General features: G+C 40.7%; 5 protein-coding genes across 8 annotated transcripts; 2 read left to right on the top strand and 3 right to left on the bottom strand.

The window, feature by feature from the left end:
• The first annotated feature begins 25965 nt into the window (after nt 1-25965).
• LOC147857811 (putative cysteine protease RD19D) lies at nt 25966-29413 on the top strand. Its single transcript, XM_087326669.1, has 4 exons — nt 25966-26609; nt 27203-27322; nt 28254-28497; nt 28918-29413. Exons 1-4 carry the CDS (start codon nt 26049-26051, stop codon nt 29235-29237), a joined length of 1245 nt encoding a protein of 414 aa, XP_087182795.1. The 5' UTR covers nt 25966-26048; the 3' UTR covers nt 29238-29413.
• A 7499-nt stretch (nt 29414-36912) lies between these two features.
• LOC147857810 (uncharacterized) lies at nt 36913-39174 on the top strand. Its single transcript, XM_087327866.1, has 4 exons — nt 36913-37285; nt 38097-38191; nt 38292-38430; nt 38966-39174. The coding sequence occupies exons 1-4, from the start codon at nt 37096-37098 to the stop codon at nt 39034-39036; spliced, it is 495 nt and encodes a 164-aa protein (XP_087183992.1). The 5' UTR covers nt 36913-37095; the 3' UTR covers nt 39037-39174.
• A 2116-nt stretch (nt 39175-41290) lies between these two features.
• LOC147857809 (thiosulfate sulfurtransferase 16, chloroplastic-like) lies at nt 41291-44587 on the bottom strand. The gene is made up of 6 exons (XM_087326675.1): nt 44455-44587; nt 44263-44349; nt 42223-42296; nt 41977-42047; nt 41808-41861; nt 41291-41564 (listed from the first exon to the last, which is right to left on the bottom strand). The coding sequence occupies exons 1-6, from the start codon at nt 44475-44477 to the stop codon at nt 41487-41489; spliced, it is 387 nt and encodes a 128-aa protein (XP_087182801.1). The 5' UTR covers nt 44478-44587; the 3' UTR covers nt 41291-41486.
• Nucleotides 44588-54141: 9554 nt separating this feature from the next.
• Nucleotides 54142-57173, bottom strand: LOC147857808 (thiosulfate sulfurtransferase 16, chloroplastic-like). Its single transcript, XM_087326721.1, has 6 exons — nt 57064-57173; nt 56865-56951; nt 55930-56003; nt 55689-55759; nt 55523-55576; nt 54142-54477 (listed from the first exon to the last, which is right to left on the bottom strand). Exons 1-6 carry the CDS (start codon nt 57081-57083, stop codon nt 54406-54408), a joined length of 378 nt encoding a protein of 125 aa, XP_087182847.1. The 5' UTR covers nt 57084-57173; the 3' UTR covers nt 54142-54405.
• Nucleotides 57174-59626: 2453 nt separating this feature from the next.
• On the bottom strand, nt 59627-66710 carry LOC147857807 (uncharacterized). Of its 4 annotated transcripts, none has more exons than XM_087327065.1 (3): nt 66107-66709; nt 60620-60640; nt 59627-60319 (listed from the first exon to the last, which is right to left on the bottom strand). In XM_087327065.1, the coding sequence occupies exons 1-3, from the start codon at nt 66438-66440 to the stop codon at nt 60021-60023; spliced, it is 654 nt and encodes a 217-aa protein (XP_087183191.1). In that variant the 5' UTR covers nt 66441-66709; the 3' UTR covers nt 59627-60020. The 4 variants fall into 4 exon arrangements, with proteins under 4 accessions (XP_087183191.1, XP_087183190.1, XP_087183194.1 ...); XM_087327064.1 differs by having other exon boundaries at nt 59627-60328; nt 66107-66708; XM_087327068.1 differs by lacking the exon at nt 60620-60640 and having other exon boundaries at nt 66107-66710.
• Nucleotides 66711-72089: the final 5379 nt, after the last annotated feature.

Raw genomic sequence — 72089 nt, 5'->3', positions numbered from 1 at the left:
TGGAAAAATAAACTAAATTTTTATGATCAGTCACTACCTGGACACGATGTTGTGCGCCGGCCAAGTAGGGTCGCCATTCTTCAAAGGCAGCAATGATAGCAGCAAGCTCCTTGTCGTAAATGGGATAATTGATTTCGGATGTCGTAAATTTTCGGGAATAGTAAGCCACTGGGTGCATTAGGTTGTTGTCGTCTGCTTGGGATAAGATGGCGCCAATGGCAAAGTCAGAGGCATCGGTTTCGACTTGGAAGGGTTTTGTGGGGTCGACATGTAGCAGCACCGGGGCAGTGATGAATGCGTGTTTGAGTGAGTCGAACGCATTTTGTGCCTCCGAGGTCCATAAAAATGGAGTGCCTTTATGGGTGAGAGCGATAAGAGGTTGTACTAGGGTGGAAAACCCCTTGATGAAGCGACGGTAAAAATTTGCGAAGCCGAGGAAGGATTGCACATCTTTAAGTCGCCTTGGAGTCGCCCACGCCTGAATGACAGAGACCTTCTTCATATCCATGGTGATGCCAGTGGGCGAGATGATGTAGCCTAGAAATTCGATCGAGGTACGGTCGAACTCGCATTTCTCGCCTTTGGCATAAAGGCCATGCTCGCGAAGTTTGGCCAGAACTAATCGGACTTGGCGAGTGTGCTCCTCCATGTTTGGCGAGAAAATGAGAATATCATCAAGGTAAATGACAACAAAAAGATCAAGATATTCCCGGAAAATATCGTTCATCATATGTTGAAAAACTGCGGGAGCGTTAGTAAGACCAAAAGGCATTACCTTGTATTCGAAATGCCCATACCGTGTTCGAAATGCGGTTTTCCATTCATCCCCCGGCTTGATGCATACTAGATTGTACGCGCCACGCAGATCAACTTTGGAGAAGACACGCGCAACTCGGAGCCGATCAAGGAGTTCGGGGATCAGAGGTAGCGGATAGCGGTTGCGCACAGTGAGTTTGTTGAGACCTCGGTAGTCGACGCATAAGCGTAGAGAGCCGTCCTTCTTCTTCACAAATAAAATGGGGGCCCCGGCTGGTGACTTAGAAGGTTGAATAAAGCCTTTCGCGAGGTTCTCATCAAGATACACACGAAGGGCCTTCAACTCTGGTGCAGACAACGCATATAGAGGACCAAAGGGTGGACATGCACCTTCTTGAAGATCAATCGGACAGTCGTAGAGCCGGTGTTCAGGCAACCGATCAACATTACATTTTTCAAATACGTCGGAGAAGTGTTGGTATTTTTCGGGAATAACATGGAGTGTGTTAGAAATGGCGCCACAAACAAACCCATCCTGGACGGATGATGGGGTAGTCAATTCGGAGTCGACCGTCTCCGAAGGATAGGAAACTGAATTTACCTTCATACTTTTGCACGAGCATCTTGGCTTGCTAAATGTGATTGAGCGGTTGCACCAATCTACTATTGGATTGTGCGCCTCCAACCACGTTAGTCCTAAGACGATCGGATGTCGAGGAGATGCGATGAGGTAAAAGGTGAGCTCCTCTTGGTGTGAGCCCACCCGAAGCCCTAATGGGATTGTAGCTTGAGTAATTGCACCTGACGAGAGGATGCACCCGTCGATGGCTTCAACTGGAATGGGTTTTGAGAGGCTAACGACAGGTACGCCATGTGCTTGGGCAAACGCGACGTCGATGAAGCAAGAAGATGCCCCAGAATCAAGTAAAGCAACAGACTGAATGGAACTAGAGTTAAACGAAAGCCATACCTCCAATGTGAAATTGCCTGATGGTCCAGCAATGGAACCAAGAGAATGTGGGCGACGGGAGATGTCCAGTTGCATGGCTCCTACTGCAACCGAACGATGTCGTTTTCCGGATGTTGGGGTCCATTAGCTCGATGGAATTGTGGGCGAGTACTCCTAGGACAATGGCGAACGACATGACCGGAGGCGCCACAATACATGCACAAGCCATTAGCCCGCCAAAATTGTCGTTCAGCATCAGTCAATGGCCGAAATCGGGCTTGATCAATTTCCATGGGGACAGGAGCATCTGCCGAAGTAGGCGAGTGTGAGGATGCTTGGGGTTGTATGACCGGGGCGTGGCGTGGAAGTGAATGAGGTGGAACCCAAGTCCGGCGCTCTTCTTGGCGAAATTCGAAAAGACGATTGTCACAATGGACTGCTTGTGAAATCGCTTGGGATAACGAGGTGGGCTCCGGAAAGTTTAAGAGAAGATTCTTGACATTGCTTCGAAGACCGCGCCGAAAGTGATCAACTAAAGCTTGATCATCCCAATTGACGTCGCATGCTAGTTGTCGAAATTCGGAAGCATAGACCGAAGCTGCACGTGAACCTTGTTCGAGTGCATAAATCTTGTTAAGAGCTGTACGTCGTCAGTCCGTCTCTCCAAATGTGGCCTCTAACTCGGCGAGGAATGCGGGAAAGTCCTCCAATAAAGGTGATGAGGTTTCTACCAATGGTGCAAACCAAGCTTGGGCCGGACCGGAGAGAAGGGTGCCCACAAGACCGACTTGTCGAAGACCATCTCCATAATGTTGAGGTTGTAGCCGAATGATAAGTCGAACTTGGTTGATGAACCCTCGGAAACGCGACCTCGTTCCATCAAATTTTTCTGGGAGGCTAACCTTAGGCTCAAGAAACTGTGACGAAGCTAGGCTAGATGTTGGTAGAAGATCGGGCTCTAGGCTAGGTTGTTGTGGGAGACTAGGGTTCGGGGGTTGTGAGGATAAGGAGGTACCGACTTGAAGTTCTTGTAAAGAATTTCGAAGAGCTTCATTTTCAAGCTGTAGTTGTCGTAAGGCTACCATTATTTGGCCTAACTCACTAGTTGAGTCGGACATAGCTATGGCTTATGAGAGGGAGAGCTATGAGGATGGGAAGGTGAACAAACTGTCACGGATCATAAACTCAAGAGACAACCAAGAAGATAACCAAATGGACAAGAAAGAAGATAGTACTAAAGGAAAGACTCCATAACTGGTGTTGTTCACCTTGAATTCCTTCAAGGTGAACTCCTCTATTTATACTACATGGCATGCACACTTGTTGCACGCATGTGAATCTACAATAGAGCATGTAGGTATGCATGCATGTGCCAAGTGTAAATACTACAAGGGAGCAACTATGCACATGATGCTAGCAAAATAATAAGGACCAATTACATACATAACTAGTACTAGATATCTTGGTTAACTCATAATAGTAGATTATAACATGGTCGTGTCAAGAGTTTGAATCTTGACACCGTCCGGCCTTTGGCTTTCTTCGTCGTGGCAATCTCGGTTCCTCCCCCTCAAGCCGATGACGAAGGGTTGTAGTGTGTGGGCGAAGGTCAACTACTTCCACCCATCGTGGGTTACGAGCCGCTTTGGTGGAGCTCTTGGGCTCTTGTTCGGCCGCTACCTTCATCGCGAAGGCATAATGATGGGCCATGTACTCGTTGTAGTCGTGCCGAGTGACGGGGTTCTTAGCTCTAAATGAGCGTCGAAGTTTTTCACTCGCCGATGTGAGCGCCTTCTTTACTCTGGGTGTACGCATGATGGGTACACCAAACTCACTGTCTAGTGAGGGTGCCAATCCATCTGAATCATTGTCGTCGAGGTGGTCGACTTCGTATTTAGGCATCTTACCTTTGCCTTTGTCCAAGTTTGTACTTGGCCGCGATGTGGTTGGGTCGCGTGGGGGCTGTTGTGGCCCACTAGGCCTTGCCGTAATCGGACTTTCTTCAAACATGTGTTCGAAGCGATCTCCATCTTCTACCTCTTGTTTGGCGGATTCCGGGTCGAGCGTAGTTGGAGTCAAAGTTGTCTCTGGTGCATACCAGGATGCGGGCTCATCGAAGACTATGGCTTGACTTACCTGAACCACTTGGGTAGAAGGGTTGTAGCACTTGTATGCCTTCTTCTTGGACGAGTATCCTATGAGGATACATTCCTCTGACTTCGCGTCGGGCTTTTGTCGTTGTTCGTTCGGGATGCGTACATTCGCAATACTTCCGAACACCTTGAGGTGCAACATGATCGGCTTCCTTCCGACCAGGAGCTCGTAGGGAGTTTGCTCATGAACTCCATTGGTGGTGCACCGGTTCATGAGATAGACGGCCATGGATACCGCTTCGACCCAATAGAAATTCGGCATGTGCTTCTCATGCATCATGGCGTGTGCTACATTAAGTATTTGCCGATTCTTCCTTTCGGTGAATCCATTTTGTTGGGATGTGTGTTGGCATGAGAATTCTCTACGAATGCCTTCACTTTGGAGGTAGGAGGTGAATTCATTGGAGAAGTACTCCTTGCCTCCATCCGATCGTAGGCATCGAATGTGCCGACCTGTTTCTTTTTCGACTTGCAATTTTTGGCGACCACGATTCCTGCACAATCGCAGCGAACATCGGCGGGAATGGATGACGCGACCAACGAATGACCCGGTTACAGAGCGAGCAAGGAGACTTGCTGAACGGCTGAGGAAGCAAGAGGCTTTCCAGCAAGCGGCAGAAGAAATCAGAGTGGATCGCTCATTTTCCAAGGTGATCCGGAGAGTGGGCAAGGAGTCACTTTGGTTACCACAAAACGCCTACCCGGACGAAGGAAGCAGCCTAAGCAGCCTCCGAGAAGCGACATCCCTTCTCCAGGCATTGGCAGCGGGGGAAGGCGAATCCGAAGCATTTTCGGCATTTGAATCGGGTTCGGATGGGGAATATAGCGCACAAACGAACTACCGTAGTAGTAATGACACCCCAGGCGGACCAGAGGACGAGGAGTCGGATACTTTGCCGACACCAGAACCAGAATCGACAAGGCTGGAACCTCCGGTACCAGAAGACGACCACACTCCGGAACCAGAAGTCGAGGACGAGAGACCTCCGACACCGGAAGTCGAGGAGGAGAAGCCTCCTACACGGCAAGAGGAGCAGGAAAGACCTCCGACGGCGATAGAAGACTGGGAAAAACCTCCGACACCACCAGAGGAGGAACGACCACTGACACCACCAGCCCGTGTACTGACACCAGACGACGATATGCCGTTCCAATATCCCAGATACTGGGATGATCCGAACGCGGAAGCCCACGTCCATGCGTTTCAGCAGACCTAGGAGGCGAACCATGTGTCCCAACGCTTAAATGTGGCCAAAGAGGAATGCTCAAAACGGGCAGAGTTCGGCATGACCTTGGAGGGACCGGCCGCCAGATGGCACTGAACACAGGATCCCAACACCATCCCCATGTTTGAAACATTGAAGACAAAATTCTTGCATTTCTTCCACAAGGAAATGGACCAGCAGGAAATGGTCGGCTTATTTTACAGTATCCGGCAGGAACCAACGGAGAACATCCAACAATTTGTCATCCGGTTCCAACGGATCCACAGTCAGCTAAGCCAGACAACACCGGAGGAAGAAACAAAGGCCATATTCTTAGTAGCACTCCGAGGACCCTTACGAACGGTGTGCACCGTCATCGATTTCCGCACCAACAACATAGATCAAGTGATTGACCGAGTTTGGGAAATGGAAAACTCGAGTTCATGGCTAACCATGGGCGCACTTCAGCGTACACTACAAACAGAAGAGGACCTCCGTTTCCGGCAAGCAGTTCAATGTACGATATGCCTGAATGCCGGACATTCGGTGTTGGAATGCACCATGCGTTCCCAATACTTGCTCTACCACTCCAGAAGTCACACAATGGAACGGTGTGAGTATAACTTGTTAAATCGACAAGCACCACCAGTCCGGAAAATTGAACCACGGAGCAACCGGGAGGAAGAAGAAGAACACTGGTGGCGAGAGGAGCGCTACCGGCCGGCACAAGATGTCCGGTATAGCGATCGAAGAGACGCTTATGACTGATATGATAGATAGGATAGATACCGGGACTATAATGGACGGTATGAAAGATATAACCGGGATCAGTCCCCTGGTTACAACCACCGACGGGACGACTATGGCAAGGATGACGACTAGCCCCAGCAAGGATACTGCAACAAAAAGAATTTCAATAAGAAACGTCATTTCAACAAAAAGGGGGGTCATCCACGAGAACCGGAAAAGGGTGCTCCGAGTAGCCAACCAGACCAAAACCAAGCACTTACCCCCGGTCTGCCACGAAGCACACACGCCGAATCCAGCAACACCCAAAAGTCGTACTGCTATTATTGCCGGAAAGAGGGCCACTATAGTAATCAATGTCCGGCGAGGAGCTACGAGAAGCGACCATCGGTGAACATGGTAGACGCGGAAGTCGCGAACATACAACAAGTCACTACAAGATCAAAAGGCAAAGCCACGGTGTGGGAAACTCAATATGTTGAGTCAAATTAGAAGTTAGAACACGTGCTTAATTGCCCATATATTTCTTTTTAATTTCAAACATTATACTTTCATATTGTTGATGGACATATTTAAAATTTAAAATTTAAGTGTTTGGCATTTGAACTTAAATTTGTTCATTTTTCATGATTTGGTGGTTTTAACTTGGATCCACCATTGTTATATTGATGTCATTTTAAAATTATTTCGTATGCTGGAGAGGCTTAATCAATCTAGTGAAAAAAATTAAAGAAAGCAAGAGGGCTATTCTAGAAACTGAGGAGCTTGGTGTTTCCATATTGCAAGATCTCCATCAACCGAGACAAACACTCCTTCATGCACAAGATAAGGTACGATGATATATAGTTTTTCTACTTTGCTACTCTCTAAATGGAGATATTTTCTCTGGTTGATTTGTTCATGATTACATTTCAAGGTTTTTAGTATTAGAGAAGCTAGATTACTTTAAAATTAAGAATTTGTTATCTTAATATTTTGATTCTTTCTAATGTATCTATGCTAATTTTTTTGCTTTTGATATTGTAGCTTGGTGTCAGGTGATGTGGATGACAACATTGGCAAGAGTAAGAAGATTTTAATATCCATAACACGAAGATTTACAGGTCATCAGGCCTGTGAATGTTTTATTTTGTCTGATGACCTGTAAATGTGTCATTTTTTATGATGAACTACGAAAATGCTTGTCTGGTCTCTTAAAGTATTCTATGGACTTATGTGTGTTGCATCCGGAAGCAGGCAACCGAATGGGTGAAGAAGGCAAATGAGCGGAATGCGGCAGAGCTCGAACAACAAAAGGAGAATGCCGAAGAGCTCACCGGCCCGGGGCAACCCGAAAACCCAACATGGCAGGCGTTACAAGAATGCCAAATCACGCTGCCGTTAGGCCGACTGTTGCAACTGGTACCGCGCTTCACGGAAGGACTGAAGACAGGAAGGACGACAGCTAACACACCACCGGCTCCGGCATTCTTTTCGAATCCGGAGAAAGGACCGGCAGTGGTGGACACGAGCAGTTCGACAATCACAGTCATCGTGAAAGGAAAAGAGCTACCGAGCACGATTATTGATGGAGGATCCGGCGTGAATGTGATTAGCCTCCGAACGTGTAACACGCTAGGAATCCATGACTGGGAACCGTGCCCGTTTTGGCTTCGGATGGTGGACACAAGCTCAGTACGATTGACCGGATTAATACGTGATCTGGAAGTGACCATCGGGGGGTCACACATTTCGCATTTCCGTAGTAGTTCTCTAGCTACAGGCTCAGGGAGAGTACCCACTATTGTTGGGATGCCCTTGGTTAAAAACAACACACATAAAGCAAAACTGGAGGAAGAATATAATTACGTTCTAGCGTGGAAAAGCGAAAGTACGAGTACCGACTCAACCACGATCCGGTACCGGCAAGGAATCAACGCCGCTATATGCGGAATGTGTCAACATGCTGGAAGGATTGGCGGACGAAGAGGTCGATCAATACTTATAGGAAAATCCAAAGATCGTACCTCTATTCGAGATTGATGTAGCCGAAGTAGTATCACCGTACGTACTGCAACTGGACGGGACCGACGAGGAACCGGATAAAGAAGCAATCCGGGAATTACGGCAAGCACAAGAGGCACTGGAAAAAGAAATGGTAGTATTGCAGCGCGTGAAAGCATCCCAACTAGAAGTGGTAAACCTAGGTACCACAGAGGACACAAGACCGGTGCACATCGCCAAGGAAATGATTTCGGAGAACAAAACGGCAATGATCACACTCCTAAAAGAATTTCGCGATGTGTTCGCCTGGTCCTATAAGGACATGCCGAGACTCGATCCTCAGTTATATCAACACCAGATACATCTGAGTAAAGACGCCAAACCGGTAGCGCAACGACGTTACCGGATGAACCCGAATTACGCAACAAAAGTCAAAGAAGAAATCGACGAGTTGCTAAGAGTGGGCTTCATCCGACTGGAAAAGAAAGCCACATGGCTTAGCCCGATAGTGGTAGTACCCAAAAAGAACGGTAAGATCATAGTGTGCGTCGACTACCGGAAATTGAATGTGGCTACGGTAACAGACGCCTTCCTACTTCCATTCACGGATGGAGTCCTGGATGCGGTCGCCGGTCATGAGGTCTACAGTTTTCTGGACGGTTTCAGCGGCTATAATCAGATCCAGATGCACCCCGCCGACCAGGAGAAAACCGCTTTTGTCACTGAATGGGGAGTCTTCGTTGCCGTAGTGATGATGTTCGGACTGAAAACGACACCAGCAACCTTCCAGCGGATCATCATGGAAATTTTCGGGGAATTCATTCCGGCATTCATGCAGGTGTTCTTGGATGACCTTCAGCACCTCCGACTATGCCTAGAAAAATGTAGGGTTTACTGACTAAGTCTGAACCCGGCAAAATGCGTGTTCGGAGTAACCAACGGAGCGTTACTAGGCCACATAGTAAGCAAGGACGGTATCGCAGTGGATCCGGACAAAGTAAAAGCAATCCCAGAGGCACCGGCACCAGCCACGACAAAGGCACTAAGCCGGTTCTTAGGACAAATTCGGTGGCATAGCAGAATGCTCCGGTATCTGGCAGACCTGGCTACACCACTGCATGCCGCAGTACATCGGACACCGTTCCAATGGACGAACACAGAAGACCAGGCTTACCGGGCACTAAAAGTACTGTTGTCACAAGCGTCGGTGGTGCAACCTCCGGATTGGTCCAAAGAGTTCCATGTGTTCGTTGACGTGTCCGACATCGCAATCGGGAGCGCACTGATGCAATTGACAGAACTGAAATGGTACCGGCCAGTCTATTATGCCAGCCGGAAGCTGTCCCAAGCGGAACGGAATTATTCCACAACGGAAAGGGAGGCCTTGGGTATGATCTATAGTGTCACCAAGTTTAGACACTATCTGTTGGGAAGGAAATTTTCCTTTCACGTAGATCATTCGACGCTCCTTTATTTGGTGTCCAAAGCATCACTCACCGGTAAGCTGGCCCGGTGGACGTTACTATTGCAAGAATTCGAGTTTGAGATATTCCACCAACCCGACATACAACATGTGGTTGCAGACTATTTAAGCCGATTAGATTCCGGCGAAACCGGTGACGGAGTCCCAGATGACTTTCCGGATGCAGAGCTGTTTAGAGTCACAGCAGAAACGACATCGGATAGTATGGTCGCAGAGGAAGACAAGTGGCTTACCAACATGCACCAATTTCTGGGCACCAGCTTACCTCCGGAGGAGATGAACAGAGACGAGAGGAAACGCTTAGCAGTTCAAAGCTGGCACTTCTGTCTATTACAGGACACCCTGTACCACAAAGGCACAGATGGCATATGGCGGCGTGCAGTGCGCAGTGACGAAAAGGAAATAATATTGCGCGAAGCACACTGCGGCGTGGCTGGAGGACATTATGCCGGAGACGTTACGACAAGGAAAATATGGCAGAGTGGACTACGGTGGCCGACAACATTGAAGGATGCAGTCCGGTACGCTAAAGAATGCGACCTATGTCAACGAATGGGCCAACCAACTGAACAAGCCAGAATGCCTCACCAGCTTGTGCTACCGTTAGAACCATTTCAGAAATGGGGCTAGATTTTGTCGGTCCGTTCAAACCACCGGCAATGAGAACCGGCAACCGGTACGTGATCGTCGCTACGGATTACTGCACAAAATGGGTGGAAGCGAAAGCACTACGCGACAACACCATGGCATCCACGGCAAAATTTTTATATGAATGCATCTGGTGCCGATATGGATGTCCGATAGAGCTCATAAGTGACCAAGGTGGGCACTTCTTAGGGCAAGTAGTGGAAAGTTTGACGACATTTTATGCGGTGGTGCACAAATGGAGCACTCCCTATTATCTGCAAGCCAACGGATTAGCAGAGTCAACAAATAAAACACTACAGAATATCCTGCGGAAAATCGTCAATGAGAACCGGATGGATTGGGATACAAAGCTGCACAGTGCACTCTGGGCCTACCGAACGGCATATAAGACAAGTATTCGCACAACACCGTTCCGCCTAGCATTCGGATTGGAAGCAGTGATGCTGGTAGAGTTCCAGGTACCGAGTTTACGAATACAGATTCGGGAACGCCTAAATGAGAAGGAATCAGAAGCTATCCGGTTAAACGCGCTGTGTGAATTGGAAGAACACCAGCTAGCCAGCATCATGTAGCTAGAACTAGAGCAGCGGCGAAGGAAAGCGTTCGTGGATCGTCACCGAAAAGGAAATGAAAAGATGTTCGGAATCGGTAAGCCGGTACTCGTGTTCCAGATCCAGATGGGTAAGATGCCGGGAAAACTACGGTTTCGGTGGACCGGACCATACTGGATTATGCGAGAGTTCAACGGTTCCTACCAATTAGGGACACTCGCCAGCGAGGTGCTGGGTAAATTGGTCAATGAGTTCCGACTCAAACCATACAATGGACCCATGCCAAGAAACCCATTTGAACAAGTGAAGGGCGACACAGAACCAGACACCAGTAAGTCGAAAGTGACGGCAAGCGGTCCAGTGGCTGGCAAGGACCACAATCCGGATAGGGGTCCAGTGGGACCGGTTGCGAATTAGCAAAACCATTTTAAAAATAAAAAAAGAAATCGAATAAAATCAAATCAAAGTAAATCATGCAAGGGCGAGGGGTGAACGGACACATGCAAAAACAAGGAGTGAACAGGCACTTTAAAAATGTACGTAGTGGGCTATTAATAGGGTATTAAACCGTCGCCACATGGCACGACATTCTATTTTAGTACATGACATTCTGATTACTGAGGAGGCCATCCATGCATTGATTGGCCTTCCGGAAGGGGGAATCTTCAATATCGACAACCCTACCCCAGAACAACTCTGAAAATATTTTGGGGAATACTCTCTGGCAAGCAAGGCCTACCGGACACAGGGCGGCGAAGATCCACTCTTTCGAGAGATTGCCCATGTGCTCCATGAATTTGGACATGTATACCCTCGACTCCCGTGCATGCCTCGGAACCGGGCCGGTTTAATCATAGCCACATATGAAGGCATGAAGGTGGACTGGGCGGTACTGATTGCGGATGGCCTCTGTGCGGCCATCGACTCTGTCAGAGGCAAAGAGGGTCAGAAGATATGGAGGGCAGTGGCGCAATGGCTCATCCTATTGGCGCCACCTATCGAGCCCGTCACGACCACGAAGCGGGGAAGGACAACCGAAGGCACCCCGAAAACGGCCTCGAAACGGTAGCAACTGTTGGCTTATAAGGCAGCCAAAGGGAAGGCGACTGACATGGACCAGGTGGCAAAGGAGTGCGCCAATAGGAAGTGGCAGGCGGAAACGCAGGAGGAGCCACCGGTACGGCCAATCAAGATCAGGCTTAGCCGACCGGTTCAACGAGCGCCTGACCCCTTGGCAGCGAAAATCAACATTGGGACTCAGGAGGAGGAAGTGGAGGAGGAACCGTTAGAGCACCTCCAGCGGCGCTAGAAGGCAAGCACCTCCGAACATGCCAAGGAGCGTTCAGACCCAAAGAAGGATGGAACGCCTGTACCCCACCCTAAGCAGCCCGCACCAAGGATGGAACCGGAATCGATTCGGATAGAACCGGTCACAGAGCTCCCTGCACAACAACCTCTACCGATGGGTGAGGATACGGGAAGACCCGAAATGAAAGCGCCGAAAGTACAGTTGCCTATCCCACCGGCAGGCCAAGAGCATTCAGAGGCGGAGCGGCCAACGGAGCCGCAACTAGAACAACAAAGTGGTCACCAACAAGAGCCAGAGTTGCAGCTCGACGCAACCGGACAAAACCGACCACTGGCCAGCGACACCAACAACCAACCCTCCGAGCAGACGCAACAACAGGGCACCGACAGCCAATGGCTCCGGTGGATTGGAGAACAGATTGCCGGAGTGGTACACTACATAGATGCGGAATAGAAAGCACAGATGGACCGGTTGCTCGTCACAATCGGAGAACTAGAGACGGCTCGGTCAAGGATCCGGAGCCTAAAACAAGACTTGGACCTGGCCACAGAAGAATTGGCCAAAATGGCCTTAACCGGACCACAGCTCCAAGCACCGGTGACTCCGGTAGATGTACAGAATAAATAAGCACTGGCACCTGTACATATCAATAAGACCCCGGAGACGGAAACAGTCCCGGAGATAGTGGCGGCGCAAGCAAAAGAGCTTGCTGAATTAAGAGATGAACTGGCCGCACAGGAAGCATTACGCACCCGAGAGCGGGACTTGAAGAAAGCGGCAGAAGAAGAGCAACGAAAGACTGCTCAGAACCTCCGCTGGGCAGAAGAGAATCTGCGGAAAGGACATCAGGCCTATGAATGGCTGAAGGAGGAGAAAGAGAAGGCGCTGCAAGAAAAGGAGAAGCTGTGACGGATGGCAGAAACAGAGATCAAAAGTCTGAAAGAAGAACTCAGTCAGTAGAAGGACCCGGAAGACCGTGCTCGCCAACAACTCAACCAAAAGCTGAAGCAGAAGACCGATGATTTTGAGCACCTGCACCGGGACTACAAGCACTTGGATATGGAGCATAAGAAACATCAGGAGAAGATGGCAGAGCTCCGGTACGAGGTGCATAGAGTTGAGACGGCACTGGCGGAGGAACGGCCTGAAAGAACCACGATTCTGGAGGAAGCCGCGCAAGAACGGATGGAGCTGCATAAGCAGCATTATGCAGAGAAGGAAAGAGCGACGATGATCTTGCAAAGGCTGCAGAACACTTATCAAACCCAATTGTCACATTACCGGGAGCAGGAAGTGGATACGGTGGCACTCATCAAGCAGTTGAAGGACGAACAACAAGCCGCGGAGGATAAATTGAAGATGGGATTGGAGCGGATCCAGTTCATTTTCTAGGCATGGAGAAACAAGACCAAACGCTTGATTGACGAGAGCTCCGCGTAATGGTGGGACAAATGGGCAAAGCACACAGCCGAGCTCCGGTTGCTACGGGCAGACGCGGAAAACCAGCAGAAGGATGGCGACGACTGCTACATGCTAACGAAGGAGGGCTTCACCGCTGTAAGAGATGAGTTAGCCGAAGATTTTGTAACTCTGGCGGAGGAGCAGTCAGCAATGGTCCGGCAACTTGTAGCACAGCTAGATGATGATCGACTGGATGCTCAAATCCAATTTGAGAGCTATGAGCGAACCAGGCTATGGAGAGAAGAAGCAAAGCAGGCGGCAACCGTCAACCTCAGCGATGAGGAGCCATCACCAGAGCAAGGACCGGACGGAGAGAAGGCCGGGGCGAGTCAACTGGAGTCAAATCCGACGAAGCAGCTAACGGAGGAATCACCGCCACAACCGCCGGTACCGGGAGCCGAACAGACGCCCTCTTAGGAGCAACAGTCGGAGGAATCGTAGCCACAGCAGCAACAACAGCCACAACAGCAACAACAACAACAGAGTTCCGAACAACAGCAACATGTAATACGGAGCACACGCTACGACGCAAAAAGAAGCACGTGCTACGGCGTAAAAAGAAGCACGCACTACGGCGCAAAAAGAAGCATGCACTACGGGGTAATACAACGCATGCACTACAATGTAATACAACGCATGCACTACAATGGAATGCGAAGCATGCGCTACGGCGTAATACGATGCATGCGCAACAACGAGAAATGAAACATGCATTAAAGCCGCACAAGGACCTAACAACGAGCGCGTATTCAGAGGTCGACATCGACGCGTGGGTAGAACATACGGAAGACAAGCGCGGAGCGAAGAGAGACAACACACCGAGATGCTTAAGAGGACCACAAGGGACCATGACAACCACTCATGGCAATGCAAAGAGAGAACAAAGACTATGGTGGATCAGATGGAAACAATGGTTCGGGTGGAAAGATTGGATGTGCTCAAAATGGAGATACAAAGCCGACATAGCAAGAGAAACGGAGGGTACTACAAGTAAAGAAGAATTACGAGGGCCGGTAATTGGAGACCCGATAGAGCCTGCAACCGAACAGAACTGGAAACCGGGCGGAGTCGACAACCAAAAACCGGAGACCGAACGGGCCCGACAACCAAAAATGACCGGCGATGAAACCAACCATGCGGAGAAAGGACGGACGAGACTAACAATCACCGACAACTTCGGCACATACTAGAGGATGAGGAGTCTATAATTAGAGAAAACGCATGGGTTAGAAAAGATTCTCTCATCTCTATATAAGGATGAGGAGCACAATGTAATGGGTGTGTGAAAAATATTTGGGAAATTGGATATATTTCCTAAAACACCAATTAATATAATTGTGGGATTCACAAGGTTTGATCTCTTTTCTATTTCTACTCTAAACTATTCTAAACTATTTCAATTTATTACTATGATTAAGACAAACTAAAACAACTCTACTTGTGGGATTCACAAGCTTCTAATAATCTATACATAATTAAAATCGCCTCAAATTCTTCCTCTTCCTAGTCCATAACCCCAGTGGTTCCTACCTAACTCACGCAAACGATCTGGCGCCGAAAGGCACGACAACGTGTATTAAGTGTATGCCTTATTGCTAAGTAGCCTATTAAGTCGAATTAATCATTGTGTCTTAAGTTATCTCGCCGTAACACCCCTTTGGTGAAGTGTCTTTCGGAGACACCCTGTGTTAGGCCATTGTCCGGCCCTAAGGATTAACACGCCGATCTTTGGCGTTTGAGCCGGTCCCCATACATTCAAGTGTATGATGTTGAGGAGGCCTTCGCTTGCGTGGCTCTCCTTCGGGAATGGGAGTCGATGTTGTTTTCCGAGTTGACACGCTTCGCATACTCAGTCGACTCGAATGTCGGAAGTCCAATGATGACTCCCTTGGTTTGCATCGCTCGAAGCCGTTGGAGGTTTATGTGGCCGATTCTCTTGTGCCACAACTCGATGCTTGTCTCGGTTTTGAGACCTTTGACGTACATTGCCGATTTCACCTCGTTCGAATCAAGGATGAACATTCGGCCGTCTCTCCGCCCCTTAGCTATGAGTCGGCCATCTTTCTCAATGAAACAACCTTCGTTGTTGAAGCGGGACTTGCATGCCTTGCTCCACGATTTGGCCGACCGAGACCAAATTCTTCGTTATTGTGGGCACATGCAAGACATTCTTGATGCAAGTTTGCTCGCCTTCTTTCCCGAATGGGACATTGCCATTGTGCCGAATGGGGTGTGTGGTGTTGTCTCCCGTCTCTATGAACCCGGGTCGATCCGGCGTTCGTAAATCACGAAACCACTCTTTGTGAGATGTCATGTGATGTGAGGCGCCGGAATCGACGAACCACACATCTTCCGAGTTGGAGGTGCTTGCAGAGTTGGAGTCCGTCATAGAGTTGGCGCTATGCCTCATTACGAACATTCCGCCATGGTCGCCGTAGTCAAAATTTGGGGCGTAATTTGTAAACATTTCACTACGATCGTCGTAGTCGGAATTCGACGCGTGATTCATGAACATTCCGCTACGGGTGTCGTGATCGAAGTTTGATGCGTAGTTTGTGAGGTGTCGACTTGTTGAAGCCGATTCACTTCTCTTTTTCCGACACTCCGCCTCGTAGTGGCCGATTTTGCTGCAATAATTGCAAGTTGCGGGCCTTGTTTGACGACCATGTTCGGCGTGGAAGCTCCTCCTTCTTCCGAAGGTTCCTCGATAGCTTCCGTGAAGGTTTGTGTTCCCTTCGCGTGATGGGTCGAATTGACCTCTTCTACCGCCGTGACCTCGTCCTCGGCCACCGTCCGAAGTCGAGAAGAGCATTTGTCTTTCTGACGTCTTGCTTTTGGTTCGGACATGGTTCTCTTTGACCAATAGCATTGATTGGAGGTCGAAGAATGAAGGAGGGTTTTCTCTCGCCAAGATTGCCATCCGTAATGGATCGAATCGTTGTGCGAGGCTGCCCAAGCATACTTGAACTATCTCGAGCGAGTCGCAAATGCTCTTGATCTTGGTGGTGTAGTCCGACACGGACATGTCTTTTTGCTGAATGTTGTTCAACTCTTGTCGGAGTTGAAGCTTTCGGGCGGTTTTGTTGGGGGCAAACATTTTCTTTAAGTTTGCCCACGCTTCTTTAGGCGTCTTGGCGTCTCGAATGTGGCTAAGCATGTGGTCATGGACACATGTTGCCAAGCAATACATGACTCGACTCGCCACTTGCTCCCATGTTGCGTAGTTAGCGTTCTTTGAGTCGAGTCGATTTTCTTGAGCGCCATTGATGTAGCTCCAATACCCTTGGCCGACGAGGTATTGGGTCATCTTGTACTCCCAAGATGAATAATTGCTCCGGTCTAGCTTTTCACTAGGGAGCGAGCTACCCATTTGTGTGTTCATGCTGATTGTAGTGTCTTCTCTTCTTTTGCTTTTCTTCCTTCGATCACGTATACGTGTACTTAACGACACTACGGTAGCGGATAGCCGGATTTTGTCGTCGGCGTCTCGAACACACAATCACGGAATCGGGTGGGCTTAGTGGATGTGCTAAACCACAAGCTCTGATACCATGTTAAGAATTAGGTAAGTAATTAAGCAAGGGTTAATTAGTACCTAATTATGTGATAAAGTTAAGTGCGGAAGATTATGTGATATGTGTGTGTATGTGTGTGAGAGGAAGAGAGAGAGAGAGAGAGAGAGAGAGAGAGATACACTTATGAACAATACAATATTGGGGACGAGTAACTATATATTAAATTAGCATCAACATCATCATCAAATACAAAAATACCCACAATGAGGTATATATACATCATTGTGTGAGTAGAGTATAGGTACTAATGTGTAAGTCCTATATTAAATGTACTTAGGAGTGGAGGATCTAGAATATCCCACTTAAGTACAAGGTCCTATTTAAGGCGTTATAGTCAACACTTCTAACTAGATTCTATCTAGGTAACTACGAAGTTCCATGGTTGACTAACTAACTAAACTAAGTTGAGCTTGATCTCTCAACACAGAGTATGACACCTGCCGAGCCGAGTCGGATCGGAGAAAATCCGACTCCGATAGAACCGAAAAGGAACCTTTGAGGAAAAGGTCAAAATTGATCGAGAAGGCCACGAAATTTGCGAATCAGGAATTGCGTCGATTCACCCGCCATAAAAACCCCGTGAAGTATATGGCACATAATTATATGTACATGGTGAAGGTGACAGTCGTGCGTGAGCTAGAGAGCTAGGCAGAAGTGGCTAAGGATTCGAATTGGAGGAAGGTCATGGAGGAGAGATGCACACACTCACGGAAAACGAGACGTGGGATTTACTTGATGTACTGAAAGGGGTGAAATCGATAGATTACCGATGGGTATACAAGGTCAAATACAACCCTGACGGCTCCATCAACAAGTACAAGGCCCGACTAGTGGCCAACGGTTATGCGCAACAACATGACATCGATTACGATGAGACGTTCGTGCCGATCGCGAAGATGACGATCATTCGTGTCCTACTTGCAGTGGCAGCGGCGAAGGGGTGGCATCTCCATCAGATGGATGTGAAAAAAACGTTCCTACAAGGTGACCTTGAGGAACAAGTGTTTATGGTTCAGCCCCTCGGATTTCAGTTCAGAGTGAACACATCGGTTGTATGCCGACTGACGAAGTTCCTTTACGGACTCAAGCAAGACCCACACGCCTGGAATGCGAAGATCATGTAGAGACTGCATCGGATGGGGTTGCTCTGTCGAAATCAAACTCTTCACTCTTCATCCGGCAAGGTTGGAACAAGCCGGTGAGCATATTGCTCTATGTGGATGATCTTGTCATCGCCGACATTGACCTAGACATAATCGGCCGCGTCAAATCCCAACTCGCGACATCATTCGAAATGAAGGATCTCGATGACCTTCATTACTTCCTCGGGGTCGAAGTGATCCGCAACCCCGAAGGCATACTGATGAGCCAACAACATTATGTGTTGAGTATACTCTACAAATTTGGTATGACGGAATGCAAATCCGTCTCGACTCCTCTGAACCGGATTGTGAAGCTTTGCCCTGACTCCGAAACGGCATGCGACCCAAAAAGGTTCCAATAGATAGTCTAATCTGATGACGATCTATTGCGACAACCTCAACAACATCTAGCTAGCTAAGAACCCCGTCTTGCATGTCCGAACAAAGTACATTGAGGTGCACTACCATTTTGTCCGTGACCAAGTTCTCTCCGGTGGAGTGGAACTCGTGCATGTTCCTACAGATCGGCAGATTGCCGATATCTTTACCAATCCCCTAGGCTTAGACATAGCAATGGGCTTGGTTCGGTTCGGTTTCTTGGCCTTGAAACCAAACCAAACCATTTATTTATAATAAAAACCAAACCAAACTGTTTACGAAAATTTTAGAACCAAACCAAACCGGTTTATCAAAAATCAAAACCAAACCAAATCATTTTTTTGAGATATTGATTATCATACATATTATGAATTTATGTGAGAAAATCATCATAAGTTTGGTCATCATACTTATGATAAATTTAGTTATCACACTTATTATACGTTTGGTCATCATACCTTTCATCAATTTAGTCCTCATACATATTATAAATTTCGTCATCATACTTATCATAAATTTGATAATCATACATCAAAAGGACACTCTACTTATAATGTATATAGAATTTAATAAGTTAGAGCCTAGAGGTTTAAAATTAAAAGCTGAAAGTTAGCCTAGAGGTGGAAATTTAGGAATATTTTTTAACCTATAAACCTTTAAACCAAACCACTAAACCAAAACCACTAAACCGCTAAACCATGAAATTTAAAACCGAACCGAACCGGATCATAACATTTGAAACCAAACCAAATGGTTTATTTATTTTTGAACCAATAAATCGTTAAGCCACGGTTTAACGGTTCGGTTCGGTTTGAGCCGAAACCAGGTCCATTGCTACTTAGACAAGTTGCGGCAATTCTCCAGAGCACTAGGTGTGCAGTACCTCAATATGTCGAAAGTGAGGGGCAAAAACAAGAGGAATGATAGAGATGGATGAACCAAAAAGTTAGATATTGATTTCGATTTCGGTTCGATTGAAGAAGTCGGAGTGCACGGGTCGGCTGAAGAAGCCGAGGTCGGACGTAGGGGGAGCCACTGGAACGGAAAGCCCAAGCCGGAGCCAACAAAAAAAGGGGAAGGCAAAGCCCGAAAGACTGAGACACGGACGTGGTCCGATGTTGTGAAAGGTTGGAAGATTGGGGATGAGTTGGAGACAGCCAACTCGGACACGAGAAGGAACGAATCGGAGACAACCGATTCAAAAGAGCTGAATTATCTGAAGGCCAAGGGCCGAGGGAGCAAACAATCCGACCGAGAAGGTTGAGATGCGCAGAACCGGACGTGTCGCGAGAAGCCGAACCGGACCAGACGAGGAGCACGAGCCAGGTGGGAGGACGCCCGGGGGAGCCAGAGGAGAGGACCGACTACCACAGACACTCACACCACGATCCGACCTCAAGTTGAGCTTGAGGGGGAGTGTTGAGCGAATAAGCTCAACCGGATTCGGATCGGTTGAATAAGCTAGAGCCGGATCCGTATCTGGATTGAAGAACCGGATCGGTGATTGGAACCAGGAGCCGGATCAGAGAACTGAATTATAATCCGGATCAGGATGAACCGGCAAGCCGTTAGAGGCCTACGAATATAGCCTAGTATGTAGGCATATTTTTGGGATTTAGTGTCAGTCACACGTATGAGCATTGAAGTACATGTCAGTACTTCTATCAGTCCTTTCATGGACTTTTATAAAAGTGCTCACTCAGCACATTGTATGTACAGAGTGTTATTATTTTGAATTTAGCTTTATGTTGTTCTGCTCTAACTTCTGTCTCTCTCGTGTCAAGATTCCATTAAACCTGTGTCTGTATTTTGTTGCTATCCGGCTGAGCCGGTTTTGTCTTAGCTTTTGCATAGTTACTTTTTCACAGGGTCGTAGCGATGGAAGACCTAGACTTAGAACAATTGGACGTAAAAATGGCATTCCTTCATGAAGATCTGGAAGAGGACATATACATGTCTCAACATGCAAGCTTTACGACAACGGTGGAGGAAGGTCACCTCGTGTGCCAATATAAGAAAAGTCTTTATGACTGGAAGCAAGTGCCGAGGATGTGGTACTAGAAGTTTGACTCCTACATCTAGTAGCTTGGTTACATCCGGTTCAACTTCGACCCATGCATGTATATTTGGCAACTAGCCGACGAGTCCCGGATCTACCTAATCCTATATGTTGATGACATGTTTATTGCCGGAAGTGATAAAGCCAAAATCAAGAAGCTGAAGCAACAACTTCACGAGAAATTCTCAATGAAAGAGCTCGAAGAAGGCTAACACGTATTTTGGGCATGCGGATAGAGCGAAATCGGACAACGAAGCTCCTCTGGCTCTCCCAATTTAATTACATGCGGAAGGTGCAAAAATACTTCAATATGCACAAATCGAAGCTAACACCAACACTGCTCCCGATGTCAATCAAACTATTGGACAGGGAATCTCCTTCCACATAGGAAGAGAGAGAGGTCATGAGCCGAATACCCTACGCATCGGTCGTAGGAAGTGTCACGTACGCGATGGTGGCCACCCGATCCGACCTTGCCTATATTGTAGAAGCCACTAGTCGCTACATGTCTACTCCTAGAAAGAAGCATTAGGAATTTGTAAACACATATTCTAGTAACTATGCGGCACCAAGGACTTACAACTGACTTTCAAATCAGACCAACTGATCGAAGTCAAAGGCTTCATCGATTCTGATTATGTCAGCAACCCCGGAAATCGACGTTAGGATATGTCTTTACCTATGGAGGCAGAGCTATCTCGTGGAGCACTGCAACGATTGGCCAACTTTTCGGCCAAGAGACAAATCGGCATCCAACACCGACCTTGTATTTCGACTCGGAGAGCGCAATCCACCTCATTCAGAACCCAATATACCATGCGAAGGCAAAACATATTGAGGTGAGGTATCCTCACATGCGGGAGCTCCTTAGCAATAAAAAGCTCAAAGTCCGAAGGTGTCAAGATTCAAACTCTTGACATAACCATGTTGTAATCGAGTGTTATGTGTTAACCACACATCTAACATATAATCATGTATATACTTCCTCATTGTAGGTTTTAGCTAGCATCATGTGCATAATTTCTCCCTTGTATTATTAACACTTGGCACATGCATGCGTACCTAATGCCTACATGCTCTATTGTATCACATGCATGCAACAGGTATGCATGCCACTCAGTATAAATAGTTGATTTCACCTTGAAGGAATTCAAGGTGAACAACGCCAGTCATGGACATATCAATCTAGTATTCTCGTTTTGCCCATCTTCTCCTTAATCTTCATCTCTATCTTTATGCTCTTGTGTCATTCTGTCATCGCTCCGTCGTAGCCTCATCATCCGTGCTCCGTCTTAGTCCGCGCTTGGTGTGTCCGTGACAGAAGGAGCTGTAGGGGAGTCAGAAATTGGAAGGGATCGAACGAGCCGAAACAGCAAAGTCGATAAGCCGAACAACTGAAACATTGCAAAGGCTATTGAGTTCGAGAGAGCCGAAAGGCTACAAGACGATCGAAGGGCGGAAGGAGTTGGAAGCTGATCATCGATCTGGATGAAGGAACGAGGACCAATCGACAAAAGAAGTCGATGGTCAAAAGGTCGAAAGCCGACTCGGCTAATAGCCAATTGGATAACCATCCGATTTGGCAACTAAGCCGACTCTACTATTGCCAATCTGGCTTGTAAATTCTAATTGTAATTTAAATTTAAAAATGTAATTTAAGCTTATGGGGGAGATAACCCCATCTCACTGTAAATGATTAAAGTATTCCTTTTTATAAGGGAATTTGTTGGGCTAAAAATGCCACTCTACCCATTGTAATCCTAGTGTGAACACATCCTCATAGTTAGGGCTTAGTTACCCTAACTATAAAGATGACGAACCTAATCTTGTAAGAGTAGTTTGTGGGATTAATAATGCAACTGTCTTCTTGAGCTTGAAACTCTCTCTCTCTCTCTCTCTCTCCCTCTCTCTCTCTCTCTCTCTCTCTCTTGGAGAGCGCAATCCACCTCATTCAAAACCCAATATACCATGCGAAGGCAAAGCATATTGAGGTGAGGTATCCTCACATGCAGGAGCTCCTGAACAACAAAAAGCTCAAAGTCCGAAGGAGTTGTAGGGGAGTCAAAAATCGGAAGGGATCGAACGAGCCGAAACAGCAAAGTCGATAAGCCGAACAACCGAAACATTGCAGAGGCTATTGAGTTCGAGAGAGCCGAAAGGCTACAAGATGATCGAAGGGCGGAAGGAGTTGGAAGCTGATCATCGATCTGGATGAAGGAACGAGGACCAATCGACGAAAGAAGTCGATGGTCAAAAGGTCGAAAGCCGACTCGGCTAATAGCCAATTGGATAACTATCCGATTTGGCAACTAAGCGAACTCTACCATTGCCAATCCAGCTTGTAAATTCTAATTGTAGTTTAAATTTAAAAATGTAATTTAAGCTTACGGGGGAGATAACCCCATCTCACTGTAAATGATTAAAGTATTCCTTTTTATAAGGGAATTTGTTGGGCTAAAAATGCCACTCTACCCATTGTAATCCTAGTGTGAACACATCCTCATAGTTAGGGCTTAGTTAAACTATAAAGATGACGAACATAATCTTGTAAGAGTAGTTCGTGGGATTAATAATGCAATTGTCTTCTTGAGCCTGAAACTCTCTCTCTCTCTCTCTCTCTCTCTCTCTCTCTCTCTCTCTCTCTCTCCCCCCTCCCCCCCCCCCCCCCCCCCCCCTCTCTGTGTGTATACTTTCTTGACATGAACAATGCTTCATATCTCCATCCATTGCTTGCTTGATAACTCCACAACAAGGTTGATACATGCTTCCGCATAAGTCAGCTCACTTCATACACGACAACCAACCAAGACACCTTGAGTGCCTAGGCCAAACTTATAGTTTCCTTTATTAGTATAAAGGAAAAGCTCTTGCGTTCAATGATCAACCTCTTCAAATGCAAGGTTCAACTCAATTTTTTCATTGGGAAAACAAATAAACACTTTTGTTGTTGAATGGTTGGTGTAACCCATAATTTCTTACAATCATCTACAAAATAAAATTAACACATTGATGGCCAAGAGCAAGGTTCAACTCAAAACTTTCTTTATTACAATTTACACTCTTGCTATTTCTTGCCAAAGTGAATCACCTCTCAAGCAATCACATGTGGTAATTGAGTAATTTTGTGGTCACTTCATCCCTCTTTTCTCTAATCTATCTATCTATCTATCTATATATATATATATATATGCTATTTGAGCAATTATATCATTATAATTATCCCTTATGCATCCCATTTTCTACCTTTTGAGGCGTGACTAGGGATGCTTGAGGAAATAACGAAAATAAGGCAGTTTAAATATCCAACCACTCTTTAGGGAACCAAAACTTGCTCTTTTTGTGGGCTTCACTTGGAATCAATGCAACATGCCTTATGGAACTGTATGGATGCATGCTCTGTTTGGAAACGTATGTTGCATCTCATTGATGTTGCATATGGACCTAATGTGATTACATGGGGAAATGTCTTTTGGATGGACGTAAATGTGGATAAACATAATTATGAAAGGGAAAAGATATTGTTTACCTTCAAACTAGGGAAGGCAAGTTAAGGACATACCATATTCAAGCCCAAATCGGTTGAATGTGGATGCCACAATATGGGCTACGATATCGTCAGTGGTTCTATGGAATATTTGGATAGGTCGATGCCAAAATGTGTTTCAGCAAATAAAGCAAAATCCTGTTCATTGTGTGAAGGAAATTTGGTTGATGCTTATCTCAACTCTAAAAGGTCAATATGACTCCTTCACGGGTAATGAAGATATGATTTTTCTGAAACAACAATCCTTTAAAGGCAAATGGAAGGATTTGCTAGTTTTTGTGGAGAGAAATGACAAAATGGAATGGCAATATGTACCCCCGCGATGGTTGTTCCCTCCATAGGTGGAGATTCGTTTCAATTTTGACCTAAGGGGGGATATCCTACCCGCCACTAAAATGTACCATTATAGGTTTGTATTTGCTTATTGCATTGGTAATGGAAACTATGGTGTAGTTTATGTAAAAAAAATTAAAAATAAATAAAAAATCCAACCACTCTTTAATATATTTACAAAAATCTTGCATACATGAAATTACTCACTTTGTTACAAACATGCAAGAAGATAACTCTAATATGTAGTTGTGAGGTTAACTATGGTAATGTTGATTACGATGTGACATAATTATGTAAGAGGCCATCTATAAAGAATAATGAGATTACCATTGTGTTTTGTAATGATTAGTTTCACGATTTCAATAAGTAGCCATTTATTTTTTGTTTCCCATTGTTGTTAAACTACTAATGTCGTAAGCGGTGTTGTAATTTAGACAAGTTCTAAAGATTTGAAATTTTGGTTTGGAAGATTTAGAGTGTTTTATTTTGATACTTCGAATGTCAATAGCCTCATGCGACACATTTTCTTATGTAATTTGGTTTATTTCCTTAATATGATCATAGGTTCACATGCAGGGATAAGTTCGCAATTACATTTCAATTGCAAAAGTTGGGATGGGTGATGTAGCACAAAGATTGATTGGTCATCTATGGTCATTTCCCCTATGTTCATGTCCTCTACACCAAAAGATATTCCCCTTTCTTGATTGCCAAAATATATCCCCCTACCTTACATCCTATTTTATGGTTCCTATTTAATTGTGCGCTTGACCTTTCACGAAGAGGTTTAGAGGCATTGATCTTACTACAAGAGGTGATTTTAGTTGAAAACCATACACCTAACACAAAAGGAGTATCCATCACCACTAATGTTTTGTAGTATCCCTACTCAAAACTCTAGGAGGTGTGAATAATCATCAATTTCAAATCACCAGCTGCATTGACAGACGTACAATTCATATATTTTTAGTACATGATTTACACGTTCAATCTATCATGTTATATTGATACAATCCCTTCTAATAATAGGGGGGTGGGCTTATTTGCAAGATTATGTTCAAGGGTAGGGAATATGGCTATATATATAGCCTCCACTTCGACTACATACTCAATGGAATACCCATATAGAAAATGTATGCAATCATTCATATACGCACGAAACACAATCCCATGAAAAGGGTATTGACAATATAGAAGAATGAAAACGGGGCACAACGTAATGTACTATCGTGTGGCGCTATTTAACCCGAAGCCAATCTCAAAAGATGTGGAAATGGGGCATCCTCTACACTTATCGAAAACAACCGAATCCACTTGTAGAATCGATGGGGACAGATGATCTATAACTACAAGACAGATGACCATTTGACATGGATAGATGATCGATAAATACAATAAAACCGATCATTTACTTGGTTGAGATTACCGGGCCAAGGCAAAAATAGAAGAAACACTTGAGTCGAGTTCATGGGGGAGGGAGGATGAGCCAAGTGTCACATTTGTGTATGCAAACAAAATTAAGGAGAAAACTCAATACATTTTTGAAAGGAAGAAAACTTGGCTTGGATTGCATGGAAGCAAAAACCCCACCGCTTTCCAGAGACACATTTGGCTCCACTTGGCCCCTGTTTTCCTGCCTCCTACAATTTGTGAGAGCTCCTCATTTTTTGTGGGTTGTGTGCAATTAGGGTTTTCTGTTCCTCTGTTCTAATCTTGTGACAGATTAGGGTTTTTCTGTTCATCCCATGACGATTTAGCCTTCCCACCATCCAATGGCTTTCGTCCCCCTTAATTCCCCCCAAAGAATACTCTTCATTTTTGCTCTCCTTTGTCTATACTATATACATGAAGCCGCCCTTTCTGATGAATCTCTGATAACCCAAGTCACTGAAGACCCTAATTTCCTATCACACCTCCACCATCATCATGATCACCGTCGAATCTTCGATTCAGTCTATGCAGAGTCTATCTTCCAAATGTTCATTAAAAGGTATGGAAAGCTCTATTCTAGCCATGGTGAGTATGTGCAGAGGTTAGAGATATTCAAGAAGAACCTTTTGAAGGCCCTTCATCATCAGGAGCTCGATCCGGGGGCTATCCATGGAATCACACCTTTCTCGGACCTTTCCCAAGAGGAGTTTGAAAAACATTTCTTGGGCCTCAAGTATGGTGGAGAAGAAGATTCGGCGGGGATCAATGGGGATATTGAGGGAGCATTCTCTCCTCTTGGTGGTGGCCATGGTCTAGTATCGGCTCCAACTCTACCGGTGGATGAATTGCCCGAGAATTTCGATTGGAGGGAGCGAGGCGCAGTGACGGACGTCAAGACCCAGGTTCCCAGTTGTGTCTAATTTTCCTCTAACATGTACATGTCTTTAACGTACTCGTAAGCATGTTGTGTATGCACACCTATTGGAGGGTGCTAAACACCATGACCAATGTGAAGAACCAAGTGTGTGTGCATACATGGGATGTATGGAACCAACATTGTTTGAGGGTGCTAAGTACCATGACCAATGTGAAGAATCAAGTGTGTGTGCATACATGGGATGTATGTTTTGTATGCATGGGATGTATGGAATCAACATTATAAATAAATCATATCGGGTATCCTTTATCTATGTTACATCATACATGCATGTGAGCCATATATCATCATATGTATGTTAGTAAGCATTTGTCTTTGTATATGCTATGTGCACATTATATAACATGTGAAAAACAAGCACACATGTTGGAAAAGAAACATCCTGTCTCTTATGCCCTTATGCTATGTTGATATCCTTTTTGTGGTGTATACTTTGTATAGAGATGATGTGCAATAGTCATATATGCTCGTTTGTGATGAACATTTAATACAAATTTGTGCATTTACATTGTTGTCTTCTTAAAGTCTTTGGTGCCAATTGCCTTATTATCTTCCTAGGGTCTCTGTGGGGCTTGTTGGGCATTTACAACGACAGGGGTAATGGAAGGGGCACTGTTTCTTTCAACTAGGAGATTGGTTAACCTAAGTCAACAACAACTTATAGACTGTGATAAGAAGGTATTTCTTGCCTTAATGAGCATATATATAGGGCTTTTCAAGCTAAATGTTGTTTTGGTTTTTGTAATTTTTGCATTCAAATAATTGTCTGTGTTCCAGTTTGAGGTGTAGACATTCTGTCTTAAGTTTTCAGGTGAACGCAATATATATTGTATGCTTTTAAGGTTAAGTATTAACCAATATATTCAAATGAACCTAGTTTTGAGTTGATGTACTATATTTGATTTAGGGTAAAATTTCAAACCCGACATTGCATTAAGGTTCACCAACTCCTTAACCTAAAGATTGAGATGATTAATGAACGTCATAAACTTTTTTATATGCCTAAAGGTATCATTCAATGTATTGCGTTCGAATACATGAATGAAAAACTAGTTATAGAGAAGGTTTGTCGACGTCATTATCATTTGATTGTGGATTGCTTAGATAGTCATATGAAGTCAATAAACGTAATGTTAAATTGACATGTATACATTTATATGGTAGTAATAAAAGGATTGAACCAATAATGTTTCGTAAAGATAATATGGACACTAACAATCGGCAGCGTTTCGGTTTTGTTTGAGAGTGTCAAAACCGAACCATTTAAAAATTTTGAAGCCTAAACCAAACTGAACCATGAAACCATTAAAATTGCAGCTTCGTGGTTCGGTTTTGCTTTTCAACTTAGGTCAAAATTCAAAATTTAAAGATTTTCCTAAAATGTGAGAATAAGGCTTGAAAATGAAAAGATCGTTTTAAAACATTTATTTATTCCGTGGTGTCTAACTGTTGAAACCAAACCAAATCGTTTAAAAAAACCTGAACTTAAACCGAACCGTTTAAACTGTTAAGCCACGGTTTTAAACTAAACCGTTGTCGACTGTTAATTGACACTATCTTAGTGGCGTACGCCTAACTCAATAACATGATCTTAAATTTTTTTGGGTAGTGTGATCAAATACAAAAGAAAGCATGTGACTCTGGTTGTAAAGGCGGGTTGATGACAAATGCCTATGAGTATATAAAGGAGTCAGGTGGATTGATGACGGCAGAAGAGTACCCTTACAGAGGGTCAATGGGGCAATGTATCTTTGATCCGAATAAGGTTGCTGGGAAACTCGAGAATTTTATTAGCATCTCGTTGGATGAGAACCAGATTGCAGCAAACCTAGTGAAACATGGACCCTTGGCAGGTAAAAATGTATAATAATTAAGATAAAAATATATAATAATTATATTACATTGGATCACCATGTACAATTTCATCATTTAGGAAAAATATTTTCATAACATCGTTATAGAATAAACAATTTTAATTTTTTTGAAACTACTTGAAACAAAAGAGAATTGATTGGTTAATGCTCGTAAAACCCTAAATACAAATACTATTACTATTCTAAGAGTTTTTGCAGCTTTAGAGAAAACAAAGTACAATAGTTTTCGAGAGAATAAAAGAATTTCAAATTGATCGTAACATGAAAATTTAAATGGTTTTTCTTTTAAAATTTCATTGAAGTATAAATATTTAAACATGAAGTGAACTATAACAATTTGGCCCAAATTCATTCAACATAAGCAGTTCATAGTAGATAATGTATTGTGGTTATTGCTAGTGGGGTTGAATGCAGCATTTATGCAAACGTATGTTGGTGGGGTATCATGCCCTCTTTTTTGCAACAAGAAGTTTGTCAATCATGGGGTTCTTTTGGTGGGCTACCAAAAGAGTGGGTTTGCTCCCCTAAGGTTGGGCAATCGGCCCTATTGGATTCTTAAGAACTCATGGGGCCCCCATTGGGGTGACCAAGGCTTCTACAAGCTTTGTCGAGGAATGGGTGAATGTGGAATTAACACAATGGTATCTGCAGTAGCGGCAGTCAAGGTGGTACCCAATAGTCAGAGTGGCACCAATCTCCATACCATCTATCAAACGTAAAATTATCTTACATATCTCTTCTCAATAACCTAGGGATTAGAAAATAATGTTGCTTTAGTTGCTATAATGGATTATAATTTTGTCGGTAGGGTTAAGAAAGTGTCGTTAATTTAATGCTCTACTTTAGATTGTTTCATGGATTTATTCTCTATAACTTGAGCATCAATAGTGTTTCATACTTTAATTCTACTACTAAGTACAAATAAACCCAAAACACTTGTAGTACATAGTTTCTAATGGTACATTAATGCTATAATTTTGGGAAAATGATCTTGTATATAAAATCTTTTGTATGCTCTTTCTCATATCATGAATGAGTCTATGTGCTCTTATTTGTATAAGACCATATTGTTTCATTAGTGTTGGTGACCTTGTGTCGTCAAATTTTGTGAATTTTATCTTCCATTTTGTCTCATGGTCCACGAGATTTCTATTTGCTAGATACGATATGCTTGTTAAGGGTATGTGTTTCTTTTGCTTTAAGAATGTTGCAAATTTTGTAGGGCTACATAGGCAAGTTTCTTAGGTTATAAAGGAGGCTGGGTCAATGTAAGAAATGTGGTTTTATTTATTCTCAATGAGCATCAACCTAAGATGATGTAAACAATAGGAATTACTCAGGCTTGAACTTCTAATGTTGTGTTTAAATACTATGTGTTCAAATTTTATCTTGCTTATGAAAAGGGTCATTAGTGTTAGCCTTGGTCCTAATCCAATGTGGTTGTCCCTTTGTCTCAAAATATCTCAAAATAGAGGGCAAGCAAAAATTGCTCATATTGACTTCTCAACAAGCAATAATTTCTAGATTGAATTTTCAGGAAGTATTAATTTCTAGATTCATCGCTTTTTAGGTTTCATAGCTACAATTTCAGCTTTTAAATACTTTGTGCTTCCTTCTTAACGATATAGTCAAGAGAGGATAATGTCATTGATTGATAACCTAGCACAAAGTCATATGCTTAATATCCAAATTGAATCATGCTATTGTTTTAGTGATATGGCCAAAAGTAAAGTCTTGGCAAAGTGGCATCACTTACTATAGCCTATAGGAAGTATATTGTTTTCTTTGCTTGACAAAGTTATTGATGCATACATGTCGAAGATGAAAAAATAATTGCGATGTCATTAGGTAAGAATGATTGGAATTAGTTAAGCATGTTTGGAATGTCTTCATTGAGATATTTTGGTTAAAAAATGGAAACATGGCCATGTTTTCTTTAGTTAAGAATGATGCAAATGTCTTTGCCACAATTTTGGTATATTCTACATTCTCAAGTGAAAGGGAATGGCATGCATGTAAATTTGTAATGTATACTTTGAAACTATGTTTGAATGAAGGCACAGGTTGTGTGCTACCTAATTTCAATGCCCCTATTCTAGAACTTAAGATACATAGCTTTGGTATTAGTAACTTCCTTTTCATATGGCATGAAGTGATGCGGAACAAAGAAACTTTTCACCAATTACATGTTCTACCAAGATAAAGCTTAACACATGTCACGACTACATTTAACACATACCCTTTCAGATTAACTAAATAAAGTTGTCACGAAATTTGTACATCGGACAATTGTTAACTATCATGAATTGTCTCTAGGAGAGCTAAAATATGATTTTTAGTTCTGTCATGAAATCAAATGAAGTATCCAAATTTTGGTAAATAGTTTTTTTGTGTACACCCAATAATATATTTAGCCTTTAAAAACATGGTTGGTTTTAATTGAGTGAAATGGGATTTTAACCCACTATTCATTCTTGTAAAGAATACTAACTCTCGTAGAGTTGGGGTGTGTGAAGCAAAGCGCATGTGAGTAAGAGATCAGACAAAATAGCTAGAAATAATAATACATAGCATGGGGGATGGCATCTTAATTCATTGAAGAGAAAACTAAAAATCATCAACTAAACACAATGGACCAACTTAGTTTTATATACAAGTCCTGAAGGGACTGCCAAATTAAATGTGGTTGGCGGAGTCTAATCATAGACATCCACTCGAGTACAATTAAGTCATAAGAACATCTAATATTCGTCAACCATTTGCACTTAACAGCTAACTAGATATCACAATCTAATTGTTTGTGTAACTACATAGTTTACACATATTACAATAAAGTGTGCTCACACATTTTTTCACACTTCATGCTTTTTCTCCATAAGCACATGATCACACGAGTTGAGGTTGATTCTTAACATCCCCTTAATGCCAATTGTGTCCTCTTAAGCTTGGTTGTCTCGGTGTAGTTGAAGTTTTAGTCAAAGTTGCTCAAACGGTTGGACCGTGGTTTTCACATTGCTCTGATGTACTCAATCTCGATCAAGTGAGGTCGATCTAATTAATCCAAAAAATGTTGACAAAAATCTCAAGGTGTCAGGTTTTTTCCCTAGGTTTTTGCTCCGTGTGCCAAGTCTATGCCGATCTTACCCCATCCATCTCCCTTGTCCTCTATCTTTTCAAGGGTGTTGATTCGAAATCGGGCTTATCTTTGATTTCAAAATTTCGAACGTATCTTTTCAAGTGGATTAGATGTGCATGGTTTACTTCGGTCTTGCTCTTCCTCTTCTACTTACCTCAAGTGTTGCTTGGTCTCAATCTGGTTTCTCATCTTTGCACCTATACCGTCCCCCCCCCAACTTTTCATCTTGAACTTTTCTGAAAGCAGCTTTTGATCTTCTGTGTCTCGACAAGGCTTTCTCCACTGATGTGCATACAAGATAACGAAGACTAGGCTTTTGGGACTGTTCTGGATATACAACGAGTTGCAAATTTTGACATTCGAAGGCCAATGTTGTGAGTATACAATGTAATCCTCGAATGTTGTGCTCTCAAGGCTTGCTTCAATCTTTAGAGTAGCTTCTAGAATCGGCAAACAATGTGCAGATGTTTGCTTGATTCGAAGTCGGGCAGTTGCATCAGGTAAACTTCCTCTTCGAGCTTGCCTTGGAGGAATGCGTTCTTCATGTCCATTTGATGCAAACGACATCCTTTTGTTAGTGCAAATGCAAATATTGTTCTCACAATAGTTATTTTTGCCACCATGGCAAATATTTCCTCATAGTCTATGTAGTGGGTTTGTGTATACCTTTTGGTGACTAATTAAGCCTTGAACTCAAACACTCAATGAAAACCAATTGGCTTCTTCTCGGTTTCGAAAGCAAAGACTAAACCCCAAGTATCGTTGTCGACCAAAGCTCACATCCCCTTCCTTATTTCCTCGATCCACCAGGGATCTTGGGCATCTTCTTTGTAAGACTATGGTTCTTGGTCTGTTATGAACTTTATAATGAATGCATAGTGATGTGCCATGTACTTGTTGTACCCAAACCTTACAATCAAGTTTTTCTGTTGGCTCAATTGACAAAGTTTTTCATTGACCACCTCCAAGGCTTTCTTTACTCCCGCTATCCTCATTATAGGCACATCACATGTTGACCACTTGGGGTGATTGATATGAGTTTGTCACTTGAGGTCTTGCTCTTGTGCTCGGGCATCTTGCACTTCTTTTTTTCCGGATGTAGTGTTGAGGTGGCACCACATCAGAGGTTTCTTCATGTTGTGCAACAGTTTGATTGCTCAACGATACCTAAGGTCTGGTCGACTAGAGTGTGGGTAGACTCTTTGTTGGTTCTCTACCCATAACAACTAGCGGTCTCTCTTCTTCTTCACTCTTAGAATTTGCATTAGATCCACTTGTCTCAAGCATGATAGGGGTCACCGATATCGAGCAATACCATGATGCCACTTCATTAAATATCACATCTCAACTTATTCGTGAGTGTCGAGTGGTGGGGTTAAAAGAATTATAATCCTTTTGCTTAAGTGAGTAAACAATGAGGATCATCTTCTTTGACTTTAGATCAAGCTTTCTCTGCTTTTCATTAGGTACACACACACATGTGATGCTGCCAATAACCTTCAAGTGCGAAAGTCTGGCTTTCTCACAAAATACTTCTCATGCGGGGTCCTGTCATGGACATTGTTGATCATGCACCCATTGATTGTAGTCTTGCCCAATATATCTTTGAAATGTTCTTCTCTTGTACCATGACATGTGCCATCTCAAGAATCGTGCAATTCTTGAGCTCAACAACACCGTTTTGTTGTGGTGTCTACCAAGAAGAGAATTCACAATGGATCCCCTTCTCTTCCAAATAGATTGTGCTTCTCAGCCACCATTGAATTGTAAGCATTGAATCTTGTGATTCATCTTGTTTTCCACATGACACTCTTTAACTTGAGAAAGTGAGAAGACTCTACTTTTATCGACTTCATTGACCATATCCAAGTATGTCACAAGTAATTGTCAATGAAGGTAACGAAGTACCTACACCCACCGTTTGTCACGTTTAGATATGAGCCCCATATGTTTGAGTGCACAACAAGATAAGACAAAGTGTTTGAAGTTTGGACGTTGTCTTTAATGATTTGACAAGGCAAAAAGAACCTGCAAACACCTGACCGGACTTCCACTGCTAACCTTGGTTGCTTCCAACGTTCACCTCCTCAAATCTTGTCCACCTCAAACCTTGTCCTCATGGAACCGTCTCCTCATGGAACCTTCACCACCTTGAACATTCTCCTCCTACAACCTTTTCCTCCAATGTCCAAACAGGGAATAAAATAATAATATGAGTGGATCGGCCTGACGTGCCACATAGATGTATTTGTGTAAGGCAAGATTCAAACCCTACACCTTTAGAGCATGACGCATTGTATTTACTAATAGGGTAACTATTATTGTGTGGTTAATTATTCAAAAACCATTAAGACAAACCCTATGGGCAGTAAACCAAGTATTGACGGATAGCTTGACGTCTCCAAAACAGATTTAGAATCTGCAACCCATCCTCTTTGGTTCAAGTCTGTGGTGAACCCACTCACGTTTCACATGCATGCACTTAACTTCATAACAATGAAATACACATCCAACAGATCAATCATCTATCTCATGGTCTACATGGATGATATGGTACTTGTTGGCCGAAATTTTGGGGAGCTTGCCAACCTTCGATGGCAATTGCAGTTGAAATTTTCCATAAAGGACTTATGTTACATGCATCATATTCTCAAGATGAAGATTACACAACATAAAAGCAATAGACGATTGTATTGGTCATAGGACAACTACGTTTGATGAATTTTGGAGAGATTTAACACGCACTTGGCCAAATCTGTGATGACGTCGCTACATGCCAATCTTTGGTTTTCTCGAAAAGATTTACTGACCGGATCAGTACCATATGCACCGATTGTTGGCTCTTCGATTAATGCAATTTTTGCAACCCGACCAAATTTAGCACATGTTGTCGGCATAATACGTAGATTTATGTACAATCCTAGCTAAACACATTAGAATGCAGTGTAGCATACCTTTAGATATTTGATTGGCACACAAAACCTATGCATTAGATTCGACCCAACAAACCCTAAATCAATGTAACCATCTTAATTGGTTATACAAATTCAATTTATGCAGGATGTCTTGCCAATTAGAAATCAACCTCTTGCTATTTCGTCTTATTTGCAGGTGAAGCAATCTCGTGGAGATCGAAATTTTAGAGTGCATGATAACCTTGACAACTAAAGTACAATATGTTATTGTATCTGATGTAACTAAGAAAGTATAGTCGCTTAGTTGACTAGTTGGCTTGTTTTAATAAATCAATTCAAATTTAGCTTTGATATTATATAATGATAGTAAGAGTGTTAGCTCTTCTAAGAACATGGGAGCATGTACATAAACGGTTGGGATGTGGTATACCAACATGTGAGGAGGAATACTTGAGACAACACTTAGTGTGGAATCCGAATATGCGTTTGCCGTCAGGGCACATGTTGGGGTTCCGTAAAAGATTGGATTGGGCCAAGCTCGATGTAGGGTCAAGAGCGTCAGTTGATGCATGGAGATCCTTTCTTACTTTGCATATATATGAAAGGTCAAAATATTTTACCTCCTTGAGAGGGGGGCAGATTATGTGGGACCATGTGCAAGCGGTTTTAGGGCACTCTTTCTCTATGATATGGTCATTTAATCCTCCCAGGCGGGAAGGGGCATTTACGAGGCTTCAAGTGATGGTGGGGGTAAGGGGATATTTGTCTTGTAGACGGTTTCAAGACTATGGTCTGGAGGAAGATGACATTATATGTAGATCAATGATACAACCGGAGATCTTGCAATATGCTACATTCTCTAAAATAAGGGTTCTTGCTATGATGAATCTAAGTGGATCATCAACCCACAAGTCAATGCAGATGGTGCATACCTTGAAAGGGCGGTATGATGATATTAAAGGTGAGACAGATGTTGCAGTGTTGCAATGTGTCAAACTTATCGCTTATTGGAAGAATAACCCTTTTCTCACACACAAAGTGCAAGACCCATGTGGTGCTTAGCACCTCCAGTATGGTTGTTCCCACCACCAATTACATAACTAGGTTATTGAGTGGTGGGGTGTTGATACTATCTATCCTTTGGGGATGGGGACCCATGGAAGAGTGCAACATACCAAAAGCTTGATAGTAGGTCAACATTCTTGTAACTATTGTTTATAACTAATGAAAGGATATTTTCATGGAAAAAAAAGAAAAGAAAGAAAGAGTTTTATCTCTTTGGCAAAGAACACTCCCATCATTCAATATAAAAAAACATGGGTGTCCAATATCATTTTGTACAAAAATGTGTAACCAAGAAGAGACTTGTCATTGACAAGATTATGTCACTCGACAACATATCCAATGGCAAGACCAAAAGTTTTCTGACATATCAATTTTGATCTTTGTGCACTCAAATGGGCTTGAAATTTTTCGATGTTGACAAAGTGAGTCGATTACACTATATATGCCCGTTATGAGGGAGTGTAAGTTTCTTCTCCTTAATATCCATGGTATAGATTCCAACTTTGCTAAAAATTCTTCAATCATGAGTCGAGTGCTTTAACCATTCAATTGTGGCTATGTGTCAATATTATCTTGACAATCAATATAAATGATCTCACAACACAACAAAAGTTTTGTATGAAAAAACATTGTCCAAACTAGTTTGCTTTTGTAACAATATTGCTTTTATAAATCACCCACCCCCAAGGATCATGGAGTGCAAGACCTTGGCAAACTCACAAATCCACGATCGGGATCAGAAAGTGACACCGAGCCCTAGAGGATTAACGCACACCGATCCATTACCTCCACAAATCATGAAAACGGAGATCGTAACACACACCATATGATTGAAGTTGTCAATCATACTACTAAGAGAATTGTGTTCGGAAAAAGGGCTCCGATAGCGGAAGGCCAACAACTACGATTAAAAACAAACACACACGCAAAGAGGCGCAAGAAGAATGCGGAAATGCGGATCAACGGTGCGAGATGATCGAGCAAGTCAATCGTGGCAAGCGTGATGGAGCAGACCATCATGTATGGGATATGGAATATGGACATGGAAATGGAGATGGACATGAACATGGACATGGTGATGGTGATGGTGATGGTGGTAGCTTTTACTGGGTCTACTTTCACTAAATCATTCAATTTAGATGTTGACAAGAAACAGAGAAAGAAAGATGGAAAAGCTTCCCACCCCTTTTTTTTCATCACTATATGTAACCGTTTCCTTTGAGAGAGAGCGAGAGAGAGAGAGAGCGATGGCCGCTTCACATACCTTTCATGCTTCTTCCCCTTCTTCTTCTTCTTCTTCTTCTTCTTCTTCTTCTTCCTCAATTAGGGCTTATGGGTTGATGATCCCCATTCCATATGGTTAGATGATGTACTATTAAATTACATCCCAGAAGAACAAGAAAAAGAAAAAGAACAAAGAGAAGGAGAGGGAGAAGGAGAAGGAGAGGAAGAAGAGTCCCGATGATGATGGCGACGAATTGTTGTAGCTTGAACGTGAGCGATGGTGCCAGGTGCTACAAGAGGGCTGCTTTCTTGATCTGTTCTTGCAACCTTGTGGCTATGGTGTTCGTTCTCTACACTCTCTTCAATTCCACTTCTTCCTCCTCCATCTCTGTCTCCAAGCTCTCTTCCTCATGGAATCGCCCTCAAGGTATTGACAGATTATGACCCCCCCCATACCATGCTAGGCCATGCATACATGTATAAACAGTATGTATGTATGCATGTATGTATGTATGTGTGTATGTATATGCACCCCAGCTTGGAGCAGTCATCCCATGAATGCATACATGTAACCACATGTATGATTGTGTGCATATGTATGTATGTATGTATGTATGTGCACCCCAGCTTGGAGCAATCATCCCATGAATGCATACATGTAACCACGTGTATGATTGTGTGCATATACATGTATGTACGTATGTATGTATGTATGTATGTATGTATGTATGTATGTACACCCCAGCTTGGAGCATTCATCCCATGAATATATGATTGTATGAATGTATACATATGAGCATGTCAACTTGTGGCTATACATCCATGATGGATATGGATATGGATTGCATGGAGATGTATTGTTGGACTTCTATGCGCGTAGTTGTAGTTATTGTATGATAGGGTATCCATGCATGTATAACTTGTACATACAAATACCATTCAATCGTATGTGTGTATCCATCCATGTGTATGCGTTTTAGACTGCACCATTAAATGTATGCGTGTATGTATTGACTTCATTATGTTCAGGTATGATATGCATGCATATATGTGTATTATAGATGGAATTTTCCTTGAAATCATTTAGTTATGATTTGCTTGCATATGCATATACATAATTACATATACGGATATGTACATATATGTACATGGATGGAATACATACAATTAAATTTGAAACCATGTTTTACATATAACTATGCATATAAATATACATTTCAGAGCTTAAAACTCAGCAGGTGTCAAATCAAGGGTCGAAATCGAAGCCGAAGTGCGTTTACGAGAAGCTTATGAAGCACGGCGAGCCATGGAACCTCTGGATCTCATCAAAAGGGTTGGGTTTCTCTTCAAATTTTGGTGGACACCTTTTTTTAGGCTTCCAAACTTTAGAGAGTGTTGTGTGATTTTTGTTTGATGGTTCAAACTTTGCCTAGGTGAAGGAGATACAAGAAGAGTCGATTCGAGCTGAGATGATAAATGCAAAGAAAATTTCGGCAAGATTGAAATATGCCGCAGAGCTCTCGGATAAGTTGAAAAAGCTGAAAAGGGCAAGCCCTACTAAGAATCAGAAAGGTGATCTGATGTTTTGTTTGTTTTCTTAACATTTGTGATGAAAGCAATCCCTTCCTAACATCTATTGATAACTAACTCCCTCTTCAAGATGTCTACTCCCACATGAGACGGACATCCACGTTCATACCATATGGACGGCCATCCGACCATCCTTTCAATCAATATTGCTTTAAAAAAACATCAATAGATTACTTAAATTGGGCTAAATCACATCTACTAATTACATTTACATGGAAACCTTGATCACATCACAAAGAGCACTATAGTAGTGTCTACATGCAACATGTGGATTGTTAGAAATGACTGAAATTTCTTTATAAAAGACACCTTGAAGAATCTGGAAATATACAAAAGAACACCTTTCCAACAATATGCTTGTGTTATATAAGTTCATGTAGCTTTATTTCAACCATACAAAGAGAGTGTACATGGCTAAAAGAACATAACCTAAATAGGTAAGATTACTTTCCATGTTGAGCATCATGAATGTGAGGCTAACCTAGTTTGTTGGAAATGATTTGACACATATTTTCAGCCTTTGAAGAGTGGCAAAGAAAGAAGACACATGTTAAAAAGAACGAGAGCTCCACTCACAACAACCCATGATAAATCAATTCAAATACATTACCATATGTCGGTCTTGGTCTGACAACATTTCGAGGCACATGGAAAGACTCTTATGTCTAATTATTTGAAGTAGATGAAAGAGTCCAACAAAAGTCTAGACTCCATAATATGTCAAACCACATGGAAAGGCCCTTATATCCTAGCTATTACTCAGAGGATGAAGTTACCAATACATAAGAATCACACAAAACTCACGATTTTCAAGCTTGCAAAAAGCTTTATATTATCCAGGTTCGAAAATGCCACTCCTATTCATAACAAGATGGAAGTAATCAATTGTCATATTGAAGTATGCCCTTGTAACTCATTTGACAAATCAATAACTTTGCATTTTGTAAGATATGGTCTTTGGAAATAACTCTTTGGATGGTAAAAGAGGAAGATCCATGTATATTTGAGTGAATTACGTGATCAACAAAACATTACTTGCTAAAGCGTATAACCTTTACACATCATAGTTTAAACCGTCTACATATGAAATAGACATGAATTTTGTATGAAATATTGTGTACTAAAGCACATTAGCTTTATATCTACATCGTAGTTTAAATCCTCTCAATATAATAATATTATGACCTAAAGGACATTACCATATCACTAAATTTATAATCCAAATATACAATATGTTATGCAATGTTAAAATTTGGTCTTTGTTGCATTAAGCCTATTAGTTTTAGTTTATTTTGAGTAAATGCACCCTACTTTCAACATAAAAAAATGGATTTAGAGCTTCATGGATTTAGATCAACAAAGTAAAACGTGTTTGAAAATAGAATAAATGCTTTATTGTCTATGAGATGATCAATTTTGACCTATGGGACCAAATAAACATATGAATTTGTTTTTTGACTACCTCATAAGAAGGGTGGTTACTCCACTATAGTAAAAATTGTGTGAAAATAATGCACACTTATATGTGCTCACTCTTCTTGGTGATCATTTGACTATGGCACTTGCATTATCATGACAGTCTAACAAGTCATCATATTTATCATGAATTTTCCTCACAATTACCTAAGTAAGTTATAATCATCCTCCACTAGGTTTTTATTGCATATCTTCATATTTGGGTAATGATGGCATGGTGCTCCCTCAACACATAGCTTGTGTAACTCAGTTCAAAGAAGTTTTGAGACTCTCCGAGAGCCAATGTCATGGGGATAGTGAGATGCAATTGACAGCTTGAGAGAGAGAGAGAGAGAGAGAGAGAGAGAGAGATTCATACCAGAAAGCTCATGCATTCAACTATTATATTCCACATTATGTATGTGAAGCAATAGAGAGGTGTGTCTCTAACAAAAGACCTAAGACTAGAGGTTTAACTACTTACCACTATCGTAAACTAATTACAAAAAAAAATACGTTGCACAATTATTTTGGGTTATTTAAGGTTTTGGGGGCTATGTTTCAACTAGCATATGAGAAATGCCTTTACTTTCAATTCAAGAGTTGTGTGTGGAAGTAGGGTGTGAGGTTACAAGGATTTCTTTTATGGCAATTTTCATTTTTGAAAAAGTCTGAGGATTCTATCACATTAAGAACAATAGTTATGTAATGTGAAAAGAAATCATGTTCAGCATTTGAATGTTCAGAGAATGTTCTTAGTATTTGGATCCTTGACAAATCCAAACTTTGTTGTCAATTAGTATTGGCAATATGTATCCAAAATCCAATGTAAGTTGGTCATGGTGGTGTTTCTCTTTCATAATGAAAGCTATTATTTACAGGAAAAGAGAGGAGAAAGATATATTAGCATCTACCAAAGACCTATGAGACAAACCATGATCACAAAGACCTATGAGACAAACCATGATCACAAAGACCTATATGACAAGAGACGATAACAAATATTACTTGTTGCATATATTTCGTATTACATAAAAGGTGTTATTGCAGCATAGCTAGCTCAAAACCTATATGATCCACTTTTCTTTTCACAAGATTTTGGAAATTATTAGACAAGTGAACATATAGTCTACAAAGTGCCTCACATTCACTTCAGTGAATCATTACATATTACTTCCTGTTAAAGAAATTGATTTTCTAAACAAAATGAAATAAGCATGATGTGAATTTCTATTATTACATGTAAATAAATGCTAGCTAGTTCAAAAAATGTTTCACATATTTGTGGGGTCAGAACACACATTCATGAATCCTAATCAAATTCTGTTCTAAGCATAATGCCAAGGAAAAGCTTCATTCATCAAAGCATACAAATGTTTTCGATATCGTATTGAAATGTGTAACTTCTTATTTCATATTATTGTAATAAAAGCAACAATGACAAGTAAAAGCTCCATTCATCAAAGCATACAAATGTATCAATCTTGTATTGGCTTTGCATCTCCTTATTGTACAAACAATTACTTACATCACCATCTTTGCGTTGTGTAAATTCCCACAAAGGACACTTTTATGCTTCTCATTCACAATGAAGAGGTCACATAACCATTTTGAGTCCACGCAATCAATCCACCTGCCATGTCTTTGACACCATGGAAGTTCTGGTATGTAATACAATCATTTTATTGAGAAATTTTGTTTTGAAAGCTTTCGTAAGTTTGAAAAATCCTTTCATTTTATTGACTCCTATTATATGTATACATGTTTATATGTATGGGTAAACAATATGTATGCAGAGACATATGTCTATACATACATGCATTCACAACATACATACTCTCACACAGTATACACACATACAGCATACAGTATACACATATACATATATGTTAAAACTAATATACCATGGAAACCAATTCTGTTGCAGCCAACAATGATCTCCTACCACTTTGGCATCCCTGAAGACACGAAATAAGGAATTAGAATGGAAGGTTAGAATAAATTCTACACACTGCAAACAAGCCTCTAGTCCTTACATCTCTGCCTAACTTTAAACAAAGAGAAAGTACTTACCACAATAATTTTTTCATCAGTAGTAAACTTCTTTGAAACATCCTCCAGAAATGCTGAGTTTTTAACCATACCTATATGGTACAAGGATCCACCAAATTGATATGACGGACATAAAAGATGAGGAAAACAAACTAAATAAAAGAATTGAGTTTTAAATCAAGGATGAGGAAAACAAACTAAATAAAAGAATTGAGTTTTAAATCAACTCATTTAAGCATAAAATATTAATACAATTAGCAATTCTACCAGTTTCCCCTTTAAGCATATAGGGAATATTAACAGCCCCCTCTACATGGCCTCCAGAGTATTCTTCTTGTGTTCTGAAAACATAGATTTGTATACTAGTGAGTCTTTATATAAAGTTAAAAGTAGATTTCTAATATTTGAGAGTTTCTACTTTACCATATAAGTAGATTTATGTACATGTAAATGTTATATCAAGATCTAAATAGACTTGTTTATTTGCTAGTCATTTGTGAGCCTTTAAATTAAGATATAGGTAATTATTTGAAGAGGTTTATTTTTAGCTCATATTCTTTGGAAGAATGTAATGGCTGTAACATAACTTTCTTAGGCAAAGACACTACTTTTCCATGAATAATCATATAAAATGATGTATACATGCTGGCATGACATGCAAGTAGAATTCAATTGATCAGAAATGCAAGTAGAGTTCATAATTCAAAGAGAATTCTACATTTATTAACTCGCATTTGTGATATATCGAATCAGGAGGGTGACAAAATTGTTAAAATGGTGTATGATAGCTGTGGAAAGCGTTAAGAGTGATTGTATGCTAAGACCAATATATTTTGGATGAATCTTCATTTCTTAGTAGATCATATGCTCTGAAGTACAAATTAACAATTTATCAAAATGTGAGGATGACGATAAAAAATAATCTTGTACTCCATCTTTCTTGATTTCTACCAAGGCATAGGCCTGATTAACCATAATTGTCCAGAAATTATTACACAATCTCTCTGAATGGCATATTAACAGTAAGCAAAATTGTATGTATGAGATATACTCGATCTGGTGTATGCATGAAATTTTGTGATGAAAGTTTAGAATACTGTGTGGAGGACGAAGCACATATGTCAAATAAGATTGCGTTCAGGTGTGGGTCTCAAATACTGTGTTAGTTCTGAATCATTTGTTAGTTTACCTTGTTCTTAATGGACTCCCACTAAAGATACAATGAGGCCAAGTTCATTTATAGAAATCAATATCTTAAGTACTTTGATCTTCTTGGACTCCCAAACAATGATAGTTAGCCAATAGAGACTAGCTTGTTAGTTACTTTGATATTATTGGACTTAAGATAGGATGATGCATAGTGGGCATACATAATACATATTCTGGTTGCACACCCATTTCATACACAAACATGTAGCACTGTTCCACAATAATATTAGAAAATGGGACAGAGAGGCAATCTATACATCACTGACTTCCTCATAGATCCACACCTTCCTTGACAACGTGCCGAGTCACCATTGGACAAGCAGCGGATTGCCGGACAATGGAGACTCCCAAGTACCAAGATACAAGGCACAAGGGCCACAATGGCAGAACATAATCAAGATCCATTCGAGGAAATCCAGATGTGTAACCGGTGTACTTTGACTGGATGTGGCACAAGTATGTGGCTAAATTAAATATATGGAAGCTCATTATCCATCAATCCAAACATGGGGTGCTCACAGCAAAACACAGAAGACAAATGAAAGAAAAAAATTGTCTTCTAGCCGGCAAGGTTTAAGAGATGGAATGCCACAACTTGAGCTACACACCGATGATAATGTTCACAAAGAAACATCCAATCAAGGCTTATTGATGCAGTCAAAGCCAATTGGGACGAGGAAGTTCCAAAAGAGCACACCAAAAACACTACCACACTCGCATGAACCCAATGTGTTAGGATTCAACTACATCTTCTAATCACCCATACCATTTGAAGCAAGAACAGCAATGAACCTCCTCTGTATTACATAATCATGATACTGAAATAAGAAATGCAACTGGGAGAGAACCCTCTAGGGCAAAGGGTATCGGTGGAATCTTCCCTAATCATGAGGTGGAATCTTCCCTAATCATGAGATCGATGATCCAAGAACATAAATATGCTCTCTACTTAAGCATAGAAGCGACATATTTCTGGTGTCCCAAGACGTTCAAATATCATCATGATCATCACCTTTTCTCTCCCGTAATGAATACATATCTCACTCTCGAGCATTGAAATGAATGAAGTGGAGGTTTTTTAAGTGAGATATTATGTACCTCACATCTAGGTATCGGAATCCTTCTTGGAGCAGCTGATGAGCAATTTCCACGGAGACAGTGAGCGGAAGAGCATCAGCCTCAGATCTATGGCATGAAAAAAACATGCATTTTGTAGAGAGATTTACAAAACACAATGATGTAAATTGAAATTATGTAGAAGAAGAAGAAGAATGAATCAAGAGAACCCACGAGGTGGTTACTACAGCTGCCATGGTGAGCTTTCTGTTTTCTGTATAACAAGCAGTCCCTTGTTGGGCTATTCTAAGGTAGGGTTTCCCTTTTGGGTAACTGTGGATACTTAGGGTTTCTGTTTTTGGGGGAGGGGGGAGGGGGGAGAAAATGGTGATCCCGAGAGACAAATAGTTAAAAGAAGAAATTGAAAATCTCAGAAATGCCCTTCGTATTTTCATGATTTCCTCAAATGCCCCTAAGTAAGTTGTTGATCCCCACACCAATAGGAATATGCAACGGCTCAGCTCAAGCCTGAACCGAATTGTTAAGATGTTTTATGTTTTTGAACGGTTTGGCGGTTCGGTGTGACACCAACGAGCTTGGTCACACTATGGCTTGAATCATTGAAAATCATCACAGTTCTTTAGGCATGCATGAACCCCCACTCTTTTTCCACAATTTTGGTTTGGTATACTGCGATAACACACCATGCACAACGTGACCTAATGTCTGTGCTCCCAACCATCCATTATGTTGTTATCGTCTCTTATACCCTAGCGTATTTTGTAGCTAGTTACATCAACAAGAATATAATGTGGGGGCTACGTTGCTCCTTACAAACATGGTTGGCAAACACTTAGAGGTTATAAAGTTGAATGATTGAATCACATATTTCAACATATATATAATATAAAGGCACTTTATATCAATTGTCTATGTAGATGAATTGCTTGTCATCTACCATATGATCGATCATGAAATAGCACATGTATGATATGATTGTAATATCTAGACATCTCACGAATCTAGAATCGAAAAAATCAAGCAACTTGGTAAACAACCCAATAAACATGTTTGAGGTAAGGTATGAGTTGTTAATAAATCATTATATGTCTAAGTTCTAACCTTGTAGCTTAAAATATGCACAAATGGCTAATAACCATATATTTATTTGAAGAGAGCGCACCAAAAGCCATTAAAATAGATTCCAATATATTTAAAATAGACCACATCTCAAAGTCATAGGAAATATTGTATTTTATGATATATAATTTCACAAGCATGGATGTGAATGTAGAAGGAATATCATCATTAAGTGCAAGATTGATACACATTAGATTCGTCAAACATTTGAGATGGCAATGTTCAAGAAATATACCATTCATTATTGTGAATATTAAACATTTGTGATAGCAATGTTCAAGAAATAATGTCATTCATTATTGTGTGTCATACTCGAAGTTAAAATCCCAACCTCCAACGCAAGCATTACATTGGATAATTGTTCTTGTATATTCATTATATTTGAGATACTTGTTCTAGTGAGCGACCCATACACTAATAACACGCCCATAAATGTCAATTCTACGTACTACATCAAGTTCAACATCCTCCGCCAATAACCCACATCCTTATGGAGATTGATCAAGCCCAACAACAAAACTGATGGGACAATAACCTTTATCTTTATTGTGGTGCCCATGACCATCTCGTTTGCCATTGTCTAAGCGATGGTGCTCGACAACAACCCCATCAAGAAAAATAATGTTGGGGTCATAACAACATTCGGCCGCAATAGGAGTCGTGCAACTGGATGCTTTCCTTGATCTGATTCACTCTACTCCTACAATTCAACTACATCCGCATGCAGGTTTGTGTTCGAGTTAAGCCTCCATTTTGGTTTAACTTGATACAAGCACCACCCTTACTTGATTCCGTAACATCTTTGTGTTTCATTGACATTGTCTTCACCCAAACCCACGATATCCCCATCGTAGAACTATCGAAGACCATACCAATCAAAGCAATGGATGAGTGAATGCTTTCCTCAACATTGATTACAGAAGCAATGATTCTGCTCTGTGCTTCAAGTAGGATCCCACCAAGAATAATTGACATTCTACCTCATCCCCCTAACATCCAATTTCCCTAAATCTACCATGGTTGAAGGCACACAACCTAACAATGGATTGGTGCAACCACTCCATCACTTTTAGCCAACCTACCTCTTCTCATAAACCGAGGACAAGAGAGTTTGTAGGGGGCATTTCCGACTCAACTGCCCACCCTCAATCTCCAAAGGGTATCATTCTGATTCATTAACTACAAAATACCAAGACATTGTTGATGTATTCGAGAAAAGGAACACAAATTGTTTGCCCGAACATCAACCCATAGTTTCTCGAAAGAGAGGAAATGACTTGAATTATGAATTCCATAACTGGTGTTGTTCATCTCGATTGTAATAAAGAGGAGCACACATATTTATCCAAGGTCGAAGAGGCATGCACGAAAAAGAAAGTTCTAGAGATGCGCATACCCTAGTGGATTTTAGAGTATACAACAACAATTATCCAATGTAATACGTGCAATGGAGGTCTAGAATGCAATTCGTGGCAAATCTCATGCTCTAGTGGATTCTAGAATATGCAAGAACAACATTAGAAGAATATGAAAAAGGATTTTAAAAATGAAACCTTATCTTACATCAGAACACCATCTACAACTAGGGGCATTAATAAGTAATAACCTTTCCACGTTGGAATGTTTTTCACATGAATCTTCCAAACCCAAAGTTGCTAAACTTTATTGATGTTAAGAATTAGGTAAGTAATTAAGCAAGGATTAATTAGTACCTAATTATGTGATTCGTTGATAAGCGAAAGATTAAGTGATATGTGTGTGTATGTGTGTATGTGTGAGAGAGGAAGAGAGAGAGAGAGATACAACACAAGATGGGGGATGATTAAGTATATTAAATTAGCATTATCATCATCAAAATACAAAAATACCTACAATGAGGTATATATAGATTTCATGTGCAAGGGTGCACATGTGTGAAGAGAATATAGGTACAACCGTGTAAGTCCAATATTAAATGACCTTGGGAGTGGAGGATGTAGAATATCCTACTTAAGTACAAGGTCCTATTTAAGTCGTTATAGGCAACACTTCTAACTAGATTCTATCTAGGTAACTATGAAGTTACATGGTTGACTAACTAACTAAACTAAGTTGAGCTTGATCTCTCAACAATTGATTTACAACTTCCACTTGTTATATCATTTCATTGTTATATTACATGTGTGTGTGATAGATTTTATTATTAGCTTGGAGGTTATTTTTATATGGCTTACCACATTCTTATGTAACAAAACTTACAATAGGGTTTTATATATAATCAATCAAAACCGCATACGTTTCTTCAAGGATTAAGACCATCATATGCTCCTTCACATGTGGTACAAGTTAAGATAGGAGATGAGATTATTGTGGACCCAATCTAGGTTATTGATGTATTTCTCATTTTAAGGATTTGATTGGACCAAAGTGTCGCCGTATTCAACATTGTATCTTCGACCAACTAGATTTAGGACAATTATGTAAATATGTCAAAGGGCAGTTGCCCTAGTTCATTTAGTATATAATGGGCTTTGTAATCTAGTCGTTGAGGTTTTTGTTACCATTGTTGAGAGAGCTTGAATAATACAGTTATTGTGTGCCTTCTCGTCTCGTTCTCTCCCTCTCCCTCTCATTCTGTTTTTTGATATTGCCTTCATCTTGTGCACTCGGGTATCTTCTTAACGAAGTGTTGTTTATGCTTCCGCGCTGATGGCCTCAATCGCCAACATTTGGTATCAGAGTTGAGGTTCTTCAACTCGCTACCAGTTGTCGTCAGTTTTCAACAACATTTTTGCTTCATCTCCTTTGAAGAACTTGAGTTTGAGATCTCATATAGAGGAGAGAAAGAAAACAAGAGATTTGCACTTCACCGAGCTAGATCACTCTCGAGGTAAGCCAACTGGTTGTATCTTGCTTCCGTGATTGCAGCCTCTCGAAGAGGAATCTCCATCAAATCGGCCCTCGAGATTGTGCTTTACCAGGTTAGACACAATCTATTTGCTTGTCGTAATCACTCAAAGCAGATCTTGTTCCAGGAACAACCCCTATCCGTGCCTCACTTGGCTAAACAACACTCGGGAAGCCCAGTTGGATGTGTCCCTCCTATTGTCATAGTCACTTGAAGCAAGATTGGCCTGGAAAAACGACACATAATTTGTGATCGGCATCCTAAAATCGACTTCCGAAATTAAATCGACAAAGTTGGGTTCAATTGGACTAAGTCAATTGACTGTAGTCACTTCAAACAGAACTCGCCAATAGTCGAAGTCGATTCGACCTGTGTCCAAATCCGACTAAGAACGATATCGGGTGAGCCAATCGCCTGCACTCCACCACTGTTCGTAGTCAACTCCGGACAAAGTCCAATAAACTAACACATATGGCATCAATATCCGGCTCGTCAGAGATGAGTCTAAGGAAATTCAACGGATCGAACTTCAACTTCTGGAAGGAGCAGTTGCAGGACTATCTAATAGTCAAGGGTCAAATCTACCCAATGGAGAACGAAAACCCTCTAGAAGGAAACAAGCCAATTGAGTGACAAAAGCTGGACAGAATCGTCTGTGCCACAATTCAGATGCACCTATCGGAGTTCGTGTACTTCACGGTGCAATCATGTTCGATTGCCTTCCAACTATGGAAGACACTTTCAAACACTTATGAAAAGAAGATCACCAACACAAAGATAGATTTGATTTGGCGCCTCTACAACCTTCGGATGAAAGAATCTGACTCGGTCCAAGCACATCTAAATGAGTACGAAAGCTTAAGTTCCCAAATTGCGGCCCAGGGGACGACGATCAAAGATGAACTGAGAGCAATGTTGCTTATGAGCAAGCTCCCCTCTTCGTGGGAAACTTTCGTCACTACTGTGTGCAACGCGTCGACTGTTGCCGTCAAATACTCCTTAGTCACGAGTGCAATTCTGACTGAAGCAGCTCGGAGGAAATCGTTTGCAAACGATTCGCCCAATGATGCTTATGTAGTACAAGGTTTGACTAATTGATCAAACAATCGAGGAAGAAGTTCTTTCCGATAGCCAAACAATCAGCAAAGTTAGAGCAAATCTCGGGACAATCGAGTCTGTAATTATTGCAAGAAACCCGAACACATCAAAGACGATTGTCGCACACTCAAAGCCAAGAACGAACAAAGCTCAATGAGCGGATCAGAAGAGTGACCGGCATGAGGAGGTCAATTACATCGTCTCTTCAGCCGAAGTATTGTCGAGCGATCGGAACATACTATCCATTGAAAACCCAGTTGAATCAGAAGTTCTACTCACGACTGAGGAATCTAGCACATGGCTCTTGGATTTGGGTGTGTCTTATCATGTGACCCCTCACAGATCACAATTTCAATGATATTCGCCCTGATATTCCGACTCAGTTCGAGTCGGAAATTCGCAACATTGCGCTATCATTGGAATCGGCACAATAGAGCTCAACCTTTCGGGTGGCTCTACATTGGTACTACACAATGTTTGACATGTACCTGAGTTCTCAAGACCATTGATCTCAGTCAGAGAACTTGATGAAGACGACATTCGTGTTGGCTTCTCATCAGGAGGGAAGATGCTCCACAAAGGGAACCTCCTGCTTGCTCAAGGACCGAAAGTACATTCATTGTACCCATTGTCCCTCTAAGTACTATGCTTCCGTCCTGGGTTTGACATGTATCAGCTAACGACCCCTAGATCATAGGCAAGGTAAGGTCGGTTCGCCACCATCACGTACATGATACTTCCTACGGACAATGTGTTGGATAGTTTTCTATTGAGCTCTATCTCCTTATCTTGCGAAGGAGAGTCTCTATCCGATAGTTGAATCTGAAGAGAAATGGACAGCGAATGGACACGAAAGATAGACTAAAATAAAGATATGAAACAAAACAGTAAAACACACAGTACACAGTATTTTACGTGGAAAAAGGCCACGATAATCCTCTTATAGGCCACTTTGGGGTCACGAAAACATTGGAGTTGCTATCTCGGGGCTTTTGGTGGCCCCAACCTTGGAAATTTGTCAAAGAATTTCGCAAGACGTGTGACGTGTGTGCCTACTCCAAAGCAGCTCACCATCGTCCATACAACCCTCTCCACCCACTTCCAATTCCAAGTCGACCTTGGGCCTCTCTTTGGGGTCACGAAAACATTGAAGTTGCTATCTCGGGGCTTTTGGTGGCCCCAACCTTGGAAATTTGTCAAAGAATTTCGCAAGAAGTGTGACGTGTGTGCCTACTCCAAAGCATTGAAGTTGCTATCTCGGGGCTTTTGGTGGCCCCAACCTTGGAAATTTGTCAAAGAATTTCGCAAGACGTGTGACGTGTGTGCCTACTCCAAAGCAGCTCACCATCATCCATACAACCCTCTCCACCCACTTCCAATTCCAAGTCGACCCTGGGCCTCTCTCTCCATGGACTTTATAACCAACCTCCCTCGTAATTGTCAATCAGTTTTCAAAGATGGCTCACTTTGTCCCATGTTTCGGGACTTTTATGAACTTCTGACGATGACTTCTGTAGACATTCGGGACTTTTATGAACTTGTCAACAACGTACCACCCTCAAACTGATGGCCAAACCGAAAGAGTCAACCAAATCCTCGAACAATACCTCTGGTGTACAATCAACTACCAACAAGAGGATTGGGTGGACTTCCTTGCCATGGCGGAATTTTCCTACAATAATAGTATCCATGTGTCAACTAAGGTTTCCCCATTCTTTGCCAACAATGGGTTCCACCCTCGTTTCAACATTTCCATTCATGCGATTTCCTTTCTATCCGATAGTCGAATCTGAAGAGAAATGGACCGCGAATGGACACGAAAGATAGACTAAAATAAAGATATGAAACAAAACAGTAAAACACACAGTACACAGTATTTTATGTGGAAAAATGCCACGATAATCCTCTTATAGGCCACTTTGGGGTCACGAAAACATTGGAGTTGCTATCTTGGGGGTTTTGGTGACTCCAACCTTGGAAATTTGTCAAAGAATTTAGCAAGGCATGTGGGATGTGTGCCTACTCCAAAGCGGCTCACCATCGTCCATACAGCCCTCTCCACCCACTTCCAATTCCGAGTCGACCCTGGGCCTCTCTCTCCATGGACTTTATAACTAACCTCCCTCGTGATTGTTGATCAGTTTTTGAAAATGGCTCACTTTGTCCCATGTTCCAAAACCATTTCGGGGGAGCAGACAACGGACCTTTTTCTTAAAAATGTTGTTTGACTACACGACTTACCCAAGGATGTCACCTCCGAGTGAGATCCTCAACTTATCTCCCACTTCTAACAATGACTTCTGCAGACATTCGAGACTTTTATGAACTTGTCAACAACGTACCACCCTCAAACTGATGGCCAAACCGAAAGAGTCAACCAAATCCTCAAACAATACCTCTAGTGTACAATCAACTACCAACAAGAGGATTGGGTGGACTTCCTTGCCATGGCAGAATTTTCCTACAATAATAGTATCCATGTGTCAACTAAGGTTTCCCCATTCTTTGCAAACTATGAGTTCCACCCTCGTTTCAGCATTTCCATTCATGCAATTTCCTTCAATCCGTCAGCACAAATGCGTGACCGCACTTTACAAGATGTCCATCGTGACCTCTCCCTCAAGCTCCATGTCACTAGCAAAGAGTATAACGATATGTTGACGGTCATCGCTTTGCAGTCGGTGACATGGTTTGGCTACTACGTCACCACATCGCTACCACCCATCCTTGTGCGAAGCTAGACTACAAAAAGCTAGGCCCCTTCTGTATATTGAGCGAATCAACCCAGCCACCTTCCAGTTAGTGCTTCCCCCAACATTCAGGATTCACAATGTCTTTTCCACTTCTCTCCCCTCAAACTCTACCATCCTTCTCAAATTCTGAGATGACAACCTCCTCCACCGCCACCCGTGGAATTATTGACAAGGGAGGAGTACGAGGTTGACCAAATCCTCGACTCCCGCTTGCGTCGTCAACACCTTCAATATTTGTTCTTATGGAAAGGTTACCTTATTTTGGATGCCACGTGGGAACCGGTTACACATTTGCAAAATGCTCTAGAGGCCGTTCGAGCTTTTCATCAACGTTACCCATAGAAACTGGCCGCGGGTCTTGGGAGGCGGCCCATTTCCGATGCCACGTGGGAATCGGTTACACATTTACAAAATGCTCTAGAGGCCATTCAAGCTTTTCATTAATGTTACCCACAAAAACCGGCCGCGGGTCTTGGGAGGCGGCCTTAGAGGGAGGATAATGTAAAATCCATGACTACCAACAAATACAAGAATATTGCGCAAATCCAAATTATTATGCAAATTATCCCCAATACCTTAGAAATAGGAAAATGATTTCCATCTCTGATTTTGGGTCAACATATGTAAATTGTGCAAATGCCCACTATTATCTAAGTGCCAAATAACACCTTCATAAAACTTGTCAAATTTGACAAGCAATTGGACATTGTATAAAACGATGAGTACTATTTTCCATTTGAACAATGCAAAAGAAGTAATTGTCTGTTGTGAATCCACATTGCTGCTAATCCCAAAGGCAAACCCCCAATCAAAATTCTCCAAATGAAGACATTTGCTACAAGTGGCAATGATTATGCAATCCCCAATAGCATAGAAATAGGAAAATGATCTCCATCTCTAATTTTGGGTTAACCTATGTAAATTGTGCCAACACCCACTATCTAAGCGCCAAATAACACTGTGATAAAACTTGCCAAATTTTAGAAATGTAACTCCAAATTTTACAAGAAGTAGGGAACACATGAAGAGCTAAGAATCTTAAGTGAATACATTCGTTTAGTAATTGCCACCATAAAGCCTTAATCCTTGTTCTCAATGAAATATTGAACAATAGATATCCATGGTTGTGAGTCTGAACACATGTCTTGTAATAATGAAAATCTACGAGTCATCATAACAAATATCGAAGAAGTTACAAAACAACATGCAAAGTCTTCTTTGTCCATGGCAACAACAGCAAGTAATATAATATCATGGGTTCCATAATACATTGTACAACCTTCAGGCATACATTAAATGGACAAGCTTGTGACTTCCAATACATGAACTTATCCCTTAACTTACTAACATCCATTCCATCAATTGACCATTTGTAACATTCATTTCTAATGGATACCCCAAATCTCAAAAAATAGAGCCTTTCCTAAGCACAGATCATTGCCATCTTGAACATTCCAAATCCCTTTCAATACATGATATAAGACTAGACTTCCTCCGATTACTATCTAATCTGGAATCCATTGGTTCCACACAAGCATTCCCTTCTCAAGATTCGCTCGGAGGCTTGTAGAAACATGAAAGTATCATTTACTAAAGTCTATGCTACCGATTGCCCTCTAGATGGAAGGTGTAGACCCACAATGTCACCATTTGTTGCAAGCCTTGATAGCATCACTAACAAGGATGAGTAACATTAGTGAACAACCACCTTGACAAACAGATCTCGTGAGGGTGATATTTGATGTAATTCCCCCATTAAGCATTACTCGAGACATTGCATCTTGTCCTATTAAAAATACATCATGTGTTACAGTCATGTCCATAAATGATCCCGTGGTAAGATTGTCCCGTAGACCTTATTCATATGTATAGAATACTACGGCACAATCTTACCACGAGATAATTTGTGGTCGTGCCTATAACATCCTATCACCGCATTCTCTCTTAATTTTTGGGACAATGTTATGATGTGTTTCTCTTTCTTTCTCTATCTCAATAAGTGATTAATACACACATGAAATACATGACTTTAGTTTTGCAATATGAAGAAAATAATGTGAACATCCTAAATTATTTCTAGTAAGGATAAGATTGAAAAAATGATGTCCTTAATCCCACCAAAACCCCTGGGCTTATTATGTTATGAAAAATTGTTAATATACTTTTTCAATTTGAAAGTTGGCCCATGTAACCACTGTCCATTTGCAATTCTATCATACCAATGCTTCAATTTGATCTTCATCCAATTTAGATTGCAAAGATTCAAGTAAATTTAAGGAATGCATATGTTAGGCATCTTGTTCATAATCAAGTTGCCTTGAAACCACTTTGTATCCATGCACTGAATCCACCTCCCATATCTTTGACACCTTTGAAGTCCTGTTATTCAACCATTATTGAGAAACCATTTATATGCAAGATTAATGTAACAAATTACAATGGTGTCTACGTACAATCTTGTGGTTGTGAAGATAAATCTTAAATAAGCACTCATAAGTAATATAGAATTTGTATATTAAATCATGGTTTATGATTCAAGAGATGTTCACCGAGGGCAAATGTTGTGGGGATAAACATAACAAACAAAATTAGGAAGATGACAAGATTGTGGGGACAAGAGGTCTAAGGACATTAATAAGATCAACTGAGTTATTAATAAGAAGATTGCAGAGATGAGCTTTTTGAGACATTATCTTGATAATAAAACGAAAACTACAATGGAGCTACAATTGCAAGTTGTCATACGATAGCTTGTGACAGAGATTGACATTGATATTAGGTTTAGGCAATTCATGCTCCTAAGTGCTTTTTGCACATGTATTAGGAAGATGACATGATTTACCATAACAAACAAAATTGGGGATGAGAGGACTAAGAAGGACATAAGTAAGAAGATCAATTGAGTGATTAGCAAGAAGATCGAGGAGAATATCTTTTAGAGATAGTATCTCAACAAAACTACGATGACCATGAAACATTGGGATTGGAGCTACAATTGCAATTAGCCATACGATAGCTTGTGATGGAGATTCAACATCGATATTGAGTTTACCTAATCATATTTCATTCATGGTTCATGACTATTTGTATTCTCTAGACTAATTCTTCATTGATCCATTATTCATGAATGCATTGATGTTGCCAATTATTCTGACAGTTTGTGATTGTGATTATTGTTGGCAATTATTGATGGTTTGTGATTGTGAGTTATCATGACGAAGGCATATACATGGTCATGTTGTTGCACGGCATGTGAGAGGTGACGGTCATACACATACAATTAAAATAAACGGAAAAAACACTCAAATACCCCTCAACTTAGGGGGTATCTTGTCATTTTTTATAACTTAGGGGGTATCTTGGTGGTAATTAACCCAACATGTTTAGGGTGTATTCATGTTAAGTTCCTTAATAAATAACATACCAAAGAAACCAATTCCGTTGCAGCCATCAATGATCTCTTACCACCCTGACATGCCTGAACATGATGAAATAAATTAGAAAGGCATGGTGAAATAGCCTCTATATGGCTATACAAAATTTGACCTTATTCTCATCCTACCTACAGAACAAGAAAGAAAAATATTTACCACGATAAATTTTTCATCAGTTGTAAACGTCTTCAAAACATCCTCTGCGAATTTTGGGTTTTTTACAAGTCCTATAACATTCGTCGAACATAAAGAAAATTGCACAAAAACAACGAAAATATATATCAATTTTAAATATAAGGATTGCAAACAAGAAGAAAACTAAGGTTTAATTTTTTAAAGAGTTGCAAGATCATTCAATCATTGTAGAGGTATAGATACTAATAAAAATCCAAGTTACCAGACTCCTCTTTCAAGAGATAGGGAATGTTAACTGCTCCTTCTACGTGGCTTTGGATGTATTCTTCTGGTGTCCTAGAATCCAATTTGTACATTTGTGCATCATAAGAGAATCGCCACAATTAGAATTGTACCTCATTCGTCATGGTTTTTAACATAACACAATTCAAAGAAAATACAAACTACAACACTTTCGAATGAAAATATTCCTTTGACTTGCAAGAGAGGTAGATCCCAAAAAGCAAATTCAAGAAGAGCAATTTACACCAATATCTGGAGCTAAGATTGACATACAACATATATGCGGTGAAAACCCCAAAAAATGCCCTTGATCTTCCCCCACGTTCAAAAGAAACCGCTCACATGTTTTCCTTTATTCCACCAGACACCCTTGGTCAACCCCCGAAATGCACCACATGAATAGAATCATTGCCACCAATATCCCAAGGATCTATGCATGCTTTGTATAAATTTGTTTTACATATAGCAGCATCACATAAAGCCCCTTTGTATGGAGAGATTTTCTGTCCAATTGTAAGAGAGAATAGTTCCGGGATACCCCTATGTTTTCATTATGTCCCCGGTTGCTACTGGTCAACCCCCCTTCCGCTCACGAAATCGAGCAAGTCTAGGGACGAGTATATGATCAATTCATTCCATCCTCTCAATTACACGTGTTACATACAATCCAAATCACTGTCTTTCGAGATGGAACCAAGCGCATATTTGGGGGGGGGGGGGGGGGCATAACGAAATCCTAGGGGCATTATTCGGGGAATAACGAAAACCATCGGAAATTAACTAGAAGTAGGGGCATTCTGTCGGGAAATAAAGAGGAACCCAGGGGTATAATGGAGGATTTTCGAAACCTCTTCTTTGTTTGGCCTCATGATATATGTGTGCCTAATTTTTTTAATCAAACCACAGAAAAATTACCTGACGTCAAGGTATTTGAATCCTTCTTGGAGCAATTGATGAGCAGTTTCCACTGAGACCGTGAGAGGAAGGGCTTCAGCCTCGGAGCTATGTATATATATATATAGCAAGGAAAACAGATATCAAATTTCTCTTCTTCCTCTTCTCTTTCGAGAAAGATTATTTGAAACAAGACTGAAGCAAAAGAAAGGAAGCTTACGAGGTTGTTGAGGACGCCATGGCAAGAACTTATGGTCTGTACGTGCGTGTGTTTGTTTGTGTGTAAAAACAGAGTATTCTCAACTCTCTCTCTCACACACACACACAGACACACATATATGTATAGCTTTCCACAAAGATGCAAGTTTGACCTTCATAATATTTAAATAATATACTTTGGATGTGTTATGTGTATGCGTATTACAAATATATATACAAACTCAATTGTTCTTTCGATGTTTCTATTGTATATACAAACCAGATTCGTAAGGAATGGAAGATATATTATCAACTTGTAAGAGAGACGAACAGAGACTCTGGGCATGTGCATGCACTCTTTTTTAGTTGCAATGAGAGCATATATGACGAAGTAGAAAGGTACCCCTCTATTGTTCACGCAAGCAAGTTGTTATTTTTATAACCAATGACTTATATAGACAATTAAGTACGATACAATGAAACCCAATGACAACTATAGACAAATAAGTGTGGTACAATGAAATTCTCTCAATCCATAGACAAATAAGTACGATACAATAAAATTCTCTAAACCTATAGCCAAATAAGTACAATCCAATAATATTCGCTCGATCTATAGACAAATCAGTACAATAGAGTGATCCACCTAGTCTAAAACCCCCATCAACGCCTTACATAAAGAGGAATGGAAGATAATTATTTCAATATGCAAGACGCCCTCAAAATTTCCATTCTTAATTTGCATGTTTTGATCTTACTTCTTGAATGACATAATCCCTATCCTTGGATTTATAAGCAAAGTGGTACCATATATCTACCATACTTGCAAGCATTGCATTGTAAAGGGCCATGCATTAGACTTACCACAACATCACATTTTCACAAACTCGATGCTCCAAAGCATTAGACTTACCACAAGCTCATCAGATTTAAATATTCAAATTGTGTAATTTCTAAAAATGTCTTTTCTATCCTTCTTTCCCTCACTAGTTTCCCTCACTACTTTCTTGCTCTTTAGAGTACTACCTCACTTCATTATGAGCTCTATCTCCCGCTCTCTTTAATGAAAATGGGAAGTTTTCACACAATTATTTTTGTTAACTTGGTGTCTCTCAAACACACAACCAATAAACACAGCTTTTAGAAGGAGAAAAACAGCTGATAAAGAATCCCAAGAAACCTTAAATTAATCATCAATTTACACATAGGCACGGGTAAGGAAGACTACCAGGAAAATACCATACATACAAAGAACTTGTTTAGAAAAATAAATGAAAGAAAAGGTGTTAAAACAATCTGTAATGCATGGCTTCTTTACATTTTGAACTAAAACAATATGAAATAAGTAAAACTGCCTTTTCCCCCTATTGGGAAACTTTTAAGCAAATTGACACAAAGAGTTCCACTCATATGATATTATAACTTGAGATTCGAGAGGACAGATCAGATGGGAATTCCTATGGGTTTTGTTATGGATCTATATGATCTTACACTTTCACTGCTATTCTTAATTGTATTATGTATTGAACCACCTTGATATCTTTTAATGCTACTTCATTCCCATTACCTTTATTAACATTGAGTTGCGACAAACTAGAGTGTACTTTATATTATTTCATCGAAAGCAAAATCTGTAGCAAAAAGGAAAATGTAGCAAAAGCTAAACAAACTTGACTAAGGACCCCAATTTACATCATCTGAAAGCAAAATCTGTAGCAAAAAGGAAAATGTAGCAAAAGCTAAACAAACTTGACTAAGGACCCCAATTTACATCATCTGAAGGAAAGAGTTAAAGCCATTTAGCAATTGGAAGGGGGGGGGGGGGGCTGCTTAAGCATGACATATCACCAATCTATTTCATTGATTGCTTTGAAGCTCCATCAATTTATGCAGATTATTGCAAGTGATCACTGACACTGGGTTATATGCCCTTTTTGCAGCAAATGACATCCCTGCATCAGTAGGAAAAAATGCACATAGAACCATTTTTGCTTTTTCTGTTAAACATGATGGTCGCACTTGTTTGCCTCAAATCTGCTTCTACAACAATGCAACAGATCACACCTTTGGGAATCGATCCTGATATTCTCCCTTGCCTCGTTTTTGCATCTTCACACCCAGAATCACTCACTTGCGGGGAGGACGATCACTCGCCCACCCGGAGGAGATAATAAGTACTTCTCTGGACGAGCCATGATCAGGGCCCATGCTACTACATCCCAAGTATCTAGGAAGAAAAAAGACTTTTTCTCACCGATACTTACTATTCTGAAGAAAATATTTACTCACAAGAGAGGCGTGGGCTTGCTTGTCAGATCTTGAGAAAACCCAATGCAAGGAGGGATAATTTATAAACCCCGCGGGATGATCAATTGTAGGCAAGGGAATCAACCCCCCCCTCCATATAATCTTTTTAGGCTCTCGGCCTTACATTTATAGTTTAATTTAAGCTTCAAATTTGTTTTCCATCGGATTTTCTTCTATTTTCAAATGATGCCATTTATTTGGTTACAAGAACAAAATATGTAAGGTAAATAAATACAAGCTCAATTTGTTGGTTATAACTGCAAGTTCAAACAAAGTGGTAAATAAATGACTTTTCCATTTGTAGCTTAAATGAAGAAGAATCATGCACACAAAAAAACAATCCAATATGGATTCAGGGTTTGTGATTAAAAATATGTTTCCACTATCCATCATTTTGTGTACAAACTAACATGGGGTACAATAATAATGCTACATTTGGAAGAATCTCGGAAAGATAACTGGTATGCACACCCAATTCTCACTTCGAGATTTTCTTCACACTACATTGAAAAGTGTTTTTCTTGTATGGATGATGTGAATGAAAGAAGCAATGAATCGAGTAAGGAGAAGAAGTAGAAGACGAAGAAGAGGATGATATATTCTTCTTACCTGACATTTAAAACTTCCAGAAAAAATTGACTTGTCACAAACTACCCACCAATTCATCATTTTTCACTCTTTCCATCCTAACCCTCGAGCTCTTTGCTCCCACAATCTGGTTAGTTTTTTCTGTGCTATAATGAATGCTTCAGCTTTCTCTCTGGCTTCTTCACATGTTTCCATCCCAAAATTACATTTTTCAGCTTCTTTCTGATACTGGGAACTTAACTTCTTCACTTCCAAAAGAGAAGCATCAGCTCGTTGTTGAGATCCATCTGCTACAGTTGCTTGCAATTTCAACTCCTCAGACAGAAGATCTGTAGAATATCTCTCCAACTCTTCCTTCATGCTTGGATCAGCCTTTGCACAATCTAAGTTTACTTTGCTTGAAATAAACAGTGAAAATGCAAAATAAGAAAAGATACTGTGAAAATCTGTGAAATACACCTGAGTTTTTTATTATTTCCCCAAATGACATTGGTCATCCCCCCATATGAGCAATCATATGTGCTGTTTGTCCATATGATCTTGATCAACTCATCTACCTTTTCTCGATTATGTGGCACACCACATCCATCACCTTTGTCTCACAGGAGGAATTTGGGGAAAAAACGAAAACCTCACAGGGATTCCAAAATATATCAACTACCACAGTAGTAAGAAATACAAACCTGTAGAGTGATTGGTAAAACCTGAGCACAGAAAAATAAACATCTGTCACAATTAGCTTGTGTTCACCCACGCACATAAACATACAGAGTAGTTTATGGGCAATATGCATGACGTTCTTATATCATGTCTCTCTGCACCACATATGGAAAAACAAATAATGTGATCAAGAAAATAATGATATTTTGCTTTTACACACCAAGTCTACTTGGTGGTTTAAGAATGGTGATTTCCTAAGAGAAAATCTTCTCTTTTCAATTAAATATTTCCTACACTCATGTCACTACGTCAATCTTTCATACTCTAGTTTCCTTTATCCCCTTTGTAATGTCTTTGTTGGTTTAGAAAAGGTGATTCCTAGCAGAAAATTTTCTCTTTCCAAAAAAAATATTTGCTACATTAATTGAAAAGCTCATCTCCACTCCCTACTCATAAAGTTGGAAGCATCCCAATAAAACTTTATACAAGGTAACAAACACCCTAGCCTATAGAGAGAGGGGAACCATTATTTTACGCCATGTATTTGCTACATTGATAAGCTCATCTCCATTCCCTACTCATAAAGTTGGAGGAATCCAAACAAAACATTACAAGCAACGAACACCCTGACCTATAGAGAGATGGGAACCATTCTTTTACATCATATCTGAATGATACAGACAAACCGTCATAAAGGGGACAAATCTTTTGAATTTCCATCAGTGTTGGCCATCAAAGCAGCATTTTCAACACCAGCTTAACAACCATTGGCAGATTCAACTTAACAGGTAAAAAGTTGAGATATTATCAAATGTTGGTCATAAACAAAGGTTAAGCTATGTGTCAAGGTTTATGTATGCATCAGTCGAGAAGGCTATATGAGTGTCTATAAGAATATATGAGATTAGAAACTGTAAAATCCTGCAGCTAAACATGATTTTAAAATCCCTATGAAGCCATTCTTTATAATAAAAACTTCTGGTTGGGTACTATGACCTGTTCACAGGTTAAGATGTTGAGCCACATCTGTGGCCCCATATGTTCAAATAGTGGAATTAGTGAGCTGCATATCCATGAAGGTGAAAGTCCTTATCCCTCGGAAATGGGGTAAAAACGTACTCACATGCTCAGTGACTATCATCCAGAGGTATGAAGCTGGGGATGAAAGGGATTCTGGCCTTAACTGATATATCCACATCTGTGCCTCTTTGGAAAGCAAGCTTCTTTACTGCTGATTGAGTAATTAGATGGTATTTGTCAACTTGAATGCAAACTTAAAATAGTGAATTTAAGTGCAAACTTAAAATAGTCAACTTGACTGGAAACTTCCAGCTCTATGGGTTAAGCTGAATACTCGTATGCCATCCTAATGGAAAATCAAGTTTTGATCTGAAAAGAAATCAGAAGAGTCATGGGACGCCTTTCCATATCAAGTGTGAATGGTCTACAGCCAGGGGCTGATTTACTTACAAATGCAGGTTCACAAAGGTGAATCTATTACTCACAGAATGCATGAGTTTCATCTCCTTCAGAAATAAGATGGCAACAGTTGGCAATGTCCTCTCAAAAAGTGTTGTCCTTAATATTACTTGATAAAACCCATATATCTTGGAAGTTTTTTCATAGACACTGTTGCAAAGAACCCCATTCAGGAAGAAAGGAAAGCTCTAAAGAATAGAGAAATCGAGGGTTCGTTTGCATTCAAACGTCAGATACAAGAAGAAGAAATATTCTTCAGACAAATCCTGGTGTGGCATCCAAGTTTAGAAATCAAGAGTTTAAGCCAAAGATTCCTCAGAAAGACCTAGTTTGTAACTGTTATGGCAAGAAGGATCATATTTCTTCCCAAAACTTTAAGAAAAAGAGAGACTAGCAACAATAAAATGGCAAGGGAAAAACATCCTCAGCTACGTAAATAATGGTGCAGTAGAAGTTACCTTCCCTGTTTAAGTCATGGACGAGCCTGCCTACATGATGGACCTTCCAAGACATTGTAGCTACAGCTTAAAGAGCACAAAAATTGGCACCTGGCATCTCATGAATAGGCCTCACAACAAGTCAGTCACTAAAGAAAAATGCATTTTCAGACTTAAGCACAATGAGGATTGGAGCGTGACAAACACAGCCCAATCAATAGGCAATGCCTTAGTTTTAATACCAAGTAATTTCAATAAGCGATTAAGCTTCGAAAGACCTATAGGATTCAACTTCTCAGTGTAATAATCGATCGTATCTATCACAAATTTTTGGCGAGTAACTTCGGTAACAATCTCCGACTGTCTTTTAGTTTCTTGGGCCATCAAACCCGTCAACAGCTTAAAAAATCCAGCTGAACAGGTTCTTCATGCATGCATGAAGGCCTTCATGATGATGAAAACCGCTTCATTGGAATGTCACCGTCTCATTGACAACATGAATGATAACGAATTGACAATATGAATAGTCACGTATAGCATCCATGGCTGAACGGTTAAAGCACCCAACTCATAATTGGCGAATTCACAGGTTCAACTCCTTATGCATCCTTTTCACATGTTGGGTGTTGCTGGCGTATTCGGCGGCTCTCTATTCAGTGCTATGCATGGTTCTTTGGTAACTTCTAGTTTGATCAGAGAAACTACTGAGAATGAGTCTGCTAACGCAGGTTATCCAATTCTCCAGAAAGGATCATTTGAAATCCTTTGATTGTTTCTAGTAAACCCAACATTCTTGCTAAGACATTATCCTTGTTCTGTTCCAGATCATAATCCCGGATAAAAAATATAGCACCATGCGCAAAAGCTCCTGTCAAGATAAACCCAGCAATATATTGGTGATGGGTATATGATGCGGCTTGAGCCGTGTAATCTTGTGCTATAAATGCAAGCCATCGTTTTCTAAGCTAAGAGGAATGATGCCTATTCATACATTTCATTGCCATTTTCAAATTGATTCTAATTTTGTTCAGTTGGTAGAAAATTTAAACTGGAAGCGTGACAAACACAGCCCAATCAATAGGCAAAGGGTTTGCGCTAGTACAAGGCAAGACTAGGAAGAAACTCCAAAGTTTCAATAAGGCATTGTATGGTATGAAGTACATAAGACCATGTAACTGCACATCTCATATCTCATGAGGCCTCGAGGATACTATGCATTTGTCCAGCAAGAGTGACTATAGCATAACATACTTTAGTGCTGCTGAGAACTATGGTTAATTTGGTGCTGATTAAGCTCGGTAGACACACGAAGAAGATTCAATCCAGGATAATATTTTTCTTTTTAGGTGATATCAGCTTATGGTTACAGTAAAAATCAGATGCTGCCATAAGCCTCCTTTACTGAATCAGAAAACAAAACATCATTCTAAGCAACTTCGGTGCAATTAATAACTGAGATGTGCATACAACAGCTTCCAATGAATATCTGCTCTAACAGTCAAAGTGCAATTGCTTTGGCAAAGAATCCAGTTTCCTTACACACATAGAGCATGTTTAATGTCATTCATTACACTCGTGTGGTATGTTTAAGTTGGAACACTTGGGTTGGAATCACAAAATCAATCTGAAAGTCCTTTAGTGAAACATCCTCAAAAAACAGGCTTCAATTCTGAAGTACTCGTACAGTATTTCCAATTTTAGGGTTTTGTGTTGAGGTGGCTATGGGAAGTTAGCAGCTTGCCCATAAAGAAGTGAATTATTTCTTGGCAAGTGGCCACTTGGCTCGTCTTCACCCACTTTTTGACCTTTTTCAACATGGTTTCCATGATGTCCTTTTCAAATATTGTAATGCTAGATATATCTAGTTTGATAAATAAACCTATGGAAAAAGACTAAACACGTCAATATCAGCCCAAAGTTACAAATGTCAGTGCCTTGAGTTTATACTGAGGCACTGAGTCATTGTAATCATTTCCAAACGATGCCTCAATATACGTAGACCATTACAAATTCATCCAACGCAGTGAATCAATGTGCATGTTACAATATTGCATATTTTCATGCCCAACCTGATAAATGCCATTTTCTAACGATTTCAGCACTCTAAAATGACTTGAATTAGATGAAATGGTCAATTATGTAGTAATTTCTTTTTCTGTATATTTCAGCACTTTAAAATGACCTCAATGCGCTCCACCAGTAAATATTGTGACTACACTATTCTTAAGTCAATCGTACATCTCTTACAAGGAAATACTCTCGAAATTTTCAGGTTCTTAAAGAAGTTCAGAAAATGAGATCACTTTAAACCCGAGCACATGAATATGTCATGAATAATAATAGAAAATAGCTCTGATACTTGAAGTGAGGGAATCGAGAATTTCATGAGTTTAAAGTTGATAGATAAGAGAGAAAGCAGGTTGTAAGATCAGTAGGTGATTATCATCATAAGAATGCAGTGATCAATCAATAATTACTTGGATATGCTTCTATTATAAAGATATATGCCTTATGAACAAAACAAAAAACAGAGCTGCTATGTCTTATGAACAAGACTGGCACAAATAGGGGGTGACAAATCAAAAGGATCCCAGAATATTGAATTTATGGAGAGTTTGATCTACACAACAACGATACTACTGTTTACTTGATTATGTGTTCCTTAAGAGTGTTCCAGATTTCTATTTAATGTTTAAAAGACGCCTTAAACCTTAAGGAACTGAGCTGCATTATTTACATATCTTATGAAGAGATCTTCCCTGCGATTTAAAAGTTCTAATAAACCATTAAAAAATTAACCCGCCTAAACCCTTGAAATTCCAGCCACCGAGACCATGGATGGATCTTATGATGAAGAAAAAAGTCTGATATTTATAGACTTTCGAGAACATCAGGTGTAGCATGTGTTATTTTGTAATGGACTATAAAACCTTTGAAGGAGAAAAAAAAGTCTCATATTTGTAGACTTCACTGATCTCAAATTTCGACAATTATATAAAAAATTCACAATTGATATGGCTTAAACAAAGACAAAAAAATTCTGATGCTTTCAAGGATCTCAACGTTTACGTTTATAATAGATATGGCATATGAACAAGACAAAAATATACATTCTGATACTTTCAGGGATCTCAAAACAAACTTCTGAGAGAAGCTAAGCTAGAATGAGAGCACAATGATTGCTTTCAGCAAACAAAGAAACAAGTGAAAAATCAACCACTGCAAAGTTGACCGAGACTAGAACAAAAACAGCGTAGAAAAATAGTGAAGTTAATCTAAGAATTCGAGTGTAGAATGATCGTAATTAAGGAAAATATCCTCACAGTTTAAAGAAGCAGTGACAAGTAGCCAGAAGTGCATCAGAATGACGGAGGAATTTGAGGAAAATTCTGATCTTTCAAAGTTGCAACAGAAGAGAAGGATAGAGATAATCAGTTTTACAGTAATCTGACAGACTGAAGAATCTATTCCTAAAAAGAGAACTGAAAACAAGTGTACAATAATCAGAGAAACTAAAGACGCTTAGCCTAGAAAAAGAAGAAGAACAGAATGCAATAATACAATAAATAGAGGTCAAGCTAGAGGCTTCAGTACCTGGAAGAAGAACAGCATCAGTATTATAGCTGTCAGAAGAACAGTCACAAGTAGTGCTGCAAGGAGGACACGCAGAAGAAGAAGAAGAAGAAGAAGAAACAGGTCCAGATGAAGAAAAGGACGAAGAAGAAGAAGTAATGTGATGCTTATTATTAAGCACCGCCATGCCTTCCGAGAAACGCCAGTAGAGAGGAGGACCAAGAATGTAGATAGAGAGAGCTGATGCGAGGAGAAGAACGCATGCTTTCAGAGCAGAAAGACGCCATACCTTTACTGATGCTGCAATGCCCGAAGATGAAGAGAGAGATCCTTGATTCATCACCTGTGTAGGCATGGCTGGAGCTACTTTGGGTACTCTAACGTCCCTCTTCTTCTTCTTCTTCTTCTTGATGTAGAGGATGCGTTTTTCTTCATGGAAAGAACAGAAACGCTGATTTCTGCCTGGTTTTTCAGTACAGATGAGCTGAACCTTCTCAGTTCTGATGCTCTGCTGTTTTTCTCCTTCTTCTTCTTCTTCTTCCTCTTTTTCTTCTTCGAGATGCAGAGAATGCGCTCTGCTTCATGGGGGGGGACCAGAAACCCTAATTTCTGCTGGACTCTCGACTGAGATGCAGAGCTTCTTACAGCGGTGACGATGCCAGACAACGAGCAAGCCGTTTCTTCTTCTTCCCCTGGTTTTTGCGGCTTGGAAGCTTCTAGAAGGTTCTGTAGCTTACCACCTTCTAGAAGGTTCCGGTTCCCTCGAGACCGAGAGGAGTCCCGAGAACAGCGGAAAACCAGCACGGAAGCCTTTCTTCTTCTTCGCTTGGTTTTACCGCGTGGAAGCTTCTAGAAGGTTGTGCACCCACCCTACCTTCTAGAAGGTTCCGGGCCTTCGAGACCAGGAGGAGTCCAGCATATGCGATCAGGGGTGGGGGTGCAGGCATCATCATGGGCAAGCTCTACAGGGGTGGGTGCTCTCTGATAGCTTTCGGTTTGCCATCGTCCTGTCCCCACCCATAATCACTTGCACACACTTGGACAAGGATTCGAGAGGATGCTTGAATCCCCTCTCTAAACTTCTTTCAATTGTCCTGATCACCTCCCACTAGCCCGGGAGACCGCATCCCCTCATCAACCAACCATTGTAGCAAAGGACACAAAACTTATGTGTACACTTTTCCACATCTCCGTCACGTCACACATGCGGAGGATTCTCGATGGAATGCAGATATTGTATAAGAAAGGTTACTTTAACATTCTTACATTAGTCGAGACTTTAGAGGTGATGACCATTGCCTCAACTTGCATTGAAGATTCATTTGAAGCTTTTACAAGATTGTGTTAATCGACTTTTTTGGATGGTTTTGACGTAATCTACCAAACCATCATCAAAAAATGTGTGGAGGATTTTATGCGCTAAAGTGTTGTTGCCTTGTGGTGCCTTGAAGGGCTCTGTAACATTGTATCCGCTAACTTTAGACAGTGTTTTGATCAACCTTTGTATATCTCACATGCATGGATGGCTCTAGAAAATGAGTTATGATACTTGAAGGTATGTATTCACATGGAATGTATTCACCATATTAATTATTAGTTCCATGCATCAAATCGAGATCAATCCATCAAATTTGCATGCAAGGGTCTTTGACACTACAAGTTCAACGACATTAATAACTGTGCCTCCTACATTCACCTCATTTGGTATGCCTCCAGACAATTGCATCATTGAAACGTAACGTCCTTAGTAGTGAGTTTGATGACATGGTTTTGACAACGTTCCATGGTTCTTGTGGAAATGACATTGCTCTACTTTACAACTTATTATCTTTACTATATGGCATGTCACATGTGTGTAAGTACGAGACCTCGATGTAAGGTTGCTCACATTTGTAGCATATACTCAATGTGAAGTTATCAACATTTTTTATCCCCTCTAGCCCAAGATCCATTAAAGTAGTTATTAGCCCCTTTCTTCTCATATGATCGATCTGTCCGTTTTATTCATCTACTTCTTTCTCCATACCTCAGTTGTTTCTCTTCCTATCTTGTACTATAGGGCAACTTTCCAGTTTATTTGATTATGAGTCATGTACTTAAATTTTTATACATTGCATTGAATTGAATATCCATGCACAACAATTCTTGCCTCATCTTTGAACCTTTATCAATACAATCTATGACAATTATAATCATAAACACTTGACCTTGTCGATGTTTGTACTAAGTTGATATCTGTCATCGCTTGCCCATGATCATTCCTTTGTATTTGATAGCTTATCTTTCTATTCATTGCCCATGATTAACTTTATTTTACATATCATTATCATATAAAGTGTATAGATAATTAATTATAATATATTCTCAATGTATATTTATATACATATTGATATATTACATAATGTAGCTCTTAAATTTTGATGATGCTAGAACTTAGAAGTGTGAGTTTTTGGTATTTAAAAAACATATTTGTTGGTTTTTTAGTAAAATTCTTTGGAGCTTTTTCTAGGGGTGTTAGAAGTGTGAAAGGTGACCACCCTGATATGAAGAACGAGCATGAAAAATTAATGACAATTGTTGTTTTTTTAATATGTAAATGTAATGTACCGTGTAAAACAACATGAAAGTGGAGGGTTGTTACCTTTCTAGAAACCTTGTTGACAATGGAGATATCCAGAAATTGTATGTCTAGAATTCACATGGCCCACCACACTCACTCTCACACACACAATCTCTCATTATGGGATTGCCTATTAGTAAGCTATTTGGATATGCATGCGCTCGCACGCATGCACACACACACTCTCTCTCTAAATATATCTCTCTCGGATTACCTTAGTACTTACTAATAAGCTATTTGGAAATTAACACGAGGTCCTTGGATCAAATGTTTATGATTTCACACATCTTTATTACACCATACATCAATTTTCCTAATCTACATGCCACATAAGTTTACCAAACTCACGTGATCCAAATCAAATTTTTTTTCCCCAAAAAAAGACACTACATTAGTATTAGAAAACATCATAATGCTATACATACAACTTACAATATATACCACAAATCCTCTTTATTTGTCTAACCATGAACTTAAATGAATACTTTGGTGTTGAGTAAAACCACTCCACCTTATCAAAAAGCAGTCTATAAAATATACCTATGTCCCAAATGGCATGAAACTCCAAACGCTTAAAAGCTCTACTCGGTGCGTATTACCTTTTATACTATCCAACAAACCTCTGAGATTATGCACAATCTATATCCAAATTCCCCAAATTATTTGAGTAGGTCTTTTAGTCACATTTTGAAATACCTTCAAACATCGAGCCTTCCAAATATACCAAATTGTAATACTACTTACCGATTGCCATATTTGATTATCAGTTTGTATTTGTGGATTCAAAGGTATCAAATTTTTTTCCATCAAACCATATCTCATCACAATAGCATCTGCAACCTACTTCTGTTCATATACCATAGGTTTATCATGTATCGCCGCCCATAATACCGCTCCCCATGTATACATTGCTCTAGGATATACTGGAGTTAATAATTTACAATTCATTTTTATATGTCCATAGCAAAACCACAGTTCCACAAACAATGTTTAACCATCTTTATTAAATCCATACAGAAAGGGCACATCTGGTCTACATTTCCATTTCGCCACCCATTAATTGGTATAGCTTTATGAACCAACAACCAACAGAAACAAACAATTTTCCTACTCATTTTTATATGCCATCACCATTTCCAATATTGTTTGAGATGTTGTACAGCAAGTCCATTTCGTCTCCAAAAAACATTTGCAGTTGGTTCTTTCCATAATCTAGCACCTAATATTTTCTTACCAATCTTCACATAATATTGAAAGAAAGGCACATATTTTATGTGATCTTGCACCCACACCTTCCAATACAGTTCTCCAGGATCCCAAGTTAATCTATATATTGGTCTCCTTCCATAATCCAAATCCTCCAAAAAGAATTCACCTTTTGAGGATCTGGGTATAAGACCCAATTTGATCCATCATTTGCAATCACCCTCACTTCTTTATGCAAACAAAACCTGAACAAGTTATTTTCCTTAGGTGTAAAGATTAACCTACCATCATCCTATACATCAAACGTCATACACTCTTGTTCCCCAATATAGGCTTTAACTCCAATTAAAACATCCCATAGAGTAAATAAACCCATCCACTTATGTGTAGTAGATCTAATTTGCATCTGAAAATTAGAAAGGGCATCTTGTATTGCATAATACATTATCTTCCCACCCCTTATATTACTAATCAGTAACATTTGTTGACCTATAGATTTAGACAGAAATGTTGTCCATGCACCTATAGACTGTGTTGGGCCACAATCTAATTTTGCCCATGCACATCTAGTACACCTTCCCACCATTTGTCCTCTCTAGTCAGGCAATCATGATTTCCAAATCAGGGGTTGTCTACAGAATTCAAATTCTGTTTTTGGCAATCTCTTAACAAAATCAAGAGAAACATCTTTCCATGCATTAAGAACAAATCGAGCAAAACTGTCTTCCTAGTTTGTGGCAATAGCCCACTTGTTATGTTCCATAAAAGCCATCTAAAACTAGGCCTCCAATCCCCACCAATTTTGGGATAAAACTTTTGCAATTCATAAAACAACAATTGTTTCCAAGGTTCTAACCCTAGCAACAATCCTCGAATCACCAATTTTGCAATCAAAGCTTTGGATTGTTGTAATGGATTATCCAAGTAGTTAGCCATCTCAATTATGAAACACTCATAAGATCATTGACTCACTTTTTCCACTAGGCTATTACTAAGGATATGGCTAATGATTAAGCAAATAAACATATAATTAAAGGAAATGGATTAAGGGCACTTGTCCTCCCAAAACACCCCTAAGTGAAGGAATAAAAATGGATCTTAAACATGATCCGCATCCCATGCCACTGAAGATTTCCTACGATCATACCTTTGGAAGTCTCAAACTCAAACAATTTCAAGCCAAAATGTTTTAAAAAATTTAAAATGAAACCAACATGTGAAATTGTTTTAACCAAATTGTTTGAAGGATTTCCAAGCTCAAAGCAAATGGTTCAAGAAATTTATAAACTTCTAAGTTGTTGTTGTTCGGTGCAAACAAAAATTGTGTGTTAACTTTCACATGATTCTTTAACAAAGAGTTTTCTAAGGAAAAGTCTTTTACTTATAAATCAAGCAAAGAAGAAAATATTGGACTTTTTTTTCCAAAACAATTCTACTTGCATTAGTTAAGAAGATGTACATAGGATAGTATATAACTCATCCGTTACAAGCCACTTTGCAATGGCTACAAGAAAACATCATGTATAAATGAAGCAACAAAGCCTCGTCACAAAATTACTCGACAGACTCCCCTCAACATGAGCCTCACACAATCCACATTCAGCAAAGACACCCTCCAATCTCTTCACAATTCAACACCTACCTCTATGTTTGGTACCCTAGGAGGAAACAACCAATGGCTGATAAATCCACTTTGCATTGCCATCCACCATCTGTAACATCGGAGAACCTCTCCATTTAAAAAGGAAGCGCTATCTAGCTTCTTCACTCACATCAGAGGGCCCCTGAAGGCTGTCAAACTTTCCTTGTAGCGTAGAAATAAGATTAAACCAAATCGTCATTAAACTCTCAGTCGATGGGGTTTGCTTCCCGGTAAACGACTCCTTGCACCTAGATACCCACACTTGCCAAACAATAAGGCCAACCACTAAAAACCAAACATCTACGTACCATTCCTGTATGTAGAATGAATCTCCTTGAGCTGCAAGTTGAATTGTTCCATTCACCACCTTTAAAGAAGGGCTATTTCCATTCCACCCATGAAACCATGCACCCGATTCAGTAGCTAACCAAACAACTGTTGCACTTGATACCTAAACTTCAACCCCGCATCGAGCCAGAATTCTTAAGCTCCTCGTCCAAACTTCTTGGGCTCGCGGGCAGCTCCATAAACAATGG

The sequence above is a fragment of the Azolla caroliniana genome, unplaced genomic scaffold (assembly GCF_043228905.1).
Source record: "Azolla caroliniana isolate FFs.n. ecotype wild unplaced genomic scaffold, voAzoCaro1.0.p SCAF_11, whole genome shotgun sequence".
NCBI classification, from domain to species: domain Eukaryota; kingdom Viridiplantae; phylum Streptophyta; class Polypodiopsida; order Salviniales; family Salviniaceae; genus Azolla; species Azolla caroliniana.
This window is presented reverse-complemented; position numbering and strand designations above follow the sequence as displayed.

Coding starts and splice junctions, on each gene's coding strand:
- LOC147857811 (XM_087326669.1), top strand. CDS start 26,049: ATGGCTTTCGTCCCCCTTAATTCCCCCCAAAGAATACTCTTCATTTTT. Junction 26,610..27,202: donor TGACGGACGTCAAGACCCAG/GTTCCCAGTTGT, acceptor TTATCTTCCTAG/GGTCTCTGTGGGGCTTGTTG. Junction 27,323..28,253: donor TTATAGACTGTGATAAGAAG/GTATTTCTTGCC, acceptor TTTTTTGGGTAG/TGTGATCAAATACAAAAGAA.
- LOC147857810 (XM_087327866.1), top strand. CDS start 37,096: ATGATGATGGCGACGAATTGTTGTAGCTTGAACGTGAGCGATGGTGCC. Junction 37,286..38,096: donor CTCATGGAATCGCCCTCAAG/GTATTGACAGAT, acceptor AAAACTCAGCAG/GTGTCAAATCAAGGGTCGAA. Junction 38,431..38,965: donor CCCTACTAAGAATCAGAAAG/GTGATCTGATGT, acceptor ACATATTTTCAG/CCTTTGAAGAGTGGCAAAGA.
- LOC147857809 (XM_087326675.1), bottom strand. CDS start 44,477: ATGGCAGCTGTAGTAACCACCTC. Junction 44,350..44,454: donor GCAGCTGTAGTAACCACCTC/GTGGGTTCTCTT, acceptor TTCATGCCATAG/ATCTGAGGCTGATGCTCTTC. Junction 41,565..41,807: donor CAACAGAATTGGTTTCCATG/GTATATTAGTTT, acceptor ATTACATACCAG/AACTTCCATGGTGTCAAAGA.
- LOC147857808 (XM_087326721.1), bottom strand. CDS start 57,083: ATGGCGTCCTCAACAACCTC. Junction 56,004..56,864: donor TTCAAATACCTTGACGTCAG/GTAATTTTTCTG, acceptor ATTGGATTCTAG/GACACCAGAAGAATACATCC. Junction 55,577..55,688: donor CTGATGAAAAATTTATCGTG/GTAAATATTTTT, acceptor CATCATGTTCAG/GCATGTCAGGGTGGTAAGAG.
- LOC147857807 (XM_087327064.1), bottom strand. CDS start 66,440: ATGCCTACACAGGTGATGAATCAAGGATCTCTCTCTTCATCTTCGGGC. Junction 60,641..66,106: donor TGATGCTGTTCTTCTTCCAG/GTACTGAAGCCT, acceptor TTCTGTGCTCAG/GTTTTACCAATCACTCTACA. Junction 60,329..60,619: donor TTTTACCAATCACTCTACAG/GTTTGTATTTCT, acceptor TTTCAAGCAAAG/TAAACTTAGATTGTGCAAAG.